Source organism: Passer montanus, unplaced genomic scaffold (genome assembly GCF_014805655.1).
Source record: "Passer montanus isolate IOZ18808 unplaced genomic scaffold, ASM1480565v1 scaffold48, whole genome shotgun sequence".
Taxonomy (NCBI): domain Eukaryota; kingdom Metazoa; phylum Chordata; class Aves; order Passeriformes; family Passeridae; genus Passer; species Passer montanus.
Window position 1 is genome coordinate 2,637,339 of NW_024369707.1, and position 72,089 is coordinate 2,709,427.

The following is a 72,089-nucleotide window of genomic DNA, read 5'->3' on the forward strand; positions in this document are numbered from 1 at the left end:
TTGCTCTAGCAGTATCTAGCAGGTAAAAACATTTGGCTAAATCATTCCTGAAACACCAGAATTGTACCTCTTCATGGCTCAAAAAAAACAAAACTGGTTTCCACTCCCAGTGATGGCTTTGGTGATGATTCTGATTGCTGGTAATGATCCTGGAAGTTCAGTCCCGGGCACAGGCTACTCCATCTTCCACAAATCCAAATTGTATGCATCAATTCCACCCTCCTCTTCCCACGCCAGCTAAATTTTAAAACACGAACAACTTGTCATACAGAATTAAGAAATTCTGCCAGGTTAAATCTTTCTGTGAAAGATTTCTGAGAACTTTACAAAGACCTTATGCTTACTGTTTCTCCTTGCTCACCTCTCTACAGGCATAGTTACCAAACACAAGCTCTAATCTCAGACCTAGATCCAGCCTCAGGAGGCCAAGAAAGATTCAGGAAACACATTCCACACTCGCTTGCAGGCAGCCTCTTAACAAGGTCTTGAAGAGTCAAACTGATGGTTTGTATTTAAGGCCAACAGCTACAGCAAGTTCCCCAGTTCACACAAGAATAAAAATAGAGCGAGGTCCAGGGATATCGAAACCCGTGTTTAAGAACTCTGAGCTCTAAGCAGAGATCTCAGTAACTGGGATTTGTAATCTATCCCAAAGGAATACTCTGGCCTCTAACATCAAGAGTTCATATCCCAGCCTTTCCCATCTTGTGGGGGCATCTGAGGTCTCTTTCCTCTCTTTCATCTTTCAAAGATCTTGCAGAACTTAAATTATCTTGGAGGCATTTGCTCCTCTCAGGTTTGAGTGCTGTGTTCAAGTGTCCCTGGAGCAAAGGGGAGAAGGACAGAGGCACAGCCTGTAAACGCTCAAGGCTGCTAAGGGACGGCTCCCGTTCTGCACATCCTTCCTGCCCTGCACCTCCTGTGAGCCTGCCCGCCCTGTGCCCACTCACCCCTTCCACAAGGCAAGCTGCCACACAAGGCAGCAGAAAGGACAGAAGGAGAGAACAAGAGGCACAGGGAGGGCTGGAACAGGACCTGGCCCCAAAGCAGCACCAAGGAGTGACACTGGCCCTGCCACAGCACTCAATGTCCCACTAGAGCACCGCCCGGGCCCTCGCTCCCCTGGCCTCCTGCAAACGCTGCCAGCGCTAACGAGCTGCTCATCACCTCCCTGGCCCAGCAGCAGCCCCCAGTGGGACTTTCCTTTGTTCAAGGGAGATTCATACAGACTAGCGAGCAGCCCATGCCTCATTAATGAGTTAGAGCAGCACAGAGGTCACTGTTGACAGGGGAACAGCAGCAGCCATTAGGGCTGGACAACACAGGCAGAACAGCATCGGGCAGCAGAAGAGCTGCTGGGGCCAAGAACTGTTCATGCGTAACAGGCACGAACATTGCTCTCTTCCAGGTTAAAAATAAAACCATTTCTGGCAACCAGCAAACTGACAATTTTATTGTTGCCATGTCAGTTGGAAAATTTTCTGTATAAAATACAAACCAAAAAGCAAGTAAGACAAAAAAGTCCATGTGAAACTACCATTTCCTCTTTAAATAACCACAAACAGAAAACTTTCTAGCATATGACAGAGTTACACTGTAGAACATCCCAGCACACGACCAGACAGCAAAAGTGGAAAATGGCCCAGGCTCACCCATGAAAACCAACACTGTACAGACAGAAGCAGGTGGAGGAAAAAACAGTATGCAATTGTTTAAGACTTCTGTATCCTACAGGGGAAAGAGATTTGGACAAAATTAAATTAGCATTTTAGTTGTTCTCCTTACGAGAGTGGCTTACAAATTGAGGAGCAGCAGCTCCAGCAGCAGTAAGAACTACCAAAGTACTGAAGTATTGAAACAGCACATACAGCAATGAGAAAAAGAAATTTTAAAATACTACGAGTTATTTTAATAAAATTACCTCAGCAGCCAGATTCAGAAAACTGATAAAATTTTCAGATTAACAATATCATGTTTGTAATTTGATAATTCTCAGTTTATTGAGTGGCTTAATTGATCCTGAACAGTGCTTGATTTTAAGAGAACTAAAATTCTCCTCTAGGTTATGCCACTGTTGCTGTCTTCTCCTCTAGAATATTCACCTTACGTATTCAGTGTAGACCGAGAATAGATAAAAACCATCCCACCCCAAACTCTTCACACAGCTGTACAAAAGTGCATGCAGCAAGCTACCTATCTAAAACCTACCAAGTTCAGACCTTAGTCCATCTGCTGAAACACAGCAGTGCTTTGCATTTTTATTTATTCAAAGTTTTAATTCCACTGAAGCACTGTCAATGCCTTGGAGGAAAACCCCACAAGCAAGCTGCCTCAAGTGATTAGAGTCAGAGCAGATTTACCATTTGTGGCTGACCTTGCTTTTCTCATCCCAAGATTCTGGTTTTTAAGGTGTTACGTGAGCTCTTTGCTCTCGTGTCACCAGCACAGATGAACCCACATCAGCTGCAATTCTAAATACATGCTTTGGGAAACATTGATTACCTACCCTTGTTCCTAAGTGGTTGTTGGTTCTTACACTTCAATACCTGCAAAGGGGAGGTGGGGAGACCACATGCACACATACAATGTCTGAATAATAACCTGGCACTGACGTTCAGAAACCAACTCTTCCTCAAACAGTATCAGAAATACATGCAGCTGTTGTGCAGGGAAGCCAAAGGAAGTCAGAGTTTAAAAAAGGCAGTTCAGAGACAAACACTTCTGTAACACTGGGAAGATTTTAATTGTTGCAAGGACGCTCTATGCACTATGTAGCTGTCTGCAGCAGCACAGGGCCCACAGGTCAGCACTGAGCCTCAGCAAGCCTTGTGGAGACACTCCTGGGGCCAGGACTGGCTCAGAGCACGTGCACCTGCAGCTGTGGCCCTTGGAGGCATTCCCATAAGCATGGGATGGCCAGGAGCGCAGGACAGGCTTCACCAAAGCCCATCAGGACAGCAGCATCCAGCACAGATCTGGGAACATACCAGGGACATTCCCTTCCCAAGGTCACCCCACTCTGCTCCAGGCTGCACAGGGGCTCTCAGCCAGGCTAGAACAGGCTGTACAAGCTACACTTGCTTTCTCTGCTTTGGACAAGCCTAAACCCTGAAGCATGAACATCTCCCTCGGGTTTCCCTAAGGCAGGGCAGGAGAGGAGCCTGTTACCCCCTCGTGTCTCCACGCCCTCCCAAAGTGAAGAGCTGGACTCGCACACTGAGGGTCTCAGAGGATAACGGGCTCCCTCTTCCTCTACAACCACAGAAACCACGGGGAGACACAGGACCACACCTCCTCAGGACAGGACTTTATTTGGTAAGGCTTCTTCTGAATGCTACTTCCTGAATCCCAGATCAGTGATTCACATTACCCACTCAGCACTTCACCCCAAATGCTGCAGAAACACAAGTCACATCACATAGTAATGGCACACGGCGACTGCACCTTGTCACCGCAACGGGACCTACAGAAAAATGAATTTCATAAGCAGTGTGATTTTAAGTCTTCAGTAAAACTTTGCATCTTTTACAAAGTATTTGTTAGCAGATGCCGCCCCCTTCCCGCTTCTCTTTGTGGAAAAGCCAAGCTATAAACAAAAGTACAAAAGCAGGAGGAAATTTAGACTAAGCAGGATCAAAATACTCTTTTCTACAGGGCAAAAAAGTCCAGGCAATTCAGTAAAAGATACAGATTCTTAATTGCTCTTAAGAGACCATTGGGTAAGATCAGCTGTTTTAGAGCCCAGGACACAAAGCGAAGAACAAGAGGTATGGCTGTGGTATTTAGAGAACAGATACTGAAAAAGGCATTGCATAATAGAGCAGTTACAAAATAAACCTTAATGGGTGTGCTCCTTTAGCTCTCTTGCTACTTGGCTTAAGCTTTCTATAATCACTGATGAGAATTTTGTAAAAGCTGAAATGAAAATTAATTATTGAAAAGTACCTGAAATGCTAAATGATTTTCTACCCTGAGGGTTTTTAGCTATTAAATGAAATATACAATTGATTTGCAGATAAAATACTCCTGTGGCAAAGCATCTTTAGTCCCACTTGACCCAGAACACTGACATTTATCACTCCTCCATTTATAAACAGCTACAAGATAAAAGTAATGAAGAAGTTAATTGGATCTGAAGTGATCATCTTCCCACTGCACAGTTAGGATTCTCCCTATCCCCAGTTGATTTTAGTACCTACTTTTCTTTCTAGAAAGCCTCCTCTGGTCCGTGCCAAGTATAAATACAGAGCATTTAAGGAAAAAAAAATTAATTGGTTTATAATAGTTTAGCAATCAAAATCTCTACTGAATCCTATCCTGAATCACCTTATGTTACAGGAAGAAAAAAAAAAACCAAAAAATAAACTCTGCATATTTCTAAAAGATTCTTTATAATGTATTACAAACAGATAAAAGGTGTATTATTTTCTCATTATCAATGCATCTATTCAGTACTCATTCTAAGTCTTTAAGTACGCATGCACTCTTCATATTTTCAGTTCCAGATCACTGCAGTGTTCTCATTAGCAAACACATCACATATGTGATGTGTTGCATCACACATGCAACCATTTACATAATCTTATAACAATGTCTCTCATCAGGAAAAAAAGAGAGAAATTTTGTTTTCTTTTTTTGTAAGACCTTCTAGATGCTGCTTCTGGAAGTGCAGCCAGTGAGGCTATTTACATGTCCAAGAGGTTCTCCCCAATGCATTTACAAATCTCTAACAGTGAGGAGCCTGTGGACACACCAATGCACCAGCAGTGTAACAGCAGGCCACCATCCAGCACTCTGTGCCTGCAGCTAAGCACAGCTTTGGCTTTTACAGACAGCTCACAAGAGGCTAGATCCCTTTTGATTTTAGACTTTTATTTCCATCTCCCCACACCTCCACGTATAAACACTGAAACCTCCCCTCTCCCACCCACAGAAAGGTTGCATGGTGAGGTGATGCAATTTAAAGCCACATCAATGCCTAACACACAGAACAGGTTTGGAAATGGAAAGCCTAACATGAAAAAAAGAAGTTAAACAGCCTCTCAAATAAAAAATATTAATAAATACGTAGTAAAATTTAATTTTTCCCATCTTCAAGAATTTTCACAACAGACGAATAAATTCAGTAAAATAATATAAAAGCTGTCCATTTGCAGGAAAAAACTGTTTTAGAAAACAAGAGTGTACTGAAGGCTGCAATTATTCTATCTATATGTAAGAAATCACAGAGCCTCAGGCATTCTGTGCTTTAGTGCTCCCCATGTGTGCCACAAAGGTGGCTTGTTACTGAGACATCACACATATGCTACACACACACCCCAGAGGATGTGTCTTTGCAGAGGCCCTTTTGTAAAAATGAACAAAAACATTACAGTGCTGTTATAAATGTTCCCTGTGGTTAAAATGCAGACACAGGAAGCAAAGATTTACCTGTAAAGCTTATCGTGGTAGGTACCAGACTGCTGGACTCTTCTTACAGTAAAACCTCACAGCAGGAAAGAAACCCCATCCACTGGATTCAGGTGCCTGTATCTGGACAGTCAAACCAGTGAGAGCAGAACAGAGCCACGCTGCACTGAACCATCCAGCACCCCAGTCTGGCTGGAATACACAGAACTCCCAGACAAACTCTGCACTCCCTCTGGGATCTGCATCACCACTGGGGCAAGAAAACAACATCTTCATTTTCTGTTCAGATTTTATTTGAAATCTAATTCAAATTGTCAAAGCTACAAAAAGGGGGAACATTTGGGTTATTTCTGCTATGTCACAACATTCTAAAAACAAAATATCACTACTGCCAGCAGATCAGTTACACACATTTCTGATGAAACTTCTAAACACAAAAATGTTTCTTCTGGGAAATAGTCACAATGAAGATATTTTGTACAATATAAAACAATGACAGGTCTACAGATGCAGATACTCATGAGTATACACGTGCATTCACAAAAAAAAAATCAGGAATGCTTTTTTGTTTTTAAACAGACTGTTCAGGCACAAAAACAAAACCGCATTTCCAGTAAGTGACAGCATCATAAAAAATATTAACATTGTCAGTGTTTGCTTTTCTTTGACTTCTTGTGAGATCTGTGAGGAGAACGGGACTGAGACCTGGATTTTTTCCCTGACTTTTTAGGGGATCTGGATCGTGATCTTCTTGATCTTTTGGGTGTCCTGGAGCCAGATGGCGACCTACCAAAAAAAAAAAAAGTCAAATATTAATAGAGAAAAGCATCTTTTCCTGAAGTTATTTGTATTCATTTATTGAGCCAAACGAGGCAGAAAACATTTTTCCCTAATAACAAAAGTAACAGGATGATATGTTGCTTTTGAGTAAAAGGCCATTTTTACATTATAAGGTTTTGAGAGTATTTTGGGCTTAACTTCAGTGCTTAGAACCCACATGAAAAATAACACACACTCACATCCTTAAACCCACACCAGGAACTCACAGCCTTTCACACGAGTCTCAGCTAGCTTGGCTCTTGTATTGCAGCCTATGTCCACACAGAAATGAAAAACTATGTTCAATTGTGTTACAGCGAAATACTTTTCATTTTCATCAAGCATATTCAGATTGTGATGCAGCCCCACAGAAAAAAAAGGAAAACTGAATAAATTATTGTCATCTAACCCACACCTAATATATTGATCTAATATAATGAAACCTGAATGAGCATCATATTAACTCTAAAAATAAAATCTCAACTACTTTTCTACTTTTATTTGAAATCCTTATTTACATAAGCACAAGAACACTGTAGTTATGTGCTATGATTTTTTCAACACCATCAAAGGAGTATTCCTCAGCCTGACCGAGGAATTTTATATCAGTAAGATATTCCATACCTCTAAAAGAAGTGGAAGGTGAACTTCCAAGATACAGCAGCTTTAGCAGAATAATATAATTTCACCTCAAGTTTAACATTAACTAAAGACAAATATTTGTATCAGGGTGGAGGTATTAGGAAATACCTATCTCAGAAACAAAACCCCATAAGCAGTATCTGATTTTTTTTTCCCTTAAAAAACAAACTGTGGGAGTGAGAAGCTTCATGTAAGCTGATCATCAGTGAAAGCCTGCATGGTCACTCCAATTTGAGAGGTTCTATAGAAGGGCTACAGGAATTTTAGGACTACAGAAGACATCCTTTGAAAATAAAAATCTAAGAAAGCAGCAAGGTGCTTTGGTTTAAAGCAGCATTTCTTAAAATCACCAGTAAACAGGTAAAGAAAACCATAGCAGAGCAGAGTCTGGAGCTGATTATCAGGGCAGGAGGCTGTGTGGACTTCCAACCCCAGTGCTCAAAGGCACTAATGAGGAACGTGCACTGCAGAGCACTGTGACAGTCTGATACCCCAGTATCAGATGTGCTCTGCTGAAACACGCCCCTGCTCCCCACACCCCAGCCAAACACCCCCGCCAGCTCCCTGAACCAGAGAAGATACCAGCTCACCTTTTGCCTTTTTTACTGACATCCCTGGGAGAGTCTTTGTGCGAGGAGCGGGAGCGGGAGCTCTCCTTGTGGGAGCGCTCGGAGCGCTCCGATTTGGGCGAGGGCGACTTGGCGCGGCGGCTGCCGCTGCTGCGGGACGGGCTGGGGGAGCCGCTGTGCCGCCGCTTCCTGCCACAGCCGGGAGGGAAAGCACACAGTCACAACACTGCTCCCTCTGAGGCTTCAGCCAAGCCATCGCAGTGACTTGGGAGTCATTAAGGCATTGTAGGCTTTTTGGTATTAAAAAAAAAAAACAACCCAAGTTTATCGTGTTAACAAGTTTAACAGATTTTCTCTGCTTGAAAAAAGATTAAGGCCTGTGAGTAATTTGGTAATAATGATGGTAGAATGGTAAACACATTCTGTCACAGCTCCCTGAAAAGGAAGGCCTTTTACCACAGCCACACTTAGAACCATGGCAGAGTTTGGCTATGCAAGCATCAGAAGATCAGTGCCCAGTCAGCTACCCCAAACCCAGCTGCTCAGCATCTGCACTGCGAGAGGAGTCACACTGAAACCACTGCGTGTCATTTGTGGCCTCCTCTGGACAGCTCTCTGACTGAGGCACTGCAGGCAATTCACTGCCACAAGACAGTTAACCCCGTTTGCAACTGGTAATCGTTTGACCATGCTTCCCCAGGGCATAAATGAGCCAAAGGGCAGCCCTGTTCAAAGGGACCTTACTTGGGGCAGGGTAAAAATGACAGTTCCTTTAACATTTTGGAGAATGTCTTAATAGCCAAAGCATGGGGTTTGGTTTTTTGTTTTGTTGGGTGGTTCTGTGTCTTTCTTTTAAAATCAGATGTGTGATACAAGGTAATTTCAAGGCTGCCACTGCCTGCAAAGATAGCGTGAGGGTTTTCCTCCCATCCACCTCAGTCCAAGGAGAGCCATACCTCTCTTTTCGTGTTGGTGTACATTCCTCTTTTTCCTTCTTATCTTTAGACCTGGTCTCAGACTTTTCCTTGTCCTTTTTGTCTCTGTCCCGTTCTCTTTCCATCTCTTTTTCTTTTTCCTAGATTATTAGAAACAGGGACACAGCACAAACATTTACTGTAACACAAACTGACAAAAACACGAGGGATATCAGCCTGTGTGAGAAAATCTGAGTATCTTAACTGGAAATGAACAGTTTTCAATGGTACAAATTTCAGGGGAAATATTACAGCGGTAATTAACATTTTCCAAACTAAATTAAACATGAAAGAATACCAGGAGCCTCTTTCTACTTTAAACATGTGCAGTCATCCATATTAAGCCATACTGAAAACTGACATACACTCATAACTAGAAGTTATCTCAAGACAAAACAAAATACAAACAAGATTCTTCAATAACATCTACTCTGTCAAAAACAAACAACTATAGTCCATTTCTAGGTATCAACAGGATCATTTTGAGAGAAAACATATACCCTGAGCACACCGAGTCTGTCTGTCAAACAGAAAATTAACTACACAAAAATAAACCTCATCAGCAAATCTGAACACAGAGATCAGATGCTGTGGTTTTCAGTACTGATCATTCATTTAAAAAAATCAATTCCATGGCAAAAAATAAACAGATATTCCTTGCATACACCATAAAGAAGATAAAGAAGGGGTGACTTAGCTAAATGGAATAAAGGAGGGATGGTGAGGAAAAAAATTAAAAAAGAAAAAAATACAGTAGAGGAAGAGGAGGTAACCCAAGTGCAGGAAATACCAGGACATTTATCCTCATCTCGTCTCACGTTCTTTTTACTGGGAAGGCTCAGCAGTAAAACCTGCAAGTGTCCTTATCCTTACACCTATTCTTACAAACTGCTGTTAGGGATCTCTAAAATCACTGCACTCTCAAGATGTGCCAGGTTTATTTGACAGCATAACTATGTATTTTATCTTGATAAATAAGAATAAATAGTGTTTTCAATAGCTCTAAGTTTCTAGTCTCTAAACAATATACAATGCTGCTGGGAAATTACTCTTGGAAAGCTTATTGTAAGTTTGATAAAAAAGAACAACCAGCCACCAAGTTAATGGGAAATATAGTCAGGATCAGTATGACATTATTGTTACAGAAACTAACATTATTATGGCATTAAAGCAAAAGATGAATTTATTCCCTTAACAACAGAGTTACTATTGTTTTAAACAATGGTTATAAATATTTCTTTCTTTCTTGAAAGTGAAAGAAACAATTATTAAAAATCCAGAATTTGTGAGCTGGTTGAACTAATTCAACACAAGGCATCTAAAATTTTATCAGGACTGTTATTATCAATTTCTGTTTGTTTAATCTACTGTCTCACTAAGCATTCTGTGCTTACTGTACAAATAATTTCTTTTACAGAAAATGCCAAGAAAGTGGAAAGTTTTACAATACAACTACATTCAGAAAGAAAATTATAAAAGCCTTATAAAGTCTTAACTGCAAACATCAACCTCTAATGTGTGCATCTCCTTCAGGGATCAGTTTACCTAATTTTTAAAAGTCTTTTTCTTCAAGGTACTGTGAATTAGTCAGATATTGAGCACCAAATAATGCAAATAACAAGTGACAGAAAAACCCCTGGTGGAAGCTGCTTATTTGTATTTAGTTTCCAGGGAACTGCATGGGTATCTAATTCCATCAGTGATCTGTCAGGCTGTAAAACCAGATGGGAAAAGCAACTGTCATTTATCCTCCCTCACTATATGCAATGTCCAGAGAGGTTGTTTTTCCATTATGTTTCAAAGGTTTGAGATCACATTGTATCACATATAAGATGCTAACTTTTAAAATCACTCTGACTTCATAGTCCAGAGAGGTCTTCTAAAAATGGTGATGGTACAGAACTAGTCACATTTGGGTGAATGGATGAGCTGGAATTATTCAGGAAGCTTAGACACTGGAGAATCAGAAACAGGTATGCTGCCTAAAACTATTTCTCCCTTCCTTGGGAAGCCTTGAAGACAACAGATCAATTACTAAAAGCAAAATGAGAAGAGTGGTGAACATCTTCAGTTGAGGCTGTCCCTTTGCTTTCCCACACCTAACAGTTTGCTTCATGCAGTCGATGCAGGAGTGGTCTCTAAGGTTTCTACACAGGCTATGATACCCAGCTGTGCAGTGGGAAACACCACAGGACTGTTAAAAAAGGAGATTGTATTCTGTACTCTGCAGAAAGCACTGGGACTTAGACATGCAGTTTGATATTACAGCAGTATTTTAACAAGAACCATGTGTTGTGTTTGAAGCCACCTTACATTCAATAAACTCAATAGAAGCCTATCACAGAATCAGAGGCAAACATGAAGAACAGTTCTTACCCTCTGGAGCAGCTTGTCTCTATAGTGTTCAACCTGTTCCTGAAAACTCTGGCCTGGCTTCTTGGGTCTTTTCCCAGACTCTAACTCATCCTGAAACTTCATCACCTTAAGCTGTGAAAACAATACTGACCATTAGATTATTTGACTTATTATTATCCAGTTAGGCAGGTGGCTGAAAATGAAATTTCCATTACATGTAATCTGTATTCTTCATCCCTTCTATACAAGCTTGTGCTTGTATAGAGATACTACAGAGATATTAAATTTATTTAAAATGGATCCAAGTAACAAAACCACACACTCATCTGCAGCACCTGCAGTTGTTTACAGACATGGTGAGAACTAAAAATAGAGGGAATTTTTTTCTGTTACTCTACTAAATTCTGTTCCCATCATTAGTACACTGCACCCTTGTAGTTCTTGGGTCATTAACTGTTTTTTTCCTTTCAAAATGAAATAATTTACTGCAGGTGTCAATATATTCTTTCAACTTCTCTTGTCTACTTCAAAGTTTCCTTTGGAAACTGCCTTTTTTCCATTTAACCCTGAATGTTAAAATCAAATGACTGACATAATTAGGACATAAAACAATGCACCTCCTCTTCAGGGTTGTTTGCACAGAGTGGCTGATTTGAAAGAACTGATTTCTACTAACATAATACTTTTTCATGTGCTAACAAGCTTAGCAACCAAATTCAGTTCCCAAGTGCTGCTAAATGTAACACTAAATTTGCTGCAGTATCCCTGACAGAGTCACAAAGTTAAGCAAATGTTAGAATTTCTCCATGTGGTTTTTTTGTGGGTTGTTTTGGTTTTGTTTTGTTTGGGGTTTGTTTTTTTGTTTTTTGTGTTTTTTTTGGTCTAGAATTAAAACCTTCTGCAAGTTTGTGATGAGCCTGCCTCCTGCTGCAGATGAAACCTGTGCTCTGCTGTTTCTGTCTGGAGTAGGATTATCAAAATTTGTGCAGCAAGGTGGAGGCAGAAGTAAGATACCCTAGAAAAAGGTCCAAAGAGGACTATGCTGCTTAATTTTGTCTGTACGTTTATCTACACTCTAAGGAAACATGCTTAATAAACTATTTAAATAATAAAATTTTTTTTTTTTTACTACTTCATAGCACTAAGGTCTCTTTACAGAGAGGAAAACACCTTTTTTTAGATGTGTCGGGGGGAAGAAAGACACACAAATCACCATAAATATCACTCTGAAATCTAAGTTATAGTATAAAGCAAATTGCCAGTGTTTCCACACTTAGAAAAACAGGTAAGAAATCACTGTTCTTCAGTGTTATAGGAAAGGCTCTGCCCCTGCTAAGTTCAGGAAAGAATTCACACTTCAGAAGGATTAACAGGGGTAGGAGGGAAGCAAACAAAAGTTACTAACTTGCCTCCTCTGGTGGCACCAGTCTAATGGCTGAGGCCAAAGTTTGTTTGTTCACTTTCTCCTTCCAGCTAACAAGCTTAATTTACTAACTGTGCCAAGAGAAAGAATTGTTGCTTTACTAATGAATTTCCAAAAAATGCATGAAAAAAAGTTTCTTAGCTTCCCTGGCAGTCACTGTGTGGACTATGCAGCTGGAGAACTAAATTTCACCAATTTTTTGCCAAATATTTTACACAACACTTTTTACAGGGCATATTAGATGGTATAATTGTTAAAGCTGGTAATTGGTTGCTTTTTTCCTCAGCTCCTTTCCTCAAATTTAACAATGGATGTGGGTTTTGGCAGGGATTGGGTACATACTAAGAAGAAACCATGAGTGTGAATGCTTTGAAGTAGTACAGGGAGTACTTTCCTGTCAATGACAAACTTGAGGAAAATTTTAAGTACTCCTACATAGTGTCTGAAATGTTCTCAAAAGCAAAAAAATTTTTCTCCTCTTCAGGCAATTCCAAAAGTCTGAATCAAAATGGTAATTTACTTAAAAAAAGAATAAAATGCAAGCATGCACTTGAAAAACTCAAATATTTGCCACCTAAAACTTTTACTGACAGAATAAACTGCTGAAAGAACTTAAAACACTTGTGCAGTGTAAAACTGACAGTGATAAAGCAAATCACTACCTAATCTGCCTCCACAACTGCCAGGATAATGTCTGTAAAACAGATACTCAGACTGAAAGGAGCTCTTTCCATAACTGCTACAATCAATATTACAGCAACATGAAAATCAGTTTCACTTGTACTTTCATTAGTCTAACATCATGTATTTTCTACAAAGATACTGCCACCATGAGTCAGGTCAGACATAAATCCCATTCAGCTTCCCACATTCAGAATTTATTCACTTAACATGGCTGTATATCAGGAACTATCAAACTGCTGTGCAATGCAAGAGATTTCTAAGTGCTTAGTGAGAGTCTATTAATTTCAACAAAATCTGAATAGTTAAAAGTAGGCATATTTAAGAGAAACAACATTTGTGACACTCTGAAATATTATTGGCTGAACATCTTACAAGAATATTATGGCACTTTGCCAATGTCTGATGTTAGCTAACTAGCACAGTACAGCATGAACAGTAAGTCAGCCACAATTCCACCCTCCAAACATTACCCAGGTTATAACCTGTCATTTGGAGATGCTACAACTGCAATAAGCATTTAGCAACTTCTTAATATCATTTTAAGGCACTGAACAGAAGCTACAAGAATTCTGCTATTCAATGTAACCCAGGTCTGAATGAAAGCTAGAAGTCACATACAACTTTAAACCTGATTTTACACGGCAGTGTATGCCAGAAAGGCTTCACTGCTACACTGCTTCACTTTGTGCTAAATTCCAGTTCCTTCTGGAAGGAAGTTACCTTCTCAGCCAAGCACAAGCTCAGAAGCCAGAACAAAGCCATAACAACCTCTGCTGACTAAGCTTAACAGCTACACTAACACCTGTACTTGGAGAAAGGAGAGAAGAACCAGGGAGCCCTATGAAGTGCATGCAGGGCTTCAATTGAAATACCTCCAACTCATGACTACGTGGGTTAGCTGTATCTACTTCTTTGTTTGATGGCTGAGACAGGGAAAACAGACACTTTTAAATGCAATAAAATACAGATACTTCAAGGCAAGAAACAGAAAAAACAAGAAAGGTAGAGGACTAAGGCCACATCCAGAAGTTAATCCCAAAAGTTAATTTTCCAGGGGGAGGAAAGCGTAAGGGTATCCAAGCAATCTAAAGCTACAGTGGTACTGAAACAGAAGAGTGAAAAAGAACAGTCCTTCTCAACAGGCAATATGCCCTGACTCTATTCTTCATTTTTTCCTCCATTATTTTAAACGTCAAAACCAGGCAAGGTAAGGGTGTGAATAAACTAACCTTTACAAAAACACACTGGACTACAACAGATCCACTATATAATAGTGCAATTATTTCAGTAAAAACAATTCCCAATTGTATGAAGAGAACTCAGGAAGGGCTGAGGACTGGAAAGGTACAGAAGGGTGGCACAAAACACCCCATGCTCACCTCTATCTCTCTGAGTTTGGCACGCTTTTCTTCACTCATTTCTGAGTATTTGACTGATGACTTGGAGTCAGGCATTTCCTCTTTAATAGGATTGGAATACATGTGTTGTTCTTCTGACTTAGAACTCTGTGTGTCTTCTTCATCTTCACTTTCTTCTTCTTGACTTTAAAGAAAACATACAGAATTAACTAAGATCTCTTAAGTATATATGAAATGTACTATCTCTCTTAGTTTCTAGGATTAGTTACTAGTTTGGAAATCTGTTAAATCTGTAAGTCTGCATCTACAAATCAGTATCTAGCTTTCATTTTTATTTAATTAAACTGCTAGTTTTTATTACTCACACAATTTACACTTTTCATAGAAACAGAGTGCAGAATAATTAAGGAAATTTACAGTCATCAAATACCTATCTATCTCAGCTACAAAAGGAAACCCACTCCCTCAGCAGAAACTCTAAGTGCTGTAATGGTGCTTCCCAGGTATATTAAGTTTCATAGAAGAACAATATTTACTACTTTGGCTTTTGGGAGATAAACCTGAGAGATGACAGATACCCAAAACTGTATTTCCAGGCTGGCCACTAGAGTGCTGCAGGACTCCATGCAATGCAGGAAGTATTTAAAGCATTAACTAACAGACCCTCTCAGCTGCCTGAAGAGCAAAGTAAAAGACAACTCAAAACCAACTTCTGCTGGCATGGGCCTAGCAGCATCCAATGAAACACCTCAGAACATGGCTCACTGTGCTTGTCTCAGCAGCAGAAGGAAGAGGTTTAGATTCACTCATATATACCTGACAGCAAGATTTCCATACTACTACCTTAGCTCTTACTATTTGATGCTGAATTCTCAAATCAGCATATATTCAAAGATTATAGTTAAAAACTCTACCAAAAGATGTAATTTATCATGTTAGAAAAAAATCATGGGGGCTGAAAGCATGCTGTACTAAAATCCTGAGTTTTCTCCATTTTCTTGTTTTCCTACATTCAAGATTTCATTTTTATTCTACTCATGTAATAAATAATATATATATCTTATAAGGAGTTCCAAAAAACTCCATGTTAGATACACAAAATAAGTATGTTTTCATTAGAATGAAAAAGTATTTACTTTTGAATTTCCTCCTCCTCAGATTCTTCATGTTGGTCAAAAAGCTCCCACTTAGAAGTAGTAACAGCTAAAAAAGACAGCAGGATAATTTTAACAAAAAAGCTACCATTTACTCTGAAAATCAGTATTTGTAATATAATTATAGTAAAATATACACAGTATATAACATATAATAAGAATTACAGCATCTAGCACTTAATACAGACTTTCTATTTCACAGAAATATTCAACCAGCCCATTATAAGAATATTTACTACTCAGAGACCTATTCACTCACACTGCACATCACATTGCAGTAAATCCTTCAAAATCACACAAGCATTTGTCCGTTTGTAAAACATTATCTTTCAAACCAAAGTTTAAAAAGACTGCCAGCCACATGGCCAGATTTTTGTTGTTTGCTTTCAGTATTTATTTTTAATAAACTGGAAGTTATTTTTAAAAGTTGATAGGTTATTGAAGGAGAACAACCATAACTCAAATCAGCATATATTCAAAGATTATAGTTAAAAACTCTACCAAAAGATGTAATTTATCATGTTAGAAAAAAATCATGGGGGCTGAAAGCATGCTGTACTAAAATCCTGAGTTTTCTCCATTTTCTTATTTTCCTACTTTCAAGATTTCATTTTTGTTCTACTCATGTAATAAATAACATATATCTCTTATAAGGAGTTCCAAAAACTCCATGTTAGATACATAAAATAAGTATGTTTTCATTAGAATGAAAAAGTATTTACTTTTGAATTTCCTCCTCCTCAGATTCTTCATGTTGGTCAAAAAGCTCCCACTTAGAAGTAGTAACAGCTAAAAAAGACAGCAGGATAATTTTAACAAAAAAGCTACCATTTACTCTGAAAATCAGTATTTGTAATATAATTATAGTAAAATATACACAGTATATAACATATAATAAGAATTACAGCATCTAGCACTTAATACAGACTTTCTATTTCACAGAAATATTCAACCAGCCCATTATAAGAATATTTACTACTCAGAGACCTATTCACTCACACTGCACATTACATTGCAGTAAATCCTTCAAAATCACACAAGCATTTGTCCGTTTGTAAAACATTATCTTTCAAACCAAAGTTTAAAAAGACTGCCAGCCACATGGCCAGATTTTTGTTGTTTGCTTTCAGTATTTATTTTTAATAAACTGGAAGTTATTTTTAAAGGTTGATAGGTTATTGAAGGAGAACAACCATAACAATCTGAAAAATCAGTATTCGTCATATAATTATAGTAAGATACATACAGTATATAACATATAATAAGAATTACAGTGTGGTGAAATTTACCAGCATCTAGCACTTAATACAGACTTTTGGTTTCACAGAAATATTCAACCAGCCCATTATAAGAATATTTACTACTCAGAGACCTATTCACTCACACTGCACATCACATTGCAGTAAATCCTTCAAAATCACACAAGCATTTGTCCGTTTGTAAAACATTATCTTTCAAACCAAAGTTTAAAAAGACTGCCAGCCACATGGCCAGATTTTTGTTGTTTGCTTTCAGTATTTATTTTTAATAAACTGGAAGTTATTTTTAAAGGTTGATAGGTTATTGAAGGAGAACAACCATAACAGAACACACTATCTTCCTTTTTGGTTAAAAATTCAGTGAACAAGTTACAACAGAAAATCCTACTATGTTACAACATGCATCCTATTAGCATTTTAGCACAGATCACCTGAAAAGAATCATTACATAAGGGACATTATGCTTTCAGTTTACTTCAGAAGAGATACTTTCAGAACGAACCTTGAGCCTCCAGCTCCGATTCATCCACCGCTTCCCACTTTGAAGGGGCAACTTTAAATATAGGCTCATTCTTCTTTGAGTCTTCAGTTGTATCCACTGAAGAAGAGACGGAAAAATAACTTAGAAAGCTTATAAGAACTTGAAACCAAAAAGTACTAAGACAACAGTCAGAATTAAACAATGAAACAGATTATACCATCTTAGTATTTGCAAAGTAAAGAAATCAGTGTTTACATCCTGCTGTGTAGCATCAGAAAACACCTCCTGTGTTTCTGAAGCAATTACTATCTAAAGACAGTACAGCATATTGAAATTAATCAACATTTTACAAAGCTACATGCCAGATCAATTCTAGGAAAACTACGCAGGAAGAAAATATCCAAGACCAAAGAATCAATCTGAAAGTTGAAACATTTCGTACAAGGAACTCCGTCAAGATCATCATCCAGGGATTTAATTGGGACTCCATCCAGGTCATCAATAGGAGCAGCATCAATAGGAATTCCATCCACATCTTCTAGTGGAGCACCATCAAGCTCTTCCTCAATGGGAGCACCATCAAGATCATCTGGTACTTCCTGAAAGCAAATAATATGTCATTATTTCAAGTACAAATCTATACTGCTTTTCTTTACTTCTCCAATTATCAAATAATTTCTTTTTAAAGAAGCACTTTTATAAATACCAAAACCTCCGAAATACCTACTTCAACAATTTTTGCTAAGCTGTACAGTTGCTTATTGTAGGGGAAATAACACAACAATATCTCCCTATCAAAATTTATAGGCAAGAACTTGAATTTGTCCACAATGTACTGGAAGCTTTCTTCTTCTTCAAAAGAAGAGCTATTAAGTTGAAGTTCAGCTCAAAATCAATTAATTAGAGTCAGATAAATCATAACTCCTTGATATGAAAGTTTCCCCAAGACCATTAAAATGAACATCTGACACAAACGGACTACTTAGCAGGAACAGCAATTTAAGGAACACACAAATTATAAATACAGCTGTGTATTCTAACTTGTTATGTACAGGCACTGTCCTTCATATGTGTGTATTCACCCTGCTTTTCCACTCCAATAAATCAGCTTTAGTTAAATTATACTCCTCCCTCCCACAGCTCTGAAAGGCATCTTTCCACACAGTTACAATGCCTGAAACTCCACTCAGAATTCAAAGACAGGTATTACAGAATATTTCCAGCACAAAGGAAATACCTGTCATTCTGTACTAGTCTTTGCTCTGAAACACTTTCACACTGAAACTCCATCACAGCACCTAATCTACAAATAAGAAACACATCAACAGAATAAATAATATTTTCTGCTGACAATATGTTACACCTCTGTTTTGGAGCAAGGACTTGGAAGAAAGAAAGGTTTATTCACCCTAAAAGACAGAGCAAAATAATCCTTGCCAGCTCTGATTTATATTAACACTTTTTTTCCCTGCCATCTGCAAGTATCACTCCTGAGGTCACTTACCTCTGTTTCTTTATCTTCCATGATATTTACAAGTCCCAAGAAAATATTCTGTAGTTTGATCAGAAATGGTTCTGGATAGATTGCCCAGTCTTCCCACGCTCGGAAGCATGTCATCACCCGTTGCTAGAAGCAAGAGGAAAAAATAAATGCTAAAACATTTGTACTGAGAAATCTTATGTGATGGGAAAAAGACCATAGAGAACTACTGCTGCAGACAACTATTCTTAAGCAGTTCCATACTGAAGTATATTACAATGACACCACGCTGGGGAAGACTAGTAATTTTACAAAAACACATATATAGGAACTACATTTTAAGAAATCTCACTTGGGTTTTATTTTCCCTTTAAATTCCTGTTATATTATCCATTTTGGCTGTTGCCAGTTCTACCCTGACAGTAAATTTCATTCTGCTCCAATGTTCGAAGCAGGTGCCTCTACCAAATCTAAGAGAAGATATCTGTTTGTAAAATAAAATAAGTAAAATTAACATTGGGTTACACATATTATTGAACTGAAATTGTGTTCCTACTGTCATTTTGTTCAGCCTGGAGAAGAGAGGCTCTGGGGAGACCTTAAGAGCCCCTTTTAGCACCTGAAGGGGTTAAAAGAAAGCTGGAGGATCTTTCTGACAGGAAAAGGGCAGAATGGCTTCAAAAAGAAAGAGGATTGGTTTAGATTAACTATTATCAAGATATTCCTCAGTGTGAAGGTGCCGAGGCCATGGCACAGGTTTCCCAGAGAACCTGTGGCTGCCCCACCCCTGGAAATGTTCAAGACCAGGATGGATGGAGTTCACAGCACCCTGGTTCAGTGGAAGGTGTCTCTGGCTATGGCCGGGGGTTGGAACAGATGATCTTTAAAGTCCCTTCCAAAGCAAATAATTTTATCATTTTCCTTTTTAAAAAGCTTATTTGAAAACATGTGTTTCAGTTCAAGTTTGACACACTAAATGTAACTGAAGGTGTAGATACATGAAAAAAATCTGCCTCTCTTTATCAAATAATTTAAGAAAGTTTTAAAATAGCAGATAACTAAAACTGATTCTCAATCTAGAGCAACTGAGAGCAGAAGGAGGACAACCAGGATGAAGATCTTAATACACACAAACTAACTACTCTATAAGCTATGTATTTACAGTTTCTGACTGAAAAATTAAAAGAAAAAGAGTGCAGAGGCATCATGAAAACAGAAGGAAAAGGGTCGAGCATGAGAAGCGGAGAGCATTTCATCTCAAAAACCACTTTCAAGTACCCATGGTCAGACTGCTTATCAGAACTCTAAAATAAAGCTTGACACAAAAAAAAAACCCATTTAGAGGTAACTTTATGTTGTTCTGCTCAGAAGCTTCTTTCCCACATTGAGCACTTCCACCCCAGTTCACTTCTGAAATACAGGTGGCCCTGAACAGTAAGAAAGCTAGAAAGCCTTGTTTGCAATTCAAGTGTTAGGTAGATAGACATCCTCTCAACTCCTCAACTGTACATCTACTGGCACACTTCAGCTGACAGATGCTCATTTTCTTCCTTAATTGAAGGCTACCCTTGCAAAACAGAAAATTTTTTTTAAATTATTCTTTTTAAAGCCTAAGCCACCTGTCATAGTATGCAATCTCTTGTGCAGGAACATCTATTTATGTGACTTCTATGTCATGTAAATAACAATGAAATACATACCTTGAAATTTTCAGACTGTAAATGGCCTTGTATTGTACGGTAAGTAGCATTGAGATCAGAGAATATCTGACATAATTTTGTTTCAAAACTAGAATTAAACATATACATTTCTTTAGTTAAACTTTGTCATATATGTTTTCTGGACATACACAATTCATGAAAATACCTGGGACACAGGACTCAAAAGCACAAGGTTCTGATCCTTATAGTAGCCATGAACTGAACTATAAAGCAAATATGATTACTATATATTAAATCACCTTGGACAACAACAGAACTGTGAAGGGAGATCTTCACATCTGCTGCAGTCTCTATACACCCTGGAAAGATTGGAGGACGATAAAAGGAGTTTTACAACCTTAAACAGAATGAAAGAATTGTCTCAAAATTCAATCTGTATTTTAAAAAAATTCTTAGTTATACTTGTATTCTAATGTATTCAGTGAGGCCCTCAATGAAAGCACAGTGAGCAACAGCTGCCCAGCTTCCCTTGAGCTTCTCACTATGTGTAAAAAATAAACCAGCACAACACAGACACATTGCAACAAGAAACATCAACTGCAATCACTAGTTTTATAACATGCTGAGTATTTCCCACCATGCTGCCCTAACATTAGAGACTCTCCAGGAACTAGACACAAATATGACAAAGATACTGTCCCATGGACATTCTTCCTAAATTCTTCTCAGCAGATAACTAAAACCGATTCTCAATCTAGAGCAAATAAAATTCTATTTTATTAGAAATAAAATATATAATATCCCTTTATACCTTATCTAATGTTTATGGAACCTTCATTTTAATAAAAATAAATCTGTTTTAAAAGGTACTTCTTTGCTTGAACTGTCTGCTATACCATATATTGAATATTTTTTACAGGCTCTTTCTGTCAAGAGGCAGATGAGGTATTCTCACCTTTATGGAGTTCCATGCAGCAAGTGGTCCCTTGCATAGGGCACATGCATTTTCTGCATTACCAACATGCTGCATCTTACATATTTTCATGCAAACAGATATAAATACCATCAGTCTGTAATAATAGTAGCACAGAAAAGTCTGAATTTCCTACAACCACGTTTATCCAGAGATGTACATACAGAGATGAATATAATAGGGGTTTTTTTTTTAACTGCCAATCACCTAAAATATACTTACAATTTTCTATAGTAGGAAGCATTGGCAACTTTAGCTGAAGAGTTGTATAACACATCCGACACTAGATACAATCTTGCGATCTACAATAAAAACAGTCAAATTAAGTCCAATTTAAATTCTTCAGAAAATAAAGGCATTTTCACAGAAAGAATACAAGATAGTTTAAACTATCTGGAAGCACCTAATTAGAATTAAGTGCAGCACAGATATATTATTAATAAACATTTTAAGAGGCAATTAGCCCCCTGTAATGCTCTAGGGTACTAACTACTGTAACATATCACCACTGCATTACAAGGGAGAATCATGGCATTCCTGTTTTGTCTCACTTGAACAGATCATTTCACTGTTCTTAATTTCACAGTAAGGCAAAATATTACTTACAAGCAACTTCAGAAAGAATAAAAAATGTGTAACAAAATTCCACAGAAGGGATGATATTTAAATTCAAGTCCACACTTCAGTACTACTGAAAACTATATTAAAACTTATGAAATAATGCTTGTAAATTACATGCACATGCTGCTAAAGGAGCTCTTCCCCCAAAATACAAGATTGTAGAAAATCTCCACACCTTCTTAGGAAGAGGAGTCTTGAGGATGGACAATGACTCTGTAATGCAGTCCACAATTTCTTCAGCAGCCTCCGCATTATTGAGACAGAAAACCATTGCATCACCAATGTCGTTCTTCCGAGGCGTTAACCCACGTAGAATTTCCTCTAGTTTGTCCCTCTGTCTGAAATAGCAGGAATTTTAATACTTTCAATATGAAATGGAAAGTACTTCTGCGAATTTCCATTTAACAATGTTTTTTTTGTTTTCCATCTTAAGAAGAAAAGCAATTTTCAGTATTTTCATATTCTTTTGCCTGAGTTCTTTAAGTGGTTCATGAATTTATGTGTCCATATTACATAAAGTACAAAAAATTCTCACTCAAGTCTTGATTACATATAGAAATCAAGGAAAAATACCTGATAATTAAGCACATCAGTATCTCTAATAAAGTAATTATCTTTCTGGATTTAGTTTAGGCCTAAACCAAATGGATAAATCTAAAGCATGCAAGTCATTACTGGTACAGAATAAGAAACACTAGATGCACAAAGCTAGTAAATAATTACTTCACATTTTTCCTGACATCAATATGCAGAGAACTTTTTAAAAATAATCTTTTTGAGCCTTTCCAAAATAAGTTATAAGAAACAAATTGTATATTAAAAGCTACAGAGGCATGACTGTTGTGGTAATTATGAAGAGAAGTATAAAACAAAACGAAAAAATTCCACATGTTAGTAACGCATTTGTAACAGCAGCAGCAAAATTAAGAAAAGCATGTCTCTATTTCCAGTACAACAGCCACTTCCAGTACACTGACACTTCACAGCAAAGAACTCTGATGATCTCTCTCTTCCTGTTTAATAACAACTGCTCCCAATTTTAATTTCTGATGAACAGCATCAGTAAGTTTAAGATTACAACAATGGTTTAGTTTGTGAGTCATAACAATGTTGAGAAAGATGCTACATATCCTCAGCTACAGACAGCAGCAGAAAATGGGGAAAAACTCTCATCTTCCTAATCCCTTTCAACTTAAGGGTTCATAAAATTGGAATGAAAGGTTCAGTGATGACAAATCTAATCAAGTCAAGAATGTATTCAGCTACAAGTATGATCAGAAGCACTGAAGTGAAGAGACACTTACTCAGACACATACATGATACCATGACAAGTATGACAACTTAGGGGATGACACATTAGAACTACAAAAGCACAAGGGGCAAACCCAGGCAGACCAGCAATGAAAGCAGCACCATCCATCAGTGCTGGTACATACTCTTCCTTAAGTGCACCCTTCTTGTTCGGCTCCTCCACAAACGCTTCCGTTTCCTGCTCTTCTGACATCCCGTGCAGGTATGGATTCAGTGGTGGTGGCCTCCAGAAGGATCCATTTTTGAACATACGGAAATCTTCTGTCCTCCACTTGGTTGGAGCATCCCCCTATGAAAAAAAAACAAAACCAGAAGTATTTTTACTTTGTTGCTATTTTACTTCACTGTGCTTGAAGCTATGAACTATCATGAAAATTCTACTTGCCTGAAGAATTGAATAAAGCTTCCATCTATAATACACATGGGCTGGAGTCTGATTTTCAAATAAAAACCTAAACCCAAGAGCAAAGAAAAGACACAGAGCATATTACAAATCTTGAAATGACACAAATTTAAAGGAAGTAATAAAAACACCCCAACCAAACCCTGTTCAGAATCCCACCTCAGCTGCAGAGAGAACACAAGGAGCTAATATCATGTACATCCACAGCACAGTCAGGCAGAACACGTGCAACTGCTACACACACACATGCAATCTGCAGAGAGCAGAGCTCCCCAAAGGCACAGCACTGCTCAGAACTCAAGAGCAAAACAAACAGGGTCAGAAAGAACAACTGTGCAACCTCACAGCAAAACAGAAGAATCATCAGTGCAAAGAGTCACTACAGGAGCAACTGCAACCTCAGCACAAGTGATGCAGGAGCTTGCAGTTGCACAGTGAGGTCATCAAATACTAAAGGACCTGAAGTTTTCCACCAGTAAATTGTCTGGCAGAACACTGGCAACATCTGATGGAGGATGTGGGAGACAAGCAGGCCATTTTTAATGGCCAGGATATTTTCACCTGCATTATCTTCTCACTTTGCATATAAAAATCATAATGAAGCACTTCAAACTTACTGCAAACAAAACACTACTAAAAAGTCATTTAGCGCGTCCCTCAAAACCTTTTTTGAGAGACTGCATTTTACAAGAAATTTAGAAACTGGCCCTTTTTTACTCCATTAAGGACAAGCGCCCAAAATTCTCAAAACTTCCCTATGTCAGCTGAAGTTTAATTCTATTTTAACTGACACAGAAGAAAATTTATTCCCACCTCTTGCTAAAGGTTAAAAAATAGGCTCCAGGAAGAGTGGACCTCACATTGAGTTTGTCTGTCTGGGGGAGGAGGGGGATTTTTCCTTTTTTTAAAATGCATGCTACTGCTTCCATTGACTGTGAATCCCTCAAAAGAGTATTTGTTAAATGGTACTTATTTAAATATATAGACATTTATTACACAGTGTGTGTGTGTACTATTTCACTTATTTACATGTACACATTAGTAACAACTGGAATAAAAATGTGTTCTTCCTTATAAAAGGATAGTACAGCCAAAATGCAATTTGTGAAGTCTGCATCTGCACATGAAGACAGACACAGCAGAAGTCAGTCTTGTTAGTATTTTAAGAATGCAGAATGTTAACAACAGTGAAAGCAGCTGGTGTTATCTGCAATGGAGCAATGTAATAAGCACCTGAACATTGGGTTGTTGATTTCTCGGTTCATGATCATGGCTTCGAACATGGGCCCTTCCCGAACCACAAACTCTATCATTCGATGTATCAAAGCGAGCAAATTCCTACAACAACAACACAGTTAAAGAAAAATTGATTCAGACCTAACACTATATAAAACTACACTCCACCTAAGATACTACAACTGTGCAGGAGATTATTTTGCTGTATTGTTAAGAAATCTGCATCAAAGGTAAGGCAACATGGAACATATTATAGCTTTGCATCACAGACACGGGCATTCTAAAAATCAAACCATGCCTAGCAGTGGTGGAGTAAGAATTGAAGAGACCACCTTCCTAAATTTCCATGTGTTAGCCTACAATCATGTCTTGCTTAGCAGAAACCTCATACACAAATATGGGCACCTGAACACCAAAGTACAATTAGCTATCAAAAACTAAGCTCTCATCTACATTGGCTAGAAGTAAGACTGAAGTGTTAGCTGAAGTTCCACAGGGGAACAAGTGGCTGAATATTTTGCTCAAAATAAAACAAACATACTTCTGAATGTTCAACAGAATCTGAATTCAGCTTTCAAACTATTCAAGCATGAAAGGAAAAGCAAATAGCCTTCTTGATGCAAAACAGGGCAATATATTTACTAAATTTAGTTCACCTCTTTTTGGTCAAGACTCAACTACTGGCATAGAACAATAATGTCCATTCTTGTGTGTCATTCCATCCCATGTTCCCTCCCTCAGACACACAACAGAACTAAATCACAATTAAAAAAATAAAAATCTGTATCCCTTCATTCAGCACTACATCCTGCGACAGGCAAGAAGTGGATGTGAAGTGCACATTTTTCAAAGCAGAGTCACTTCTAAGCATGCTAACAGGAGACAGAAAAGCTTTATCAAAAATAGTGACAGCCCGTTTCCACCCCTTTGGGGTTTTATGGAAACAGTGTCCTGAGTTTTTAAAATAGATTACCTACATATAGCAAAAGCTTCACAGCACGTGTCCTTTGAATGTGATGCAAGCCAAAAAAAATACAGATTTTTGCATTTTTATATTTATTTTCGTAGATGCAACAAATATTAGGTTTTTACATGTAATGCATTAGATTTCCATATAGCACTTTTTTAATGACTAAAACTCCATAAATGTTACATTGCAAAATTGCAGAATTTTCTACTACTTCTTAGCAATCAGGTGACTATTTTCTACTATCAGTATTCAAAGTTTGGCCACAGATATAATGAACTAGATTTAAAAAAAATCAACTTAAAAAATAGTAATAATAGAATAGCAATAGAATCCTACCCCAGCCATCTGCAAGTGCTCTTTTAAGCCATCTAGCACTGAATCTGCATTTGCCTCAAATATTACACAAATAAAATCAAACTGCTACCAGTTCAATTTTCCTGTCTGCTTTTTATAATCCCAGAAACACTGCAAAGAGGACATAGTTTCAACAACTCTGTAGCCATTTTATTTACAGCAGTGTTCTGAAAGTCTGAACAGCCAGACTCTTCTTGTTATATGAACTGTATTTGAAAACATCAGCAAGAAAGAAATCTACAATAGCCTTCAAGCCCCTGAGCTATTACAGCATTCATTTATTTTAAGGCAAATCCAGCGTGATCACTTCTGGCTTCCTGCAAATCATCACTGGTTTTCATCTAATTTTTCTTTCATCAAGTAGAATCAAGTTGTGTAAGAGCAGTTTATGCTTGAATAAGAACATCTGCTTCATAAGACCTCTGCTGTATGAAAATAGATTCAGCTCATCCCATATCTGAAAGAGGTTGTTGCAGGCATTTTGGTATGTAAGATGTGACTACTCGGAAATGAATTTCTCAGAAAAAATAATTGATTATACATACTCAAGGTTTGCTGTTTACTAAGAAGAAAGAGATCTTAAAAAGAGTACTGAAAATTTTTAGTTAAAGGAGAATAATTAAACGTATTATCCCACTAAATTCCATCAAGATTTTTGCATGATGGGATGCACTGAGTAAGGAATGGTCTTAGCAATTGTTATTGGCAACTTCCAAAATCATCAAGAAAGGAATTACTAGAAGTGTTTTCAAATACAACTCATTTAACAGGAGTTCTTATCGTACAGGCTTTTAAAATGCTACAGTAAATAAAATGGACACGAAAAAATAATTTTTTTTCTCTGACAGCTACTCTGTGAGCACTGTACAGTTTTACAAGTACTTGTTCTACTACTCAATATGTTTCACAAATCAAGACTCCTGGTTGGTCGCCCCAATTATTCAAGTTTCTACCCAACAAAAATTGTACTGTCCTAAAATTCCATCAAAAATACAGTACATTGGAGCATGTACTGACAAATTTGTTAATGCACTATAACCAGCTTCACAAATCTCCTGCTGCCCCCTCCCCCCACGCGAAAAAAAGAAAAAAGGGACTTTGTGACAATTAAGACAGTGTAGTAAAAAACCGATAGTGCATTATTTTAAAAGGTCATTTAGCTTAAGTTGGCCAACAAAAAAAAGGTTTTTCAGTTATAATAAAACCACATTTATTGGAGCCGATCGTACCAATGTCTGGTCAAAAACTGTATACTTTCCCAATCCATCCCATGATGTTTTCCTGGTCCCCCGCTGCCGCAGACAGTTCAGCTGGTGTTGCTCACCAAGGCCAATGTCAAAGAGAATTTGGTAATCTTTTGTGCTTCTTTACTTTTAAAACAGTGTTGTGTTCCTATGTTTGGGAAAAGGCTTTAGCTTAACTGAGCAAGAGTATACCTAGACTAGCTTGAAGGCAGGAACAGTGACGAGGACCAAAATGGAAAAATATCCTTGCATAATACAAAAGTATCTTTTGCAGTGACAAAAATTATTAACTGCTAGACTTAAAAAATTAGCAAAAATCAAAATTGAACTGGTTTCAACTGAACTGGTTATAAAAAGAACAATTCAAAAAAAAAAAGGAAAATAAAAAAATGAAGAAAGAAAAAAAGAAAAAAACAAGGAAAAAAATTTTAAAAAAAAGAAAAATAAAAAAGCCCCACAGCTGCATCTCCATATGCGGAGGTTTATGTCAAGACTTAGGCTGCATCTGTAAGCCAGTGTTTCACCCTACTGCTCACTCACAAAATTACCCTGCATCTCTCCTTAGTGATCAAATTAAATACAAAATATAATTACTTAAGTCTACCCTCGCTTAAAAAAAAGTTAATAAGACAAGAATAGTTAGACTGTAAACCACACACATTTCTTTTAAGTGTTATAAAATAACCATTGCTCAGTCAAGCCATTACCTTTTCCACAACATCACCATTTTTCTTTAAAATTCCGAAGGGGAAATTTTCTATATTTAGATCAGTAATAATAAAGAAAAACATGTACCTTTCTGTTGGGATAACCACTTTGACTATGGCTTGCGACAGAGTCTGTATATGAAGTCACATCAGATAATAAACATAGAATATGTGAGTATTGTTAACAAGTAACAAGCAAAAATATACATATGCAATGAAAATACTACACATCTATGACAAACTTTGCAGGCAATCACTGCTGTGAAGTTATAACTAAGCAATTACACAAAATTCAAATGGTTGTGTCAGTGAACCATGAAGGTTCACTAATTGCAAAGTATCAGAACATTCCTGTCAGAATGTACATTGAGGCACTGAATAGGAACTATGCTGAATATACAAGAAAGGAGTTCTTACGTTTATGAAAAGATTCTAAACTATTTGACTTGGATCATGTTGGTATTACTTTATTCCCAAGTCTTACAAAAAAACAGCCCTGCATTTAAGTGTCATTCAAAGAATCAATAAACTCTTACAAATGTAAATCAAGTTGGTTTGTGATTTCAAGATACTTACCCTTTTATCAGCTAATATTCCACAAAAAGAAAAGTTTGAAAACTGACTTCATAAGTAGCATAAAATACTTACTCAATGTCCAGATTAATTACCTTCTACACAAAATATATCAACTCTTCTAGGGTAAAAGTAATGCTACCCAAATTAATATGTAGGATTTTCTATAAGGAAAACAATTTAGATACTGCAATTTGGCAGCCAAGAAAAGGGGGGGACGTAGGAGAAAAAAATCCAGGGAGCCTGGAGGGGGAAAATGATAGCCAGATTTTAAGCAGCACTAAATTAACCAAGAGCCAATATACTATACCCTAACACAGACATGAAATAGAGCTTCAGGAATTAAGTAGGTTCCCTTGGGCTACAGCAGGGAGCCAGAGAATCTGCAGACTAAGGGCTGCCAAAGTCAGCCTGAACAATGCAAATCTACGAAGCCATTGAAATACTGTCACAGATGTAGTATTTAACAATGAGATACGGCCCAGGGTACTGTAAGTTACCTTCTCAAAATCTTCCTTGTTTTTTGGTGGTGGTAACATTGGAGCATTAGGATTCTTCAACCTCTCCCTAGGCTGGGCATTGAAAGGCAGTCCTGACGGGGGCGGCGGCAGCGTGTGCTCCATCATGGAGGGTGGAATGTAGATTGGATGTGGTGGTATAGGTACAGCTTTGCCCCAGCCCAGCTTCATTTCAAACGACATAATCATCTTGCCTGAAAAAGTGAAAAAAAAAACCCCTCCATTACCATGATGTTATAAACTGGTTCTGCATCACTTGAGACTTCTTGCTAAGTGCAACATGTAGGTTTGCCTGCCACTGTTCACCTTTTGCTTGCGTTGTTGATTACTGTTATTACATCTATCAGACTACAACAGAGGCAAATGAAGGCCTATTACACAAAATGATTCATTAGTCTTCCCCCAATGTCTGTCTTCAGGACACTACAGTACATAACTGCTATTGTTTGACAACATTCAGGTGCCAGTAGAACAGTCAAGTGTAAAGTCACTGCCAGCCTGGTATCTACTGGAGTTACAGAATCCATGTCACTTGTCTGATAAAACAACCTGAAAATGTGCTTACAGTCTGCAAAGATAATTACAGCCCTGAACTGAGAATCTGTTTACCATTTAAATTCTTCAATGCTCTTTCAGCATCTCTCCTGTTCATAAAGGCAACAAAGCCACAATTTCTTTCTCTTGCTCTTTCTTCATCAGTTCTTGGCCACATAATTTTAACACTTGCTAATGGTCCAAAGCGGCCAAATTCTTGACATAACATCTCTTCATTCATCTACAGGAAAATAGGTAAAAATTAACATTTTGCCACTGCATTTCTGTGACAGATGTTCGTATTATTGTCCAAATGTCAAAATATTCATTTTTTTAGTTTCTTGGCATAACACCACTTCATTGACAGCCCCCCAATGCAATCTACTGCAGAAACAAGAATCTAAAAACCTGCATTTTTAACTGAGCACATTCAAATGATTGAGATATGATCCAACCTTAACTTTTCAGCATTATGTTCAGAGCGCTTATTCCAATGAATATTGCAAAAAAATTTGTCTGGGCCCAAACGTGCCAACACTGCACTCCTTTGCTCCAAACTTACCTGAGGATTGATGTTTCCCAGATACAAATTTGTTGTGCTTGGATCTCCAACATCATGTGACCCTGGTGCATAATCATCCAGTACTAAAATAAAGGAAAAAAACAAACAACAAAAAGAAGTCATAATCCCTGCTATGCATTTAAATGACAACATTAAATTGAATAAGAAAAGAATCAGTATTACCACCAGATGATCTGTTTCTTCTTGAAGGAGCATCCACTGAATATAGAGAAGGAAAATATGTACAATTTAGTCTACAAATCTTGTAGCCCAGACTAACATAAAAAATAACAACTACTTACTTGAACGCCGCTGCCCATCTGAATCAGACTGGGGTGGTTCAAAACGACTCAATCTACCTTTTGTTTTGTGCCTTTCATCACGCTCCTCTTGGATTCTAAGAAGCAAGTTTAAAGTGAGCAACAACTTAAAACCATTCTGAAGTTTTTATTCTAAAATTTTGAATTGACTTAACAAGTATGAGAATTTTTAATATGAAACAATGAGTTTGTTAGAACTTCCAAGTTGCCAGTAAGACTGAACTTGTGTTTCATCAACTGGAATGTATCTACCAGAATTACCCCAGCTGTATGCTTCCTCATTCATATTGTCAGGCTATTTAATTCTCAAACAAAACTGGAAATAAGAGCTGTGCTCTGAAAAAGTGACTCCAATTCCACGTGTAACTGCCAGAAATCCACACACCACTCAGGTGACTTTTCAAGACGCACACAACTCCTTAGTGTCTATTTATCATTCCAGCTTTTCTAAGCCTTACTCAGAGGCACACCCACATGACTATTTCCAGAATAAACTGGATTTCATCTCAGTTTTTAACTCTGAGGACAGTACTCACAAGTTAACTATTTGGTTCCCTGCAGTCTGGCCTTAAATCCTGATATGAATCCCAGGAATACAAGGCTGTCCGTTCAACACATTTACACCAGCTAAGGAACATGCAGCAGTGAGGCTCTGGCACTCCTCACAAAAGCCACATATGGGTTTAGAATGTTGTACCTACTGCTTTCTCATGCATAGATTCATTTGTTTTCCATCACTAGCATCAGGATAAATATCTGGCACTCAGCTGCACTCAATACATGGGCTGCTCTTCGCTGTATTCCAACATATATGAAAGCGAAACAATCTCCTTTTTCAAGCATTATCCAGCTCGTTTTCAATGCTATGCAAGTTGAAGTCTCTAGACTTGAATTACAACTCTTATTTCTGCATTATTTAGCATTAAAGCTCAACCTCTTCCTACAAATTCCTCTGGATATAGTTTAGAAACAGTGACGAAGCTCACTCTTTTCAAGAGTGACAGACATTTCATACTGTCACCAACCTCTCTGCTACAGCCCTGCACTGGGTTTGCTGGGCAGCTTTTGGTACTGGGGGCTACAGGGTGGCCTCTGTGAGAAGCTGCCAGAAGCTTCCCCCAATGTTGATGAAGCCAACACCAGCCAGCTCCAAGATGGACCCAACAATGGCCAAGCCCATCAGCAATGGCAGTAATTAATCCTAACAAAGTTATTTTAAACTAATTAGTTATACCATTTCACAAGCATTTGAGGGAGAAAAAAAATTAAAAACCTTCCTTGGGAAACAACTTAGCGAGAATGATCTTAAATACTGTCTGTAAAATAACGCAGAAACCTTGGATTTTATTTGTTTACAGTAAAAACTAGCAAACTTACTGCTTTAATTCTTCTTTAAAAAGTTCCAAATTACTCTTTTTCTTTTCCTTCTCTCCTTTCTTCAAAGGCTAAAATTAAAGATATACAAAACAACATTTCAGAAGACAAAATGAACAGAATTAAAAATCACATAACAAAATTTTTTATAATTTCCATGCATATTTTACCCACAGCTTTCAAACCAAGTAACTACAGGAGGAAAAAACAATGGAAAAAAACCAAAACAACAACCAAATGGACTTGACACATTCAGACTGAGCGCTATCAAACACAAAGCTAGAAAATAAAAAATTCAGAATAGTTGAAAAAAAAAAGTTACTTCTCATTCTCACAATGCAGCACATGTGATCAAACACTCTCTCTACTACATACACATTTAAAATAACTGTGAGGTATTTTGTCACTTTGTTCCATTTGGAAACTAGGATGCTGACTACAACCCTAGCAAACCGTCATGCTCTAATGAATTTGACAGATGTGTGTGCATATATATGTAAATTATTTTACATATATATTTTCAATTATTTTATCCACAAACATTCTACTTGAAAAGAATTTCCTTCTCTTGCTTCCCTTTGGATGTAAATACAGTCTGAAAAAAGTTACTTTAAATAGTTCAAGATCCTCAGGAAAAACTCTTGAACGACGAAGAATATGGATACTGCAATACTACTTTTGGTTTTTTTTAACAGTAATATATGTTCCTTAACTAACTCATGTGAAATATTATCTTCAACAACATTGTTTTTATATAATCAAATTTAAATGAAAACGTTTCCAATAGGCAGACATACAAAATACTTGTGTTACACACTACAGCTTTGGAAAAACTGGACTTCCTACTCACCCCAGGCAAAGTTGTTTGTTTGTTTTTGTTTTTGGGGAGGGTCTGCCAAATAAATAAAATCATTTTTACCTCATTATCTTCAATCACCATTGGACATGGCAAGTGAGTAAACTGATTGCATTACTTCACAAGTATTTATGAAAAATTTGAAAAGCAGTAATAGTCTTACAGTACAAACACTTGCATATGACAGAACAGAGCTCAGAAAAATAAAAAAATGCTACAATTAATTTCTGTATATGTAGAGCTTTACATACAATGAAAATCAAAACTGCCATCCAGTAGTACCCCACTGGTCTAAAACTGGCATTTGTTTAAAGCTGGAGGGAAGTTATGATGGAACTGCCCACAATTATTACAATCAATTCCCACCCTAACAGGCAGCATCTTACATGCTTCACTTAAGCTTTAAAATTGTAGTAAGCTCTATTAAAAGACTTTTAAGACATCCAAGACATTCATTACACATACAGAGTAGTAACAGTAATCATATGCAATTATCACTTGACTTGAAGACTGCTGGTTCATGTTTATTACTTTTTACGACAAACCTTGGTTAAAAAAAAAAAAAAACAAAAAACCAAAAACTAAACAAAAAAAAACCTCAATCAAATCATGCAGAAGACAAAATAAATTGAATAAAATAAGGTGTTCAGCTTCTGAACTGTGCAAGTTCTGGAACTCAAAGAGGGATTTCTAAAGGAACTTCTCAAACTTCATCCCCCCTCAAAAAAAAAACCAAACCAAAACAAACAAACAAACTCAAAAAACCCTACCAAGAAAAACTTGGATCAACACAAAGGTCAATTTATTTTTTTGTTTAAAGTTAAAAATAAATCAAAACCAGACAGTAGCAATAGAAATTGAGAATTGATTCTAAAACCAGAAATTCTCAGGACTGAAGAAGCTATTACTTTGCAACAGTCACTAAATCCATATCCATGAGAAGTCTGTCCACCTTAGCAGGAACACAAGCAAAAGGCAGTGCAGCACCAGGTGTACTGTGCCACAGACAGGGTTCCTGGGCCTCTGCACTTCATCACCTTCGTATCCGCTACTGCTGCAGCCAACTCCAAACGTCCACCTTCTCTCAGTGTGACACGTGCAGATAAAACTACTCTGCAAGAACTCAGGGCCCTTCTTCTAAGCACTTCTAAATACATCAGGATGCAGTTAAGATTCAAGCAAGAAACTTACAGGCTTTTTGGTTTCTATCATGAGGAGGGACGGAGGTTTCTCATTAGATGGCTGATTTGGTTGATTTTTTTGATCTGAGAATCGTGATGATGGTTTATAGATTTTACCCCGTTTTTCATCTGTTTCATGCTCCTCTGAAATTAAAGACAAGTTGAAAGCAAATTTTATTAATTCATCCTGCACGACACTGTTCATTAGAAAGAATGTTGTTCTTCAGTCCTGGTCATTCAATTCAACGCATTACTTCATTTTAAAAAAGCTGACATTACAAATTTTACATAATTTAACATCTTTTAATACGAAGAACATGGATTAGGTAATCTAAACCAAGGCATTTTTTCTTCTTGTGGTTAAAGCACAAATCACACCACTGCCTACCTCAATCAAAGCACAAAGTAGATTTTAGCATCAAGTTTTCTTTTCTGCTTCTAATGTAACATACTAATTTTAAAACACAATTCAAAGCCAATCTTCATCTTTACTCAAAGCCAAATGACCCACCACTTCCAAAAAAAGATTAGTTATACCTTTAGATGCATTAACGATTCCTCCTCTTACAAATGTTTTCACTTTATTACCATCACCTCCTTCAAAGGCAGCAAGGAATTCTTCATAAATTTCTGCAGCAGCCTTCTCATCCTCCTACAGAGCAAATGTTCATCTATTTACTATCATCACAGAACAACTTTCACTAGACAGTTACTCTTTAAATAACTATGTGACATTCATTTTTATCTTCTAGAGTTCAAGCTACAAACAGCATCAAAGGAGTTTCAATTTTAGATAATTCAAATTTCTGAGAAATGTGGGTAGAACACAGCATACAACACACAAAGCCAGTGAGGCTGTGTGCTCCAATATGTTCCTTTGCAGGAGTTTACATGGCAATTTAATATTCAAAAGATGCCAAAGAGAAAAGGTCCAATCAAAGGCTTACGAGCCTGGAGCTTTGTTGGCCTCAGCATGAGAGAGCAGTGCCCATTCCATCTCAGCCTCTACGATCAACCCACGTGGCTGAAGGAGATCAACAAGAGGATCACCTTTCTGTATTTCCCAGAGAACAAGCTGAATAAATGGCTGAAGCTGAGCACTGTGGCTTAGCACTGCCATGATTTTTAGGCCAGTATTTCCAACAACCCAGCAGGAGGTAAGCCACTGCAACACAGTACACGTTGTGTGTACACATCTCAAACCCCAAAATTTTCAGAACTTCCACCTTACCAATTAGCATATATATATTTCTTAAAATTTGGTAATTCAAACCCCAAAATTTTCAAAACTTCCACCTTACCAATTAGCATATATATTTCTTAAAATTTGGTAATTCCTGAGCAATCTAAAATGCAGTACTAAAATTTAAGGTTTGTATACAATACAGTTATTAGACAAAAAAAATGTTTTACAGAACTAACAAGGACGTGTGCTGAAACAAGTTCAAAAATGGCAGGTACTCTTTGCAATAACTGAAATCCAATGATAGAGAGCAAAGGAAGAACAGAAAACTACCTAAGGTGATGGCTGTCTCCATTCTGAGCAATACACCAATGGATTATGGTAATTCCCTATTTCAGGAAGCCAGAGAACTTGATTTCTCAGACAAGGACAGAGTAAGCCTCTCTGTATCATAATGCCATGGATGCCAAAAATATGTTATACATGTAAAATACAATTCACTTTCACTCTTAGAGAGCTACAATTACAGCAATCTAAAAGCGAAGTTATTTGAGCTCTGCATACAAAGTAAAATTTTCATTGTATACCATTACCTTCTTTTTCAATTCTTCTTGCTCCTTCTTACTCAGTGTCCGTTTGGCAGCACTCATTTTGCCAATACTGAATGCTTTAAGTTTACTTTCCATTAAAGGCTGCAAAAGGAGTAAGAAAACAGACATCAAATTGTTTACAAAACAATTACAATAATGCTACTTTTGACCTTGGTCTAGACAAGTAACTCAAATAAAACAAAGAAAAGATGTCCTGTACTTATCTGTGAAGTTTTCATTATCTAATATAACAAAAAAAAACCCTTAAATCTGTGTGGCTTTTTTTAAACAAATCATCCTTGGTTTAATGAGAAAGCTTTTAATGGACCATTCAAACACAGCTGAAATCTGAAGGACACTTGCTGTAAGAGCCTGGACATTTATCACTATGCAGTGCTGCAATTCCTAAACCTTCAAAAATACATGCTTTGCATTACAGTTCTTCACCCTTCCCTCAGAACAGCTTTTCTGACTATTTTGGCAAGACTATGTTTGTGCAAGGTTGGACAGGTAATGGAACAACCATATGGATGCTAAATTTCCACGGTACTTCAAGGTAAAAATTAATAGCTTTGCTGGAACAATGCATTCCAGAGGCCTTCACCTATAAAAAAACCTCACATAAAAACTTCACATTCAGCTCCTACACTGTTTCTAATGTCTTTCCAAAAGCCTGATGAAGGAAATACTCCACACAACAGTAATTTCTTCAGTATGGAAATGGAATTCTTCAGGCTCTATTGTGGTAGTTAACAGGCAGCAAAGCATCAAGAGAAGAAAGACAAGAGGATGGAGAGCATGTTCCAAAGAGACGGGCAGTGAGAAGTTAACTGAGAGAAAAAATACTTCTCTGGAAACTCCTGCCTTCACACAGTAATTTATGAAGAATCAGCACAACAACAAAGCCCCAAAAGCTATGAGTCTTGTTTTCAAAATATTTGTGATGCTCTTGCAAAGAGCACATAGTGATGCTTAAAACTATGATTTTTGCAACGACAGCTCCTAAAAAAAATCAGCTCAATAAAACATCAAGACAAATAAGGTGAACAACTTAAATGTCATATTATGAGAAATATGCTGATACCAACTGGAAAGGGTTTCCTCTGGGAATAATTTTCTTTGTAAAGAGTTTTATTTCTAGTATCAGTTTTCTATTTAAAAAAATCATAAAAATCACCATAAAAAACAAACTGTTTGAAATATCTTCAATTTATAATCCTTGCTTAGCATCACTCTTAGTTCTGTGCCAAGCACAGGACCAAGTAGTTCATACTTCCTTGGAAGTGTTTGCTGTTCATCACTGAAAGTAAAGCTATCAGTGACAAATTTATGCAGTGCTGTCTGTGAAGTCATCTGGTGTATGACACCATGTTTGTCAATGTGAGCTGCTGTGACAGGCTTATCAGGAGCTTTTAATTCATCAGTGTGTTTTTAAATTTAATAAAATCCCATCTCCCAGTTGTATGAAAAACAACTTCTATTTCAGTATGACAATATACAACCTTGGCAAAACATGGGCACACAGCAATGGCACAGCAATGCAGGCAGAACAAACACCAACTCCTACCCAAGGCTTATCCTGTCATCAGAAAATAATCTCTCACAGTAATGTCACAGGATACCTGCAGATCAGCCACATGAATATTTGTTCCAGTGACATAAAGGAAGCAGCTGCAAGATAAAGAGTTCTGGCACTAAGAGCTGCTCAGTTTAGAAAGGATCTCAGGAAAAAAAAACACCTGCCAACGGGCAGGAACAATATAAAGACTGAACTAATTTATGCCCGCTAGTTAGATTCCAGTGGGCAATTATAACATTATCATTAACCATATGCAGTTTCACAGAATTCCTAACAACAGAACTATACAAAACTTGAAGATCTTCCTCCTTCAAAGAATGCAAAATACTGTGAAAAGGGTAAAGCAAATGACAGAAGCAAAGAGAAACTTGCAGCTGAGTAATCAAATCTCTGTATGAAAGCTTCTGTTTAACCAGAACACTGCACTGTAAGGTGGCACAAAGCACTAAAGTTCCAGTTCCATCAGTACAAAATACTCAGAAGAGATTTAAGAGTAATTGCCCGAATTGTAGCAAGTAAAAGAAATCAATAAAACAAGCTACTTCTCTATGAAAAGTTTCTGCTACCACAACTCAACTAATGCTCTTACAAGCAATTTAACAGCTGGTAATTGACTTCTGCATGTACAAAATCAAATTGAAATCTTGAAGGAAATCCAAACCACAGAATGAATTGCCTGGTATTAACTCCCAGCTTGGCTCTTGCTGCCTGTTTTCATTTTAACTCAGAAAGAGGTAAGTGTTCATGCAACATACCAAGCACACAACCAGGCAAAGGTCTCGTCACTGAGGGGATAAGGGGCAGGGGGACAGCAGGACCTGGTTATTCCTCTTACCTTTTCCTTTATCATATTCTATTAGAAAGAAAAATAAAGGATGGAATTAGGGCCACACTGTCTCAGCCTCGAGAAGCCAAGTGTATGTGAAAAGGCACTCGAATATCCCATGATTCCCAGGACTGATCACCTGGCATCCTCAAGCACTGCTCAGTACAAGAGACAAGCCCACAGAGAGTCCTTGCAGCTTCTTTCTGTTCCAGTACCTACCATGGATGCAGTTCCATGCAGCACAGCTTCCTACACTGCTGCTTGTTTTCAAAGTTCCAAGGAGTATTTTTAAACATGAAATCAACGGTTCATTTGCAAACACCTACAGGTTACATACCCAATGCACCAAACTCTGCCTGTAGCAAGCAGTTTTCTTTAAAAGCAGGCCTATTTTGAGTTTGTGGGTTTGGTTGGAATTTGGTTTTTTGTGTAAGTGTTTTGGACTTACATGTGAATCAGCAGATCCAGTGGTATGTACTGCATCTGGCCCTCTGACCTGAGGAGACAATGAGGAGGAGGTGAGGCACACAACAAGAAACAGACAAACAGCCTCTGGGGGCCTTTTCCCAGTTCTTGGAATGCGAATTTTCATTTCAATTTCAACATCCAAAGACACAAGAACAAAGATACCTATAATGTATTTTAATGATATATCTGACCTAGGTCACCTATCTGACTGAGGAACAATGTCAATATAAGGCAAATAAGGGAGAGACCTAAAGATAGACCATTAAAAAAATCTCAATTTCCACAGCTGGATTTTAAAAATACATCAGTAATGGCACAACTGGGAAAAAAGCAGGTTAGTTACACTGCATGTTCAAGAGTTGTCATCAAAGGCTGTTAAAGATTACATAAAGTGCTTGATTGCATTTGGCTTCCTATAAAATCATTTCCAAAACTGCTTTTACTGTATTGTGCATAGATGGAACCTGGCCACCTCAAAAACCACAATCTGTGACCAGGTACTAATTGGAGTTATTACTTTAAACCCTAACTGAACTTTAACACCTAAACAAGCACATACACAAAATCAGGTTTGAAATGAGCTTAAGTGATGGAGAACACACTTTTAAATCACATAATGCCCAAATTCCAGAAAATCTGACATAACATCTACTTTTAAGATATTATTGCCTGATGCACAATTCATACCTTAATTAAAATTTAAGTCAAAGTAACACATTTCCATTATCTGAAATCTGTTCATTAGTTACAGAACATTAGCATTTCTCCTTATTACCAGGAGTTTATACTAGAAATAGTAATATATGATGCTCATTTCCACTCTTTCAAAACCAACAAGCACCAAGTACTACTCTAGAAAATCATTTACTAGGCCTTGTTTTTGTTGTGCATCCTGCTTTTTCATCAGCTAAGACAGAGACATTTCTCTTTCAACAAGTGTATTCCTATGTTATATGGTGAAATCAATTCAGAAAAAATGGTCTTCAACAGAAATCAGAATTAAGTGCACAAATGTAGAGTGCAACAAACAGATATAGCTCTTCCAAGAGAGAAGCAAAAGGCTTCTAGGAATGTGTGTGTAGGTTTTTTTAAGAAAGATAAATGGAGCAGGGAAAAAAATGGGGGGAAAAAATCATGTCTTACTCTCAAGGACCTCCCAAATCCCTTCCTCGCAGCACTGTACCTGACTCACAAGCACATCTTTGCACAGAAGCCAATAACAAGCTGAGTTCACATGCAGCAGTAGCAGCTCATCACAATACACATGGAAAAAATATCTCAAGCATCTTTTACTAATGCCACTTCCTGCAAACTTCTCCTCCTGTGTACTTGGATTTTTTTGTGATCCCAAATTGCCTGGGGCACTCAGCTCTGTAATCTGTTATGCACAGGTCTACTGCACAAATGTAGCCTAAGGAAAGTTGTATTCCTCTCAAAACTTTATGAATGTGTAGCCTAACGTCACACAGATAAAAGACATACACTGTGCAAAAGAATTCCAGAGCATGGGAACAGCATTCTTCCAGCTGGCAGCTGCCACCCTGTGGCAACCAACACAGCAGCTGCAATTCCAGCCTTCCAACAAACAATCTGAGACCTGCAGTTCAAAAAATCAGTCTCAAAGGTGGAGTGATACAGCACTGGCTGCCTTGGTGTACGGACACAGATCGAGCACTGCTCCAGAAAAGGAGTTTGTCTGGCAGCAGCAGAAGGGAATGGCCACTTCCTGCTTCTCCACATCTGTTTCATTTATGGAAGTTTTAGATAGCAACACCTCCCACCAGGGGTGGTGATGAAGCTGCTTGTAAGGAGGACAGAAACAAAGCATAACACAGAGTAACAGTGGGAATGCTCAGTACAGTGACAGATTACCCTGAGAAAGAACATGAGAAAAGCAAGACACTAAATGTGCTTCTCCAGCAGCAAGCAGATGATACTGCTCAGAAAGGCTGCAGTGCGTGGTGGCACCCAGAGATTCTGTGGGAGTCCTCTGGCACTCCTCAACCCACCAAGAGAGACCATGGCACTGTGGAGCCACTGAACATTAGCTGAGCAGCAGAATTTCTATTAAGGTGCATTCAGAAAACTTCTAAAAGCAATTTTAGCTTTCAGACCAACCATAGCCCAAAATAACTAGCAGCTTTGGAGACCCACGTTATCTTCCTCCTTCACCAATTCTTATTTTTAAGGTCTTCTCTTTCCTATGTATAAATTTAGTTCTACCTTTGATACTGCTCCTCACCAACCAAACAACTGTTCTGACAATGCATAAGATGAAAAGGTTCTTGACAAAATTACACATTGCTACCTGCCAGTTTCTAAACAGTAGCTATTAAAAAAAAATCACAAATTCCCACAGCACTGCACTTTGTATCCATCTGTACTGCCTTGACAAAAGGGGCCATTTTGTTGCCTTAAGAGTCCGACCAGCTGCACTGACTCAGCGGAATTGGTGTCTTTCTAACAGAGGGAAACATTTTAGAAGATGTTGCCCACCTGTGTTGATATCTAGAGCAGGATTATTTTTTCTGTTCTCATCACATCAAGTAGCTCAACTGAACTTAACTGCTGAAAGAAAGACACACAAAGCTCTGCCCTACACAAGATGAGATGTGAGGACAGCTCCCTCATGTTCAAAATGCCAACAGAAAAAATGCAGTGAATCCAACTTTCAGTCACTGCCACCACAGACAACTGACAAATGCCTTCTTACCCCCAGTTCATTGCATCTCTGCATGAAAACTGTCTTTATTTACTTTTTTTCCTCAACCAGACTATTTTACAGCTGGATCATTTTTTCCATCATTTTCACACTGCACATTTCTCAAAGCATGTGCCAGCACAGCTGAAGTGTCATTTCAGCAGCCTGCAGTGCTGCTGCAGTAAAATACAGCCCTGTCAAAGCCCAGTCCTGGAGGTCAGGGCACCCAAAGCTTCACTGCTGAGTCCAGCCAACTTCACTTAACCTCCAAGAGAAAACCCAAAAACTTCAAAGCACTGTACAAATGAGATTTCTTACAAACTTCCATGAAAATGCCAAAGCAGAGTAATCTCTGAGATCCTGATCTTTACATTTTCTTCCAGCTTCATGGAAGCTTCCAAGAAAAACAGAGAAAAGAACAGCTTTTTGAAATCTTCCTTCCTGCCCATAGGTCACATGGCCACAAATCCAGCTCTTCTCGGTTTCCCCAGACTTAAAAATCTCTTGGTAAAACTGGCACAATTCTGTTATTTCACAAGTATTTAAAATACACTGTATACAGCAATTTAAAAAAAAATTAATACTAATGCCATTTAGTGAAACAAAGAGCAACAAAAGCTGCCAACAACCCAGGGGACAATCTGTGGTCCTCTAAATGCTGAATGGTATTTTTACAACTGGAATTGCTACAACTTAAAACATAAATGAAAGCCCAGTCCTTGAAAGAACCAATAGCTTCAGGTGAAATGTTTAAAAGAAACTCTGATGAAAGCCACTCCTCCCCTGTTTCAACACCTTCCATTGATCCTGCCCCCAGACTGGCCACACTGAACCACAGCACTGTTCCTGGTCTAGATATCACTCACCAAAGGGAGAGATGGGGAGGTTCAGCCAAACCATTTCCCAGCTCATAGCAGCAGCCTGCTGCCCAAATCATCCCAAATCAACCAAAGAGGACAATGTTTGGTAGGGAAGAAGTGGCTAAGGCTGGGACTCCTTGTGTCAGCACTGACAGCAAGGAAAAACAAATGGGAACACATCGTAAATTAAGATGTCAAAATTCAGCTAAAGAAGGTTTCCAGGTTGCCTTATACTTTTTATTCTTCTTTTCTCTCTAGAAAGTAAGTGTTTGAAAACACCTGCAAATTATTTTACAGCTAATGTATTTGGTCTTTACAGTTACTGGAATAATGCAGATCAGAATTAGTCCCTATCTGAGTAATCTTAACTTGCAGACACAACAGCAAATGGACTGTGGCTTCCTCCAGAAGTATTTGTACATAATACAGAATGGCATTCCACTAGAACCTTAAACTCAGATAACAGGTACAGCTTTTGGGATGAAAAAGGGAAAAGCACAGCTTGGTCCAAGTGGAGCATTTCTTCTGCATCTGGCACCCAATCTGAACAGCAGTCTGTGTAGGAGCAGTGGCCATGCCAGAGTCACTATTCTCAGAAGACACAATAACGAAATCAAAAAGTTGCTGAGCAGCTAAAATTTCATGACATAAATAACTGAACATCTGTATCTGTCATTTCAGAATCACATCCCACACCAATGTCCTGTGCAGGCTCTGGTAATATCTATTTTCTATTCTTTAATTATCCTTCTTTCCTACTTGGATTTCTGGAATTCCCAAGCACAAATCTTGCCATTCTCATCTCAAAGTGCCAAAGGAATAGTTAATGCTTTTGCAACACATTTCACATGGGAGACTCTCAAAGTTATTTAGCAGCTGCCAGTATCACACAAAGCAGCTGCCACCACAGCCATGCAGGCTCTGGGGACTCCTGTACCACCTCCAGCAACACTTCCCAGTCAGTGACTAAACAAACAATGCCTGGCTGAAAAAATGTGATTTTACACTATAAATATATACATTCAAAATAACTGGGTCAAATTCGGTACTTGGACAAGAAGACTGAAGAAAAAGCACCAACCATGAAGGGGAGAAATTATTTTATTTCAGGCACTAGGTCACACTCCTCACAGAGCACAGAAAATAAAAGGTCACTGTGTCTTTCCAGCAGGTGTCTAGAAGCCAGCAAAGGCACTGAATTGGAATTGCCACTGAAAGGTATCTTATGAGTCTGTGAGATACATAAATTATTGTATTTGCAAAACAAATGTCACTTGCAAAAGAAGCCTACAACTTCACTTTTAATTACGTAAGTAAATGAATCCTAAAATTGTTTTAAATAATCACAATGTCTGATAAATAATTACTTGATGAAATCTAGCAAAATGGTTACTTGCTCAATCCTTAAACCATAAACATTTTCATATAGGCTCAACTAAAAGTACACATGTTAATCCCTGTGTGAACAAACCAATTAAAACAAAATAATATTACTAATTTAAATACCATTTCTTTCTGCAGACATCTGAAAAGTATCTCAATGTGTATCACAAGCACTTATGGAATAATAAAACAAAGGTACCGAAGGGAACACACACTGTTCAGCCCCCCAAGATTTCCTTTGTGAGAAATAAATCCCAAGAGATGTCTTATTTTACTTCACTTTCCAACAGAAACATTCTCATGGATCCAAGTAGGTACTATCCCTATTTTCTGTGGCACATAAAATAATAAAAGAAGGACCAAGCCAGACCTAAAACACAAAGTGAAACGTGGCCTGGATGTCTGGAGGGGTGAGGGGACGTGCACAGGGGTGGCAGTGCAGGTACTGATGTCCTCAGCAGGCCCTGGCAGATGGACACAGCCTGACCTTGTATTCCCCAGCTCTCCTACGGACTTCCCTGGGATGGAAGAGTTAACTGCCTGAACACAGCTCTGCAGAACTGACATCTAGGACAGAACACAATTCCTATGAATTAATTATTACTGTATATTGAAAAAAAAGAGAATTTTCAGCACAGAAATAGTAAATGACAGAACAAAAATAGTCTACAACGTAACTGCAAAAAGAAAGGAATCACATCTGGGTTGGTTTTCTGTACCATGATATCAGCTGCGTTAATCAATAATTAAGTATTCCATTTCTAATTATACTTGAAATCCCAAAATGTCCTGTTGCCTGAAAGCCACTGCCCATAAATTAAGACCTATTTTACTACTGAAGTTTTCTGTCCAGCTCTTATTTGTCATTCCAAGCCAAAAGCAAGATTAAAAAAAGAAAAGGTTTCTTGGCAATATTTGGAACAGATCATAAAAGGGAAACAAAAAAACAAAAATAAAACTCTACTACTCTAATAACAACTGAGTAAACATGGAAAAGACTTTAAGTAACTACACTTCATTACCAACTGCATTAATTACTAAAATTTCTTAGCAGCAAAAAAAATAAAATAATTAAATAATCCTAGTTTTGCTTAATAAAAAGTGGGCAAATAAAATATGGGCAAAAATTATTCATGTATAGCACTGGAAATTCCTGAGCCATAACACAGCTTCCTCTTTGAATGACTTACACACTCACACACCAAAACCTGGAGGATTTACACTTCTGACCTAAAACCTGAAATGAAAGTGAATGAAAAGGAGTAATCCTCAAGGCATCGGCCGCCCCCCAAAATGTCTGGCCCTGTGCCCGCCCAGCAGGAGCGATGCTGCGAGCGCAGGCAGCTCTGCGCTGGGAGCGCTGCTTTCAGAGCACAGCTCTGGGCCAAGTTTTCAGCACTGCCGCGCTACCTGCGCTCCTGGGCTGGAAATCCACCCAGCAGGAACTGCAGGAAGCAGAGAGGGTTCAGTGGAAAGCGCGGGGAACGCCGCAGCAATTCTACGAAACTTGTAGTTTCATCGCACTTCAAAAATCACGCTCTATCTCAGTTCGTCGTTTTCCTTCACACTCCCGAGTTGGAAACTAATCGTGCGCGGGCTTCAGCGCTCGTGGGGGCTCGGGCAATGAAACGAGAGCCGTCGGCAGCACGGCCGGGCTCGGGCTCTGCGGAACAGCCCGCGGCCCCGGCCGGGGAGCGCGGGCCGGCACAGCGCCCCGCCGAGCCCCGCGGCCTCCCCGGCCGGCCACGGGGACAGACACGGGGACGGACACGTGCCCGGGCGGTCTCGAGGAGCGGGCGTGCCCCGCAACAGGCCCGGGACCCCCGGCCCCCTTCCCGCCTCCCACCATCCCGGGGCCCGCGGTCACCCCGGGCTCGGAGCAGGCCGCGCCGCCCGCGCCTCGCCACCCTGCCGCCGGAGCGGGCCACGGGCCGTGGCTGCCGAGCCGGAGGGAGCGGCGCGGGCCGCGGCGCGGGGCGAGCGGCCTCACCTTCCCGGCGGGTTTCTGCGAGCCGCCGGGCGCCTTGTCCGCCATCTTGCCTCTCCCTCGCTCAGCCCTGGCGGCGGCGAGCGAGCGCCGAGCCCGCGAGCGGAGGGCGCGAAGCCGATGGCCGAGCCGCCGATGCAGGGCCGCCCCGACCGCGGGCAGCGACGGGAAGCGGAGCCTGGAACGGCCTGAAACGCTGCACCTCCGGGAAAAACGCCCTTCAGCAGCGAAAGGGCTAACACAGCACAGCCTTCGGTACTGGGCTCGATACCGCACTACAACTGCAACTGTACCGAAGGCTGTTTAACTGGGGATTATAACCAGCCGTCACATTTATCATGAGTCTTGAATCCCCCTGTTTTCATGGATTTTCAGAGTGGAATAGGCAGGGGCTGAGATAGTACTTAAGGAAAAGACAAGAAGATGCACAGAAATTAATGAAAGCTTTAATCACCACCTGCCGACACGCACTGCCCTGTGAGCGGCAGGAGGGAGCAGGGCCTGCGCTAACAACCACCGGGAGAATGAACGTTCCAGAAGGGAGGGGAAAAGTAGCAAAAGGACAGGCTGAAGAGGGCAGAGGCAACTGCAGAGGGCTGGAAGTTTATAGAGGAGGGCAAAACCTCACCGGCTGCAGATGTGCGTCCAGGTGCGCAGGGACATGGTCTGGTGAGGGCTGCTCTGCCCGCAGCTGGGTCACGGTGACGGCTCAGCTGCGAGCACGTCCATGGCAGCTGTCACCGCGTGTCGGCAGCGCCCAGCAGGCGGGGCAGGGCGGACGCGGCACAGCAGCGCGGCTCAGGGCGGGGAAGGCTCGGTGGCGGGCGCAGGACGCGGGTCAGTGTGCAGCCAGAGCCGGGCGGGCGGCAGCCGGAGCCGGGCGGGCAGCGGCAGCGCCCAGCCTTCCCCACCCGCGCGGCTCAGCGGGGCTCAGGGAGCCGGGCGGGCAGCAGCGGCAGCGGCGGCAGCGCCCAGCCTTCCCCACCCGCGCGGCTCAGCGGGGCTCAGCGGGGCGCGCAGGCGCCGCCAGGGGGCAGGCACGGCCCGTGCCCCGCGCCCGCCTGAGGCGGCCCGTGCCACGTAACGTGACTCCACCCGGAGCCGCACAAAAAATGGCAAAATAAAAAAATAACGATGCCCATCGTTCCTTAGGTATGAGCCGCTTTACTCCGCCGTTCAGTCCGCGGCGGGCCAGTGCTGCTGCGGCAAAGGCGAGGCAGGGAGAAGGGCCACGCGGCGCCAGGCGTTCCTGCGGCTGCGGGAGCCTCCTGCCGCCCTCCGACACAGTGCGGGGATCGAGCACGGCGGGAACTGCAGCGGGAAACGCGTGCTGCTCCCTCGGCTGGCACCGTGCTGGGTGGCCGCTCCACCCGGGAGGAGCCTGCACGGCTGTCTTGGATAAATTTGAGGAGCAATCACTGAGGCTTGGAAGGAAGGAGAGGGAAATAAAACCCAAGCATTGACAGGCACAACTCCACCAGTCTTTTTTTTAGGATATTTTGAGCCCCAAACGTTCCCACAGAGGAGTCCTTCCACATGAAGGGATGGCGTTGGTCAAGGAGCATTGTGGATGGATTAGGCAGGATTTACTGCTTCAGAATCCAAGGCAAGCCCTTCTCTTCCCCCATCTTTCTCCCTGTTTACTTGAAAACCATTTCACTGCCTTGCAGAAACACAGGATTAGTATAATCTGTGACCTGCTTTTGGGGTGGTTTTTAACGTATTAGTGCAAACAGGTGCAGCAATGAATTGAAAGCAAACCAGCTGGGGAACTTAGGGCTACAGGAGAAAACACTAGATGATGCTCAACTCTCCTGGGACCATATTAATAAACCTGGCATGAAAGATGACTGACACTTCTGGATAAGAAACAGACATCTAGCTGGAAAGAGGAATGTGCCTTTGGATGATAAGAGTTTCAGAGCCAATAATGTTTAGAAAATTTGTGCTCCATTTGGCCTCAATCCCTTTATTTTATCCACCTCATTAATCCATTTTAATTATGCACCTCATTGTTCAAATCCTCTGCTTACTGCTCAGCCTCTACACTCTTTTGTAATTAATAAACTGCACCAAATTAAGAGCATCACAATCCAGAGCGTGCTGAGAAAAACAGGAAAGAAATAGTTACAGTTTCAAAGGTCATCTCTAAAGATAATTTTTTCAGAATGAACTGTACTCCTCAATCTGTGCTATTTATAACACATTGCAGTAGTACAGTAGCACTTGTGTACAGTTAGTGAACGAGAACACATGTCACCGTTTTGGGCTTAATGGGAGAGAAGGAAGGAGAAGGAGAGTGGGAAGGAAAGGAAACAGTGAGATGCAGAAATCCATGGAGAATTAATGCTGGAAAGGGTAGGCTAATAATAATAGCAACAATATTTAAAAGCAAACTGTAGGCATTGTTCACTATAATGCATAAAGTCTGGTTGCCTGCAGACCTGGGAATTGTTTATTAACTGTTGTTACAATGACAAGTATCATTAGGCAATATATTGGGAAAATCATGAATTATCATAAATAATTAACACTAAGCTACATTAAGTAAACCACATGCTGCAGTGCGTTACACTTGTCTTTCTGGCTGCTTTTTTCCCAACTTTCAGATCAAAGCTCTCCACTGCTCTCACTGCAGACCAGGGCACAGAACTGCTGTCATCCTTTAGCACATGTGGGTGAGAGGGAACAGGAGAGGAAGGATTTAGGTGCTGTGGAAGTTCCCTACCCCGTGGCAAAGGAAGCACGTTGGAGGACACGAGGCAGGCAGACAGTGAGTAGGACAGGAGTGTAGCTGCTGGGTGTGCAGGTTTGTAACTCTGTAGTATCACACTTTCCTGTGTAGTTTCACAGAGTGGCTCGCGGATCACTAAAGCCACCGGCTGTGTGTGTTCCCCAGTGCTTAGGCAGCCGTCTTCCAGCTTCTTTCCTCATTCCGCCCTCCACCTCCTCCCACCCCAGAGACTGAAAAGCGCCAGCGAGGGCTCTCAGAATAGGCAGCTGCAGCTCCCCCGTGCACTCGCGGGTTGCTAGGGAGCGCCGAGCCCAGAGCAGAGGCGGGCAGCGCTCAGCCGAGCACAGAGAGCCTGGCCGCAACTGAGATGCTTTAACAGGGACCACGGGAATAAGGAAAAAGAGCTAGAGGGGCTGTCTGGAGAAGGCAGTTTGCCTCTCAGCAAGTCTGGACTTGCTGCCCCTGTTCTGTCTGCTCTCTGTCCCCCGGCAGGAGCCATCTCTGTGTTACTCCATCTCTCAGTGCTCTGACTCCTGCTCTACTCCTGCCATTCAGCAGCTGCTTTCCCTTCCAGGACCCCACTGCTCTCTCCTGGGACACGTCTTATCAGGGAACCTGGGCTCTTTCTCCCCCTGGGATTCCTCAAGCAATGAGGAACATTTCGCAAACCAGTCACAGGGCCAACATCTGACTTGAGCCGTCTGGCTGAGAAGGGTCACTCATTTGCAGTGTAGTTTGCAGGCATTAGTGCAAGTATCAAATGAAGGCTTAATTTCAAAAGTTCTCCTGCAGCTTCTTGTCAGAGAGAATTAGCCTACGTGGCTAGAATCCAGATGTGCACATCTATCAGCTGTTTTGAAAGCACGGAAGTTCAAGATGAGTGCAATGCCAGTCATTCCTTCACCATGCTGAGAGTCCCTCCTGTCAGGTTACTAACAGTGGGTAGCAATTTGTGCTCTGCAAAACACTCCCACTCTGCACATACAAACAAAACAATTTCTTAGTTATGCACTTTGTAAGTGAGGGTTCAGTTCTGCAACCCTTGCAAAGGACAAGCTGTACTTTGCTCTTACCACGAGCCCCTGGAATCTGGGACAGTGGTGGATTTTGACCATGGAAAACATGAAATATGCACCTACCCAATATGTTATTCTTCATCACAGTGAAACTAATTTCAGAGCAATACTTATGCTCAGATTTGCTGCTGTCAAGAAAAAGGCAAGTTTTATTACCTCAAATCTTTCAAAACCAGGAACTCTAAAAAGACAACAACCAAACTTTCAGAGAAATTTTCTTAAAATGTGAAGTATTTTACCCAGTTTGCTGTTTGGTGTTTTTTCAGATGGGTTTCATTGCTAGTTTTTAAAGCATAAAGGATACAAACCTGAAGATATTCAGCTTCAAGGTAAAGAGGGCAGAAAATGAGAAGCTCCTGATCACGGAGACATTAAAATGAACATTGCTGTGCAGCCATGATGGTGTTGGTTACTGCTATTCCCTTTCACAACATCTTCCTTTTCTCTCCTCCAGGTGAGGCTTTAAAATATAGGTATCAGTCCCACTTTTCTTTATCTATCAAGGTATTAGCTTTATAAAGTATAATTGACCCTAGTTAGTTAGTCAAGAAGGAGAAAGTGATGCAAGGTTTCCTGTTTATCCAGTCTTACAAAGATAGTGGAGTAGAATCTCTAAAGGCAAGTTAATCCCTTCAGTATTGGATCAAAACACAGTGTCTACTCAATTATTACAAAGTATTGTAATCACTGCAGTAAAACCCATCAAACCATTATTTGCAAGAGATTGATACACATTCAAGAAAGGGTAAAAAAAAAACCACAGAACAAAAGGACCATTTTTGTATGTCTGTGTATCTCTTCAGATGTTCTCCCAGAGAAACTGCAACCATGAGGTACAGCAAACAAAGTTAGATGAGGCTAAAGCTTCCCTTTCTTTAATAGCTACTCTTTTTAAACAGGGCCAAATTCGACCCTCTCTCTGGTTTAGTGGGGTTCCATGGAAGATGTCACATCAGAGACAGAGTTACTAAAAAGGTTTCAGTGCAGGAGAAAAATCCAGAGGAAACAAAGAGGGTAAATGTTTTTACTCGGATAAAACTTCTCATTGAGAAAGAAAAAGGTATTATACAGGTGGAATTGTAGGGTAGAGGATTAAGTCAAGCAAGTGCTACTAAAACTGATATTTGCTAGTGTGAGTAGAATTGGGTGAGGCTAAAAGTTTATCTTCAAAAGAATCTTAAATTTTCCAAACACCATCACTGCATATTACATTAGGACTTTCTCTCTTTTTAAGATTTTTTAAAATTAGTTTATTTATTCAAAAAAGCTATGTATAATACGAGGGCTAAGTACAAACTCTTCCCTAGTGTGCTGAGTATGTCTGAATGCAAAACATACACTTAGCTTTTATTTTTTCATTTCCTAACCAAAAGGCATCATTTCACTGGGTAGGATTGAAGTAATTTAGACAATTTTTAGGCCTTTTGATATTTCAGACAAAAATAACACCTCAGAAATTACATCAACATTGAATAAAACAAAAGTATAATGTAGAAACAAACTCACACTTGGTATTTTAGCACATATTTTCCTTTGAGTCTTCATCCAGCACTGATTAACATTAGCTTCCATTACTTACCTCATTAGGCAGTACCTTAATCAGTGTTTTAAGAGTCTTGTAAAAGGTTATTTGGAGATAAAGCCTACAGAAAATTCTACACATGGTAGGATTAACCATGGTATATGCTGACCATGCCCTTCTAAATATAAATTCTGGTTAGAGAAATGGAGAGGCTCTTCATGCACTACATTACGTGGACTCCTCTCTGTGACCTCCAGATGTCCTGATTCTCCCTGGCTTACCACATAATAGTCATGTAATACTAACCTTGATGGACTACATATGAATAAGAGGCTATTTTGAGGTTTTAAGTGCTTCAAATTGTGAGGTTCCCTGCACACTATCCCACAGCTGGCTTGGGAGGAGAAAACTCAACTCAATGTAATATGTATGCAGTAGTCTTTATGAAAGCCCAGGCTGTCCTCAGAGATCATTCTCCCTGTGAGGAGTCTGCCTTGGAAATAAGCAAAAGACTTAGATCACTAGCAATGAGTTCCATAAATGTGGCTGCTAAAGCATTAGTGTGTACCTCCAGCAACAGCAGACAGTCCAGTGTCCACCAGAACTGCCAGTGTTGAATCACAAGCAAACCCCACCTGCTCCTCCCAGCCTGGAGGGCGGCCCCAGTGGGCCATAAACCCAGTGGGTGTCTCTCCCAGGCAGCCAGGCCATACCCCAGAGCTCCCTGAGGCACGAGGCCTGAAAGCCTCCCACATCCTGAACGTCAGGAGGCTGCAGCAAAGTCAGAACGTGTCAAACGAGCCCCGCTGCCGCTGCAAGGCCAGCAGCTCCCAATCAGCAGTGGATGCTGTCGTTCTCTAGACACCATCTGTTGCAACAGCTGCTGGTGGCTTTCCAACAGCCTCTTTAGTGCAGGTCTAAAACCTGATTGCTCTCAGTCAACCACCGCTTCTTATCTAACCTTGGTGAGAGGGACTGAAGATCATGGTCACTTTGGCCCTCTACCGTAGGGCATGCCATGGCATTGGTCACCACAAATGGCAGTGTCACTGCCATATGGGACTGAGACAGGATCACCACAGCCCTCCTGGGAGCGCCTGTGTGTGTGGCGTGCTGGGAGCAGGGCAGGGCAGGGCAGGTGTTTTTTAGCTAACAGCCCCCTCCCCACTGCCTGCCTCTGCAGGGATGCAGCACCCAGTCCAGCATCTGGCCTGACTCTTCTTCACTGTGGCCTCTCTAGTGAAGAGCAGCACCAGGAGAAGCCTCACCTCTACCAGAGGCTGAGCAGTTTCCTGTAATCCCCAAAAGCCTTTCCTTTCCTGAAACCCCACGCTGCAGAGCTCATGAGGAGCAGGGCCCTGCTTGACCTCAGTTTATAGCATGTGACCAGGCATGTACCCAAATATCACCATGTAAAATGTACTTTTGGCAACCAAGAGCTATTGGATGTTTAAGACCATGTGAAAACAAACAAAAGCAAACACGCTAAAGCAGCAGAGAGCAATCCTTTAGTCTGGCTCCTACCTGTACCTGCATTAGTGACTGACCTTCTATTCCCTTCAGATGCCTTAAGGAACAGCAACACCCGTACAGCGCTTTCCCCCGTATTTTTATATTCTGATTATGTAACTGTGCTGCTTGCATAACCGCGACGACAATAAGTGTAGGATTTGTCTAAGGATCAACACGGAGCAGCTCCTGCCAGCCGTTCCCGAGTGTCCCTCCCAGCCGCCCCGCTCGGAGCGCACAGATAAGGTGGGTGCCGTGTGTGTCAGTGACGCTCACCCCATGCAGCCCGGCCGGGAAAGTTTAGCCTAAAATAACGTTTGCATTCACTGCATGAGATAATGTCACCGAGGAAATCAGCTCTCAGCGGCCTTACCGAAACACACAGACGGCCACCAGCTGCCACCCGTGCCCTGTCAGGGGGTACTTCCCCGCTCTGTCGCGCCGCCGGGGATGCCCCAGCCCCGCGGGTCCCTCTCCCTTTTCCCGGGGCTCCCGCCCGGCTCCTGCCGCACGCGCGGGCGCAGCCGCGCTCGGGGCTGGGCGGGCGCCCCGGTGCCCCCTTTGTGCTTTTTACACCAGAAGAGCCCCGCGGGCAGGCCCCGCACCGAGCAGTGCCGGTGCCAGCTGAGCCAGCGCCCGGGAAGGGGTGCCGCGGTCCGCTCCGGCCGCACGCCTGGCCGCGGGGGCTCTCACGGGCCCGCCCCCCCGCTGCGGCCGCATCAATCATTAACGGCGGCTCGGGTATCCAGCGCCTCCCACCCCGGGAAACCCTACCCGGGGCGGCGGGGGCGTCTCTTCCCGCTCCTCGGGAGCGCTGGATGCGCCGCCGGTTTCCAGTTACCGCGATGCCGGGCGGCGGGGCGGGAGGAGCCGCGGCGGTACTGCCACTGCCCCTGCTGCAATGAGTGATGCTGCCGGGGGCGGCGGCGGGGGCGGAGAGGCGCAGAGCTACCGCGGATCCTCCGCCGGCGGCTTCGGGCGCAGCGGCTCTGCCTCGCCCGGTCGGCGGCGAGGCGGCGGGCCCGGGGCCGGCCGGGGCAGCAGCAGCATGCCGGCGGGCGATGGGGACAAGAAGGAGGCGGCGCCGCCGCCGCCGCCTCGCCCTGCCGCCCTGCTGCGGTGGGACGAGGTGCCCGAGGACTTCGTGGAGTGCTTCATCCTCTCGGGCTACCGGCGGCTGCACTGCTCGGCACAGGAGTGCCTGGCCTCGGTGCTGCAGCCCACCAACGAGACCCTCAACTTCTGGACCCACTTCATCCCACTGCTGCTCTTCCTCAGCCGCTTCGGGCGGCTGCTTCTGCTGCGGGGCGCCGGGGACGTGCCCTTCCACCATCCGGCCCTGCTGCCCCTCTGGTGCTACGCCTCGGGGGTGCTGCTCACCTTCGCCATGAGCTGCACGGCCCACCTCTTCAGCTGCCTCTCCCCGCGCCTCCGCGCCACCTTCTTCTACCTGGACTACGCCTCCATCAGCTACTACGGCTTCGCCAGCACCGTGGCCTACTCCTACTACCTGCTGCCAGGGCTGAGCCTGCTGGACGCCGGCGCCATGAGCCGCTACGTGCAGCAGCGGCTGGGCTGGCAGCTGGACTGCAGCCTGCCCATCGCGGCCTACCGCGTGCTCGTGCTGCCCGTGGCGCTGGCGCTGGCCGTGGGCTGCACGGCCGCCTGCTGCCGCAGCCGCGCCGCGTGCTGCGCCTACCCCTTCGCCGTGCGCACCTTCGTGTTCGCCATGCCGCTCAGCATGGCCTGCCCCATCATGCTGGAGAGCCTCCTCTTCGACCTCCGCGCGCGCAACCCCACGCTCTTCGTCTACTTCTACCGCCGCTACTTCTGGCTGCTGGTGGCCGCCTTCTTCAACGTCAGCAAAATCCCCGAGCGGATCCAGCCGGGGCTCTTCGATATCGTGGGGCATAGCCATCAGCTCTTCCACATCTTCACCTTCCTCAGTATCTACGACCAGGTGCACTACGTGGAGGACGGCCTGGCTGAGTTTCTCAAGGCACCCCTGGCTGCCCCCACCTACCTAGGCACCGTGGGCTATATGCTGCTCCTGACCGTCTGCCTTGCTGTGGTCGTCAGGAGGTTCCTCAACGTTGCAGACCTCTGCAAGCAGGACTGACCGCGCCGGTGACCCTCGGGACAGCGACCACCATGCCACTGACCCTTGGCCTGGAGGTCCTTGGGCCGATGACCTTCAGACTGGTGACCCTCAGACCAGACCCACCATGTCCTGAAGAAGCTGTGAAACCTGGGGGAAACCCACCTGTGGAAGAGCCAGGTCCCTTTCATGGAGGTTTGCTGGAGAAAATGACCATGGCAGAACTGCTCGTGCTCTTTAAACTACTAGGTTACCAGGGGAAGCAAGCAAATGCTTACTGGTATGTTGCTGCTTAGAGTATAAGCTGAAATAATTTAGCTCTGCTACTAGGAAGAATGCATGAATGGTGAATGCCACTTACTAATTTCATAACAATTAGGTCTAAACTAGCTCTGTATATACATATATATTTATATATCTAGCTATATATTTATTAGCTACATATATGTGTATATATATGTATACACCTGAAGACATTTGTGCAATGATTTCTCATAGTCTTTTAATCAACTCCTATGTGAAAATTCCTAGCAGATTATGCACTGACATTTATCTTCCTCTCTGATATTGTAACAGGCCTTTGCAGCCACATACTGGATTTTAAATGCAAACAAATCAATAGCTATCTATAGTTTCTAAGGTCTTGCAGCCTTTTCAGCCAGGGAACAATAGATTTAAGAGAGAGAGGAAAAACAATTGTGAATTATTACAGAATTACCAGTTAATGGAGAGACTTTAATTAGACAGGCAATGAGTGGCTGGTGTAGCCACTCGGATCCTAAAATAAAATAGAAGGATGTGTAAAATAACCGAACCAGAAAGGGGTCAAAATGGTTTGGAACGGGGGCAGAGGAAGAAGGACCCTGCATAATGGAATGGCTCTTCCCTCAGCATGTCAGGAACATCTGTTGTGCTGAGGGAGTTGCTAAGGGGCCCCTTTATCTTCCTGGGTAAATCACCCCCAAACCCGTCCTCTAGAGTCAAATTCAGATGCCAGACTTGCTGTAAACCCCTGCCAAGCTCGGTGGGAGTTCTGTGAATGTAAAGAGAGTAACTGATGCATGAGATTTCATTCTGGATCTTTTAAAAACTACATGGAACTAGTTTCTACTGCTCTTTAATTAGAGCACTGTCATATTTACCATCCTAAAATTAGTTGCAGAATACGATACTGCTGCATCTGAGTTCAGCACCTAAAATCTGGCTCTACAAGTACTGGATACTGGCACTTTTTTTGTCATTCCCTACTTTTTCCTATTCTGATTAGTTGTGGCTGCAGCTGGATGTGTTGAAGTCCTCTTTCTGAAGCTTTGGGGGAGTTCAAAGACAAGAATTAGGAGGTGTTTTCCAAAGCAGTATCTCTTCAGAGCAACCCATGTATTATCCTTGTTGCACAACAAAGAGCTAAGTATAGATTGAATTTCTCTAGATACATTTTTGTAAACCATGTGCAGATTTTAAGCAGATGCGTTTTGCTTTTGTCTGACAGAACAAGTGCAATAATGTTACACAAGGGGCTTACCAATCAAAGTTCAGGTGAGAAACTGCTTGTGTAACCCATTGTCTAAAGAAGGGTGGTACTTCCTTAGCAAACCCTTGTGTCAGACTGTGTAATACTGTAATAGCTGTTTTACTCAGCTCCTGTTGTAGAAGTGTATTTCTGCTTGGGTCTTTCCCATTTTTATTTTCATGGCATCTGGATGCCAAGACAATGTTTTGAGTCCAGTCCTAATCTTCTGTAAGACAAAGTCCCCTTTGTTTAAAATGGGAATATAGGAAGGACTGTAGCCAAGGATTATGACCCAAATAACGTGGGTCAGAGTCATCACAGACCCAATAACTGATATGCCCTCTACCAATGTAACAGCTTTATGAAAATTTCTCAATTGAAGTGCATAAGCTAAAAGAAAATTACACTCACTCGATTTAGCTTTTATCTCAACCCATTTTAAGCATAATGGTTTGAATATTTTAGATTCTTAGCGAACAATGAAAATGGCCTAACAAAAATATATACTCTTTGCCAGCCACAATTCTGTTGGTATGTAATTTCTGGAAGGGTCAGATGTCTTTTAAGGAGATTGGCTAGAATTATCTGAAGTAGCAATTCCCAAACTGTGGCCTCCTGAGTTATTGCTGTTGGGCCATAAAAAACCTACATAGCCCTGTGTGAGTGGCTGTGTTCAGTTTTCATTTGCCAAGATGCATGAAAAGAAAATGGAAACTACATGAAGTATTTTAAATTTTACCTATTTTCACCAAGTTTTGTCATAAATGTAGCATTGCTTTCTTCAGCTGCCAACAAAGCAGAAAACTGTCTGCACCACTGGGAGAGGAGGCTGGTTCACAACACTGTTATTCCTTGAAACGTGCTTTAATATTGTGAAAACCCTGAAAACTCGCAATAGAAAGCCAGTGGATCAAGACCTGCAACGATGTCATGCTATGAATTTCCACAATTGCAAAAAGAGGCCAAAAATCTTTGAGATGGGCTGTATTCAAGTTAAAATAATAGAGGCATAGTAGTTAGAGCCCAGTGACTCATCCAAACTAATTATGTAGAAAGGGTTTGCCTGGGAGATGCCGCTAGCACATCCAACCAGCAATTAAAAACTAAGAAATAAATCTTAGGGACAACAAACCTCAGCACTAGAAGGCACCTCAGAAACAAACAGTAAAAGCCAAATTAAAAAGACCAGGCTTTTAGAGCATACTGTATAATGAATTATATTTGTGCTTGTCAGTCACAATGTAGAGGACATCTCAAGAGGCAATGTCAAAAATGGCTGTTGCTAACTTGTAAAAGTACATTTGATATTTGTAGTTAGGCCACACAGGGTCATCTATATATATCTCAACGACAGATAACAGTATAAAGTTTGGATTGCAACCAACTGCAATTTTACTGGAATCTTACTGCTGTTACAAGAGTTGCCTGTGAGCCCCAGTCACACTGAAGACTGGGTACCTGGCTCTGATATTAAGAATATTGCTTCATTCAGAAGTTTCTGTTGGCAAATTGTTTAGGCACGTGTATGAGCCTGAGCACCTCATGGCATTATTTGTAAAAGCTGGTTGCAAGCACTGCTGTCTGAGCCACTGTGAGCAGGCTGCTGAATCCAGAGTGAATGGCTACAGGGAGATGTGACTAGAATTTAAGAGTTCTAATTAATGGATTTTTGTTTGTTTTTTTTGTCTAAAAAAATGTGACTACAAATTAAAAAGGTACAGTAAGTGTGGAGAATATCTAGGGAAATGTTACCTGAGTGTCTGTGTCTATTCAGTGAAGGACATGCATGCAGATAATAGTTCCATTTGCTGTGTCTGATGGACAGAACTAATCTGAGATAAAAAGATTAAAATTGGAACAAGATATCTATAATTATAGTGCTTGAATTTGCTCACACAGAAGTGAGTCAGCATTTGTGTGACTTGTAAGGGTGCAGGGTAACTTTCTGGTGTGAAAGCACACAACTGAAGAACGTGTGTAAGCATGTCCAGAGCTCAGACAAGAGGTCTAACCTGCAGACTAGATGCATAAGGCAATCCTAGAAAACTAACTTGCTTGCAGAAGTACGTGTCATAATGTTTTAATAACCTGCCATAAGGTCTACACTGTGGATTCCACAGCTCATGTTTGAAACCAAAAAGGTTTTTCAGGCCTTTTGTAGTAGAATCTGTACGGGGATGGGAGCAGAAGGTGGGGACTGGAGCACAGGGGGTGGCCTGTAAATGACTGGGTGTCTTTCTGTGTTTGGCCAGCACTGACCTCCAGACTGACACACTGTGCTGATGTGAGGTGACTGCTGCTGGGGCCATTTCCCAGAGTATTGGTGGCATAGACACCCCCCTTGCACGTGCCTAGAACTGCAATCTACGCTGGCATATATTCAGTAAGCCTGGCTTCTGGGCACTTCTGAGTAGCCTGTGAGCTTCAAGCTCATCTTCCTGGAAGATCAATAAACCTCATCTGTAATCACTACCCTGTTTTCTGTGGTGATACAGTAGTTTTTCTGCAGTATGTTCATTTGAATGTCACTATCCAGGATATCTGTGAAGCTCTGAGCAGCTTCATTAGCAAGACTGGAATCTATATAGTCTGGAAACAAAGGGAAAGGTTTCATCTGCATGCTGCACTTGTAGAAATGTAGCAGTTAAAAGTAGAAGTATGTTCAATTTTTTTGCTAAAATGATAATTCTGCTTAGTTGTCCAAGTGTTATGCTTATTATTTATTTGCTGAATCCAGCTACTTTGTCAGGTTTTTGTCAACAGTGCATCTGCAGAAAATGACAGTATGAGTTTTACTTCATATTTAAGTAAACTCTGAGGCAGCACATCCATAGAGCATTATTGCACTAAAATCAGTTATTACCATCCACATGCCTTACAGAAGCAAATCATACCTGTAGTAATTGCCCAGATTAAAATGTTTTTTTCATTGCCTATGAGAGCAAAAATGACCAAGTGGCCAGTAACAAGCTGAGGAGTCAGGCACTCCTGGGTTCTTGTCCTTGCTTTGCCACTATCTGTTCTGTAATCTAGGGCAAGTTGTTTAAACTGTGTTAATTTTGAATGAATTTTAATTCATGTGAAACACTGGAATTGTACCAGGGTTGAATTTGACCCTTTGTGTCTCAGTTTCCACATCTGTAAGATGGGGAGAATATACCTTACCTACCTCGCAGGGTCGCTCTGAAGACTAGCAAATGTTTGTAAAGCACTTAAAAATGCAAAGACCCTCCCAGGTGCTAAGAAGAAATATTACTGAACTCCAGCAGAGAGAATGTTATATTTTCCCTCATCTCACAGGGAGAGGAACATGAATGTTTCCAGATTGTGAACTCTTGGAACAAACCCCTGTCATTGCTGTGCTCTAGGATGTTCACATCCCGTCTCTTCTGGAGCTGATGGCAAAATTTCTACTGGCTCAAGTGGGGGGCAATCAAGACCCAGGCAGTATTAAACAGGCTGACTAAATGCTTAAGGGTCAGGAGTAAAGAGAAAACATACATGACTTACATATGCTTTTCTTCAGAAATTCTCACTGGTAACTTGTACTGAGGAGCATTGTAACACCACGAGGCCTCCTTGTTCGTGTAGCCATGGATTGTGTTCCAGTTACTATGAAACAATGGAGCAGGATTTCCCATCAGTGTCTGTAAGATTATGATTATGTCTCAGTTGCCATTGGGAATTTTGAACTACGTCAAACTTCTTACCAGAGTAAAAAGACCTGAAGTAAATGAAGCTTTTAAGAAAAAAATATGTAATCATTTGAGAACATAAAATTATACTGATCAAACAACGTTCTCTTTTTCCCTCCTGTTCTGCAAAATCAACAACATGGAGTTAATCTTACGCTTGAAATCTGAACTGGGGTCTTTTGACCACATATATGTACTCTGTCAAGAAGCCCTGAATAATCATTCTAGTAACCCACTCTGCCCATCAACTGGAAGGGCTGATGCAAAAACCACCACTGAGAAGAGGACCATGTTTTTAAGAGCTTTTCTAACTGGCAGCAGTAGCTGAGGGAAAAAAAAAAAAATACATCAAAGGGTTTGAGTGGTTTGTTAGTCAAGGCTTGTACCTTTAGAAATTCTCCCAATATCCAAGTATATTCCTAGCTTCTGTTAGACAGCTCTGAGTCAGAGCTATATAATCAACACCCAAGTTCCAGCTGAAACTTTACTCTCTTCTCCTCAGATGAGATGTAAGATGGTAGTGTCACATGCACTGAAAGACACAGACCTCCATTCAAGACACTTAGTGTCTTGGAGCTGGGTGTGGAATTAAGTTAAATAATTTTCACATCTTGCATAGACAGATGCTGCTTCATTCCACTGAATTCAGTAATAAATTATTGACCAAGACAAAGGAAGCAGGCTTTTGCTTAAAATTGCCTGGAAGGAAACACCACCAGCAGACTTCTGCTTTCAGGGCAATTGCTTCCTGGGCCGTACTCAGAACACGGAGGATTCTGAAGTGGGGCTTCGCTACTTCGTGGGAATGCCTTAGGATTTGTGTTGTAGCTGGGGGTTAATAGTACAGAGAAACAGTTTATAGCAAGTCAATTCTGTCTGTTAGAGGTTCAAGCACGCTTTAGTAGGAGGTATCATGTTCAAGGGGCTGTGCATGCAATGAACAAAAAGTGTGAATTTTGTGTGGTTCTGTTGGGAGGGTTTGAAAATTTACTCTTTGTACACTTTTGGATGCTGACTACTGTATATGTAATGACTATGCATTTTTAGCAAAAAAAAGGGGTGTGATCTATAAATAAAGTTGATTCTGAGTTAATTTTTGCAGAAATGCATTTATGAAGGTTTTTCTCATTTCTTTGTATAATTTACTGTGACACCTGTAGGATCAGAAATGTGTTGAATGTAGTTCTCTTCAAACACAGGTGATGTTAGCATGAGTACAAGAACGTTCAGTTCTTATATAGAGGTATAGGGGTGTTGGTATTTCTGAAAACACTATACTAGCAAAAGTCTCATTCCCATTTCATTGTCTTTTATATTTTAAAGCAATAAAATAGCATTCTTTAACATTTTAGTTCTCTGCTAACTAATTAATGATAGACATCCCTGTTACATTAAGATCTAATACATTAATATGTATTAGAAGATTAGTGTTCAGCCTATAGAGCTCCCTGAAAAATCATGAAATTGGTAGCAATAGCAGTTAAAGAATCAGCAAAATACTGACTGCAAAATGAAGAGGTTTATTTGGCATCAAGTAAAGTTTCCTATTTGGCAGAGTAGGATGGCAGAATACTGTTTTCAGTCCAAGTCAGGCACCAGAAAGCACTCAGTGAACTGCAAGTACATGAAGTATCTGCCTTAAGCCTTTTCTGTCAAAATTCATCAGGACAGGATGTATCCCAACATAATTGCAGGTTCCCCCTGATACAAACACAATGCAAAACTGGAGGATCTTCTAGTTGAGGTCTGCAGAATTCCTTCCAAAATTCTAAAATTCCTGAGATTCTTATTTTCAGACTTTTTACATCCTATTTGAAACGTGGCAATGACTTCAAGGATTTGATGATCCCAGCAAAACCCTCCATTACCCTCTTAGAAGCAGATGCTTCAAGAGACTACATCCTGCAAATAAACAAATGCTTCACAAGACTGCATCCTCCTGTTAACACTTAAGGGTTTTCATAATGTTATCAGTAAACTCTGGATCTGACTGCTGGACATGAACAGGCTGGAGGAAAAACTCACAAAACTCATGAAGCCAGTGAAGATGGCAATACAGCGAGCAGAATGGTAAGCAACAAAAGTTACAGCTCTTAGGACAGGTAATTTATTGAGGTCGGTGCCTCAGCCTTCAGCTGTGGTGGATCCATAGTTACTCTGATAATCTACTAGAAATCTGGAGGCAATCTATATTTTGTTACCATGACATCACTTTTCTGACAAATGACCCTAAAAGTCAGGACTGTATTTGAGGAGGAAAAAAGAAACATCTGACGCACAACAATTACCTTCAGATTTTATTCTCTTATCATAGGATCATGTAAGGCTAGCAGGATCTGCGAGTGGAGATGAAACACATTAAAAATTAAAAGCTGGTAAAAACTGATGGTAGAGCAAATCAGTATTAATGCTAAAGCTAAATCTTGGCTGCAGTGACAAGAGCCTTTGGGGCAGACACTACAGATGCACTTTCTGCATCAGAAACCCTCTACTACTACAAGGCAGATTTCTTATCAGGAGTGGCAGTGTGCTTCTGTTAGTGGGGGGCTGGAAATACTTCTCTTGCCAGGGAGCACAGCCTTTGGGTACATGATGCATGCTTTACAGAAGCAAAATAACCATGTCACACAATCTTTTTGGAGAGTAAGCAATTTTATAGAGTTTTCTAATTTGAAAATTCTCTTGCCTCCAAGGTCTTTCCTGTCCCTTCTCACTGATAAAACATGAAAATAGAGTTTTCTTTGATTTTTGATGTTAAGCATACTTTTCAATATTATACTCTGTTTGCTAGAAAATGTCTCTTCTCTCTCACTCTCCTTCGCTGTCCTGAGAAACTGGGCAATGCCACATGTACAAGAAAAAAATGCTTGGGGTTTTTTTTCCCCCTCTTTATATGCTGGTCTCTCCACATCCACAGTCCTGGGGCTATGGAATTCAATCACTGGCACTCACTAGTGTTCCAAAATCTCAGCTTTTCTTTTTAGCAGCACTTGGAAGAACAACTAGGAAATGTCAGTGGGGTGGATAACAAGCAGCAGTATCTGTAGCCCTCAGAAATAACACAAATAATGAGCAAAAGGTAAACAGGTCCCTGGGGCAGCTTCTCTGACACCTTTGTACACACAGGCATCATCTCTCATTATCCAAAATTTAGTGAAGCTCATAAGCACATGCTTAACTTTAACAGGACTATATGTTTATCTTTGTTCATTGGCAGGGTGAACTTTTCCTTGTGTTTAAGTGTGCTATAGAAGCAGAGCCCTAATGAGCAGACAGTGCCAGGGAAATGCTGCCAGCAAGAGTCTGGCACAGCAGATCCTGCCATCCAGCCCTAAGGCAGTGTCCTACACTCCAACACCCAAGACTCACATTCCCTCCTCAGCTGTAGCACTTTAAAGCACTCTCAGGGCATCGTCTGAAAAACTTTAATACAAAACAAAGAGCAAAGTATATATATAGCCAGAAATGCACCAGCTTAGTCATTAAATAAAGCTGCAGAGTTTCCATTTGTACCAATTACAACATCAAAACATTGTTTCTTGTAGTGTAGTAGAAAATCATAGCTTGAAGAGAAACAGTTTGGAACACTAAGTAACCAGAATCACTGAACACTGAAAAATATATTCACTAGCCAATATAGTTAAAGAGAATATTTATGTCTGTAGAATATGGTCTCAAAACTTAAACAGAGAAGAAGCCAAATATTCTGTGAAGAACACCTTTGTCCCTAGCAATAGAGCCTGTTCCTTCAAGCTATAACTATTCTGCCCTATCAGAAGCATGCCATCTCTTTTATCCTAAAGTTCAGATGTTCTTTGGACAATAAAGAAATAATTTGACTTAACTGTGTTCAGTAAAACACAGACAACTGATATAGATTGACAACTTAGACAAGAGTGGGAAACTTGCTCAAAATGCAATATTCAGGTTAAATGAATATTATTTGAAGTCCCAGCTAGCTTAGCACACAGCAGCCCTATTACCTCAGAGGGAATATACAGTGTATCTTCAGATGTGCTTCTACTGACATGACCATTATTCCAAAGAATATAGTGAATTGATATAATGAATGGCAAATAGTAGACACCTCAATTACAGTTAATCTATGATGAGTATATTCTTGTATTCAGATATAAGGCTGAATTACACACATGAACATGTTGGTGATGCTCTACATACTTTGGTTGAAGTCTCCAGCTGTTACAAAAAAAGACAAAAAGACATTTTAGAAGTCTTCCTTATTAAGGAAAAAAACCCCAAAAAGGTAAAATTAACCTCACAGAGTTTAAAAGATGTATTGATTTTGACTTTGCTGGCAGATTCTTACATGGGTTTGCACAAAGCAAATGAACTGGTGGACTTACAAATATTACCAAGTGAAGTAATGACTGCTTTCTCTTCTGAAAGTCACAGTGACTTTCTCCAAGCAGAGCTACTGAAGACCCACAGTGAATCTGATCTGGCCCTCTCCCTTTACAGCAGTTGTAGCTTGAAGTGCAAGTGCTCTGTGGAAAGTACTAGATGTTCACCTAGCAGTTTCCAACACACTTCATTGCTGCTTTTAAATAACCCCAAGGAATGTTATTTATTAGCCAAATATGCACATAGAGCTAATAAATAATTATGATTTTCAGGCTCTGGAACTGTCATGATTTCTAATTTCAAAGTCAGGGCAACACTGCCAGGTATGTCCTAGACATGAGCGACTTCCAACTTATTACTCAACACTCTTTGTTCCAAAAGCCATTTCAGTTCCCCACTAGCTCATGAAGAAACAATCTGCAGCACACAGGCTGGTAAATGAAGTCTCTAAGGTGACAACTTCCCATGTGCTCTATAATAGGTCAGCAGCAGCAAGATCCCCTCACAAGTGATTCCTGAGCTAAATTCACAAACAAGCACCAGACTCAGTTCTCTTCCCTTGGCGTTTTGCCCGGGAGGCTCAAACAGGCTGGAGAATAATTCTGACTTGTGAAAAGCCCTTTTCCCCTCCTACTCCCCAGTCACATCCGTGTGTGCAGTACTGGCACAGAGGAGGCAGCAGGAGTGCAGGGTGGCACAGCACAGCTCTGTGCTGCACCAGTCCATCCGTGGCTGCACGATCCCACCAGGGCAGCTCCCACACATGAGTGAAGCAGCCTGAGAAGCAGGCAGTGACAGCCCTGCCTGCCTGCTGGGCCACGTGAACATCAGAATAAAGAGATTCAGGCCTGCTGTTCAGAAGAAAGTTTTGCAACATTACTCTGTGCCCAGCAGACCCACAGAGGACACTGAGGTCAACCAGCAGGAGTTTCCTTGAAGATTTGGTCTTACTCAGTTTTAAGAAAACAAACCTTCATTTTCTAACTCATCCATCGATGATAAATGATAGAATAGAAATTTGTAGTTTCCCTGAAGTTGCTGGATAGAGCTTAAAGACTAAATGACAAAAAAAGATAAATTGATGTAAAAATATGACCACAGGAGGATAAAAGTGGCTGGAACCACTTTTATCTGTGGACAAACAGATAAAAAGGACTAGAGTGGTTTTTTGCAAGTCATATAACAAAGAAGTAACAGCATATGCCCAAAGAAAAAGCTCAAGGAAAAGTCACCTTTAATATCAAAGCATTCAGTGAATACAACCACTAAAGACCCCTTTTATGACTCTCCAGGACCAAAAAAGGACTTCCAGTGAGAGGTGGATACATATACATTAGTTCTAGGAAAGTAATGTTTATGTATTAAATAAGAACCACGTTTAAATGAATATGTATGATTATGATGGATAAATGCCTTGTTGTAAAGCCTCACAACACACACAGAATTTAAAAAAAAAAATTCTGTGTGTCCTGCACAGATAAAGAACGCTTGCTTTCTAATGCTTCACATGTGTTAGAAAGTTTATTCCAGCCCCTTTCAAGATATTCTGCGCTGTGAGGTCTGAGCTGGATCGAATCCTCAATTTCAGCTTGAAATGAAGAAGACAAAACAAATTATTCACATCTATTGAAAAAAATACCGGGTAATTCAGATTGTTTTAATCTGCCCCAGCACAGGCTCAGGGCTGAAGAGGAGCCGAGCGGTGTGTGCGGGGCTGCAGCGGCCCTGGGGCCGCCAGGAGGAGCCGCCAAGCGCGGCCGGAGCGGGCACGGCCGGAGCGCTCCCCACGGCCGCGTTCTGCCCACGGCCGGAGCGCTCCCCACGGCCTGAGAGCTCCCCACGGCCTGAGCGCTCCCCACGGCCGCGTTCTGCCCACGGCCGCGTTCTCCCCACGGGGCTGGCTCTGCGTGTCCCGTCCGCAGCGCTCGGCAGGGACCCCGGCAGGCGCCTCCGCCCAGCGCCCCGCTCGCCCTTGCGCGGCGGGTGGAGGTGCTGCCCTTTGCCGCACCTCGGCTGCGCACCGCTGCTGTCCCCTGGGCGGCTTTGCGAGGGATGCCCCATCCATGGAACACTCTCAGGGAGAAGCTGGCACAGGGATCTGGCCGTCCGGCAAAAATAATGCCTTAGAGGCAGCTGCTTGCTGAAAAATCCAATAGGAAAAAAACCAGAAACCTGTTTTGAAGGGGATGACGCCACTCTCTCAGACATTCCTGGAACTTAAACTGAACATAAGTCAGTCGGAGTGAGAGTATGCATCTTGCCATGTTGACATTTTATTTAAACATATTGACTAAAATAAATTCATTTGATCTGTTTCCTTTGTCACGTGCAAATGTAGATTAGCATACCTATTAGACTTATATAGTAGTTTAAAGCCAGTGTGACAAGCAAGCAAAGAAAAAAACCAGACAAGCAGTAAAAAGGAAAATCTGAAAGTATCTTCCTATGCAGGATTGCAGCTTTCAAAGCTGAGCAGTTGAAAGTCATCAGTTCAGAAATGGCTCCTTTCTGCCCCAGAGCCAGTGAGACGGACGAGCCCTGGTAAAGCCCCAGTTAGCCATGAGGCACACCTGGCTGGCACAGTGCCATGACCACCCTGCCACAGCCAGCACGTTGCCTAATGGATGGGAACAACTCTTTTACTCTGAAGTTTCAGACTGACCCATGTTCATAAACCTGCCTACCATACTCCCAGATGTCAAGCAATGCACATATATTTCATGCTACAGTTTTCAACACCTTAGGCATTAAAATGTACTTTCCAAAATGCTGCAGTCCCCTTCCTGGCTCTGACATTGCAGTGTTAACTGGAGTATTGTGACAGTGCTCTGATTCAATCCCTGTGTGCTAGTTTACTGCAGGAGCTGTTGGACTGGCTATGCTGTTTGCAGGGCAGAGCTGACACTCACAGTCTCAGTGACAGACACAGACACCAGCTCCTGCCTTGCCATGACCTTCAAGCTCTCCTGGGAAACTCCCATTCATTCTGGCCAGTGACACTAAATTCCCAACCTATGCCAAAGATCATACAGCACCTTCCAGACAGCTGTGCTTTCCTGTCCACTGTTCATCTTTCAAATAAGTCTCTTCTGGGCACAGCCACAATCCAGAGCTGCCCTGAGGCTGTCAGATGATCTCCACTGCCCTTATCGAAGTTGGGATATAAAGCAAGCCTGGTCCACTCCTTTCTTATTTAACACCAGCATATAGAAAATTTTTTTTACAGTATTATGACATCCTGTGCAAACTGCCTGGGGATCCCTACTTGTGTTGGCATAAGCTGTGAAAGCCAGCAGCCTTACTGTATGGATGCAGATGTAGCATCTCATCAAAGTGTTTCCAACTCTCTTTACTACTTTCTTCCTTTCATTTATTTCTTCCCACTTTCTGACCCAACTTCACTATCTCATCTGTTTCCCTTTACAAATTTCAAGCCTGAAACCAAATTTCTTCAGATCTGACTCCTTCTATGCAAGTGGAACACTGACAACTGCTTTGAATGTGGGTGGAAACTGAGAAGAACCAAGGTGGAGCAGGCAGTGAGGCTGCACACAGGCACTGCTCCCTGTGTCAGTGCCACACTGGCGCCCTGCCTGAGGCTCCTGTAGCTCTGCTGTCACACAGGCAGGACACACAAGTGACTTCCCTACTGCCTGTGGACTTTCAGTAATCTTCTCTTCCTGTCTGATACAGTTTGTTGTATTAGCACTAAAGATAAATAACTCTACATCCTATTTGAAATATGGCTGAAATGTGGCAACATGCAATCATGCTTGTACATTCACTTAAATCCAGTAATAATATATTTTATTCATGGCATTTTATTATGCCATTGAAAACCGAATGCATTTATTTCCTCACACAGCCCAGGTATAGGTAAAGCTTTGCTGGATGTTTCAGACACATTATATAAACTAAGTCAACACACAACTTGCCTAGATGCAAAATACCCTTTGAGAGTGAAATTCTGGTCTCTGAGGAATTTGCTCTGGCAATAGCAAGATTTACTGCTTTTGTCATTAGATTTTATTATTAGGATATCAGTCATCATTTCTTTGTCAACAGATTTTACATATTTCAACATGACTGATGACTTGCAAGTCCAGTCAATGAGAACTCAGAGGCTTCAGCATCTTTTCTGATAATAACTTCTGGGATTTACTCTCAGGAATATAAGAAATGTTCTGCAGTATAAGCCCCATCTTTTATGCTCAATGTCAAATGTAACAGGTTTCTAATAATAGAACCATCACAACCTGTCCAGCAATTCCAGTCCTGGATTTGCCACAGAACATATCTCCTTAGGTTATAGCTAATACAGTAAACAGTGACTCTTCCTAGTGACATGGTAAAAATAGAAAGGCTTCACATGACAGGGAGTTTTCTCATCTACAACACTCTTCAGAAGGTTTTAGCAGGGGGAGTTTCAGTGACATGTTTACAATTCCTCTTACACAAATTACAACAGAACTCTGGGGGTTTCATATGGCTCTTTATAGGTATGAAGGACAACCATCTACAGGATATACAGATGCTAAGTCTTTAATTTCAGACCTCACTTATAATTGTATATTCAAAGATTTTTATTTTGTGATGGGAATATAACAGAAGAAATAGAAATGTAATGGGGGAAATAAAACTTTCCACATTATCCCTTAACTGAAAAATTTTCTTGAAAATTCTCACATTCCCTTAATTACTTCCATGAAGAGATCAAATTGTAAAAGTATCAGTTGCTTTGGGACTAGCTGTCAACAAAATAAAATAACATAATTGTAAGCTGTTGCTCAGTTTTGACTACTGGGGGCAGTAATTCTCTGGTCTAGCTGGTTACAGTGGAGTGTTCTCAACAATACTCAGTTAAGAGTAGTCTTAAGCCTCCAGAGGATTCATGTGACACCCACAGACTTAACAGGAAGGACAAGAATGATGCAGAGGTGCCAGAATTCAGAGGTCTCTGAGCTGCAATGCAAAACCTTCATGGACCCATAACCTGCAGCTGCACAGCCACAGCTCCCCAGGGACCCCAGGCTCATGCTCCCTGCTGTGCAGTGCCACCATCCCAGCCTTACCTCGGCCACCACCAGAGAAAGCTGAGGCAAGGAGACAGGTTACACTCAGCGTGCCACAGCCACAGCCCACAGGCAGGAGCAGGGCTGAGTTATGAAGTCATGACTAAAAACTCAGATCAGACACCCAAGGACAGGCAGCTGTAAACTAAACCTGCAGAGAGCTTTGCATCTGCACTGCCTGCACATCCTGGGCCAGGAGAACAGCTTGTTTGCTGTGAGCACGTGGCCAGGGACAGCCTGCAGGACACCCCAGCCTGAAGGACACCTCAGCCTCAGCTAGGCAGTGGCTCACTGCACTCATTTCCCAAGGCCAGGAGCACTCATCCCATTAACCCAAAGTCTGGTTCCTGGGCTGGGCTGGGTTTTGTGGATGGTGCTGTGGTGAACGCAGCAGAGCAGTGAGTGGAACAGAGAAATGCTGCTTCCTCCAAAAATACACACATCAATGGCACCTGCTCACAGTGTTTCTGTACATATTGCAATGTCTGCACTTAGTTTTGTCCACATGCCAAATGTGCACTATATTCAGAATACATGTACACAATTGTGCCTCCCTTTCTTTCCTGTAACACTGGGAAAATTCTGTGTCCCTGCCTCAAGGAATTGAGTGGAGAGGCATTGTAGCATATTTGAAAGACACCAATTAGAGTTATATACCAGTTTCACACTGTGTTTCAATAGGAATGTGATGTTAGCATCCAGCTTTATAACCACTGCCACTGCCTCAGTCTCTCTTTGACAGAATTTGATTTCTTCCTAAAGAAAAATGCCTGAAATGCTGACCTGAACCACATGGAGAAAATGCCAGTAGATTAAAAAATTCTGCATTTCCTTTCTATGGCTTTGGACGTACTAAAACTTTTAAATTTGTTGTAATAATCTAAGTTGGTTCATCTTTAACACAAAATCTGGATGGACATAATGCTGTACTTTACAAGCATCAGCTACATATACTAGATTTGATGCAGTACTTGCTGCTTGGTCATTCTCTTTTCGTCTGCTAGAACCTATGTGATATTTAACTCCTTAACTTTTGAGTATTCATCACAATATCACTTCATGGATTCTTACCTCTTGCTGACAGCTGCCTGCTCTTTACAGATTTTACATAAGATGTGTAGATGCAGAAATCTGCTGTGTCCCATCCATCTCTGAGTTTCAAGACAGTCTTCTCTGCTTTTGCAGCAGCTAACATTCAAAATTTTCTTTGAAAATCTTTCATCTGAAAATGTATGTTTTAAAGGTTACAGGTCATTTATCACTCTGCAGTCCAGAATTTCTTTCCAGATGTCAGAAACTACTGTGCTTTAATTATACATTCCTCTGAAAGGCCTTTTATACTATGAATTTTTCCTTTGTTTTATGGAAGTCATTTTATTGGCAAAACATATGACTAACAAAAGGGATGACTCTATGCTTACTGTAATATGAATTATTACATCACTGTTTACAGCTGAGCTTTAAAAACAATTTTCAGGCAGCTCTGGTTTTGATGACTAAAGCTTAAACCTCTTAGGGTTTTTTAACTCATTTTTTAAAGCCAGAGGTAGTGAATTTCTAATTCCTGATGCCATTTTTGTCTAGCTGGGTGTCTGTAGTTCAGGCATATGCACTAGAACTATCCATGCTTTTTTGAGCTCTCTAGCAGAAACTCATAAAACTGTAAGAAGATGTTAGAAAATTGTGAGACACTGTCTAATTTACAAACTGACATAAAGTGAGAGCAGTCCTCCTCAGCCTGCACATAGGTTAAAGCTTGCTCCTTCTGCATTAGCCCTGACTGAGAATTTGTTGCCTGAAACATTGTCTGTCTTTTAGCTGGTGCAATGAAAACTCATTTGTGCTGAAGAGCCGTGCCTCACATGATGCTTTCAGCAGGACTCTGCACAAACATTACTGCTGGAGCTCGTACAGCCCTGGCTATTCAACTGGCAGGCAGGTCTCAAGAGTTCTTTATTCCTGTCAGACACAAACCATTATAGAGCAGCATTCTCCAAGAGACAGATCTGCTTGTGGGACATATAAATACTGCTTTTCCTTCCATTGATGTCAATAGGAGCAAGGATGGAGGTATGATGTTATGAGATGCTAAGTTCTTAAAATATGTTCTGAATTATTTCTATTTTTAAGAGCTGTTTTGCTTTGGGGGATGAAAGGCCTGTTCACTTAATATGAGGAACAAGGTCTGTCTCAGAGATGTGGAAGAATATCTATTCATCCAAAAGCTTAGCTATTTCAGGAATAATCTGTAAATTATTTTTAGAGTTTGTTTAAGTGTTGTTAACTACACCTGGCAGATTTCTGGCAAATGCTTTATTGTTCCTTTAGACGTCTCCATTCCTGCAAGGAAAATTTTTGGGAGATGGGACTTGTCATTTCTCCTGTTGACACTGTTCTACTTTGTATAAATAATTACACATTCACTGGGACTGGGACTAACACCTCCACCCTCCCCAGGAGGGTTACTGAACCATCAGACTAGAGCATTGTTTTTCTCTCACCAGCTGGCTCCATGAATATTTAAGTATTTTTTACAAAGTGGGACTGTTCCAGTGAAAGGGACTGATGGTCAGGTCACTGCTGTGAGGCAGAAACCTGAATTTGCAGAGCAGAGGAGAATTCTTCTCAAACCCAGGTAGGAGTTAGATTTTGTAAGGCGTGCACTGACTTCTTCAGGAGCACTAATGCAATCCTAATTTTCTCTGTGAGATTTACACATCAATTTGTTTTGAAAACAACTTCCATTAAAAATCCTTCTTTAGCATTAAATTGAATGGTTTGCACCAAATTAAATTCAATTTAGAAACTTAATTTCATTTAGAAATATGAAAAATCATATTCAGCTCCTGTGTACTGAGATTTTCTTTCTTGTTCAAGTATTCAGTCAATTATTAGCTCATCCTAAATTAGGAAGTCTTCTAATAATATC

The 72,089-nt window shown here is 40.9% G+C and overlaps 2 protein-coding genes across 7 annotated transcripts; one reads left to right on the forward strand and one right to left on the reverse strand.

Annotated features, from left to right (window-relative positions):
- Nucleotides 1-5,680: 5,680 nt before the first annotated feature.
- On the reverse strand, nucleotides 5,681-46,472 carry LOC120508537 (U2 snRNP associated SURP domain containing). Of its 6 annotated transcripts, XM_039722222.1 has the most exons (28): nucleotides 45,586-45,665; nucleotides 38,632-38,679; nucleotides 35,782-35,880; nucleotides 34,543-34,657; nucleotides 34,016-34,149; nucleotides 32,819-32,860; nucleotides 31,972-32,039; nucleotides 30,577-30,671; nucleotides 30,458-30,493; nucleotides 30,275-30,357; nucleotides 29,788-29,953; nucleotides 29,161-29,372; nucleotides 28,176-28,219; nucleotides 24,810-24,914; nucleotides 23,559-23,625; nucleotides 23,299-23,462; nucleotides 22,038-22,200; nucleotides 21,464-21,543; nucleotides 20,308-20,395; nucleotides 18,632-18,754; nucleotides 17,570-17,726; nucleotides 17,149-17,244; nucleotides 16,110-16,176; nucleotides 14,255-14,417; nucleotides 10,790-10,900; nucleotides 8,396-8,514; nucleotides 7,461-7,628; nucleotides 5,681-6,195 (listed from the first exon to the last, which is right to left on the reverse strand). In XM_039722222.1, exons 1-28 carry the CDS (start codon nucleotides 45,628-45,630, stop codon nucleotides 6,057-6,059), a joined length of 2,997 nt encoding a protein of 998 aa, XP_039578156.1. In that variant the 5' UTR covers nucleotides 45,631-45,665; the 3' UTR covers nucleotides 5,681-6,056. The 6 variants fall into 6 exon arrangements, with proteins under 6 accessions (XP_039578156.1, XP_039578159.1, XP_039578158.1 ...); XM_039722225.1 differs by lacking the exons at nucleotides 32,819-32,860; nucleotides 45,586-45,665 and adding an exon at nucleotides 46,211-46,472; XM_039722224.1 differs by lacking the exon at nucleotides 32,819-32,860 and having other exon boundaries at nucleotides 30,461-30,493.
- A 6,730-nt stretch (nucleotides 46,473-53,202) lies between these two features.
- PAQR9 (progestin and adipoQ receptor family member 9) lies at nucleotides 53,203-60,835 on the forward strand. The gene has a single exon (XM_039722240.1). It carries the CDS (start codon nucleotides 53,325-53,327, stop codon nucleotides 54,540-54,542), a length of 1,218 nt encoding a protein of 405 aa, XP_039578174.1. The 5' UTR covers nucleotides 53,203-53,324; the 3' UTR covers nucleotides 54,543-60,835.
- The last annotated feature ends 11,254 nt before the right edge of the window (nucleotides 60,836-72,089 follow it).

Coding starts and splice junctions, on each gene's coding strand:
- LOC120508537 (XM_039722222.1), bottom strand. CDS start 45,630: ATGGCGGACAAGGCGCCCGGCGGCTCGCAGAAACCCGCCGGGAAG. Junction 38,680..45,585: donor CGCAGAAACCCGCCGGGAAG/GTGAGGCCGCTC, acceptor TTGTCTCCTCAG/GTCAGAGGGCCAGATGCAGT. Junction 23,463..23,558: donor AGCTTTATTCAATTCTTCAG/GCAAGTAGAATT, acceptor TTTTTTTCATAG/GGGGATGCTCCAACCAAGTG.
- PAQR9 (XM_039722240.1), top strand. CDS start 53,325: ATGAGTGATGCTGCCGGGGGCGGCGGCGGGGGCGGAGAGGCGCAGAGC.